At 38.5% G+C, this 72,089-nt stretch overlaps 3 protein-coding genes and 1 pseudogene across 10 annotated transcripts; 3 read left to right on the forward strand and 1 right to left on the reverse strand.

Annotated features, from left to right (window-relative positions):
- Positions 1 to 7,523: 7,523 nt before the first annotated feature.
- On the forward strand, positions 7,524 to 44,608 carry LOC104117379 (uncharacterized). Of its 8 annotated transcripts, XM_070196965.1 has the most exons (13): positions 7,533 to 8,062; positions 8,306 to 8,591; positions 9,399 to 9,615; positions 9,904 to 9,942; positions 11,307 to 11,433; positions 12,076 to 12,137; positions 14,390 to 14,457; positions 15,019 to 15,068; positions 17,806 to 17,875; positions 24,729 to 24,770; positions 38,082 to 38,205; positions 38,861 to 38,977; positions 44,396 to 44,608. In XM_070196965.1, the coding sequence occupies exons 3-13, from the start codon at positions 9,475 to 9,477 to the stop codon at positions 44,492 to 44,494; spliced, it is 939 nt and encodes a 312-aa protein (XP_070053066.1). In that variant the 5' UTR covers positions 7,533 to 8,062; positions 8,306 to 8,591; positions 9,399 to 9,474; the 3' UTR covers positions 44,495 to 44,608. The 8 variants fall into 8 exon arrangements, with proteins under 8 accessions (XP_070053069.1, XP_070053064.1, XP_070053066.1 ...); XM_070196968.1 differs by lacking the exon at positions 9,399 to 9,615 and having other exon boundaries at positions 7,524 to 8,062; XM_070196963.1 differs by lacking the exon at positions 8,306 to 8,591 and having other exon boundaries at positions 7,527 to 8,062.
- On the reverse strand, positions 21,792 to 23,027 carry LOC138906918 (uncharacterized mitochondrial protein AtMg00810-like; annotated as a pseudogene).
- Positions 44,609 to 54,109: 9,501 nt separating the features above from the next.
- Positions 54,110 to 54,496, forward strand: LOC138907821 (uncharacterized). Its single transcript, XM_070198437.1, has one exon. The coding sequence runs from the start codon at positions 54,110 to 54,112 to the stop codon at positions 54,494 to 54,496; it is 387 nt and encodes a 128-aa protein (XP_070054538.1).
- Positions 54,497 to 61,557: 7,061 nt separating this feature from the next.
- LOC104118510 (uncharacterized) lies at positions 61,558 to 63,486 on the forward strand. Its single transcript, XM_070198439.1, has one exon. The coding sequence runs from the start codon at positions 61,558 to 61,560 to the stop codon at positions 63,484 to 63,486; it is 1,929 nt and encodes a 642-aa protein (XP_070054540.1).
- Positions 63,487 to 72,089: the final 8,603 nt, after the last annotated feature.

Here is a 72,089-nt window from a genome sequence, read left to right on the forward strand (position 1 = left end):
CTTCTCCCCCCCCCCCCCCCATTTGAGCCCGTGACTTTTTAATCATATTCTATAGTCATTAGTCATGATTCTTAAGGGAAACGAGCTAATTTTGTCCACGAAATATTCCAACTCCATTCAATTTTTGACTCAAAAATATCTTGCTCTCCCGCTCGAATACAAAAAGGACAAATTTGCCCCAAACTATTTCAAATGGAACAATTTTGTTCTTGGTTCCAGACACTCGGACCCATATCTCTTCCACCATACCGCTTGGTTCCAGCTGAGTTGAAGGAGAAGTTGAAAGTTTTTCTTGGAAAATGGTTCATTAGATCGAGTATTTCTCCTTAGGATGCACCGGTGTTGTTTATGAAGAAGAAAGATGGTGTCGTGCCCCGTTTTCTCGCAAAAGTAGGCTCCGACATGTGACAACTGTAATAAATGGGTATTAAAAGAGAAGAGTCATCACCTAATGACTTTTTAAGGTGCGTTACGACACCTATTTGCAAATAATTCTATTTGACTAGTCAATGTCACCAAAGATCGGGTAAGGGCTTAGATTACCTCAAAGAGAAGGTGTTAGGCACTCTTCGAGGTTCACAACTATGGTTCCCGGCCGAATTTTATACTATGTGGATTATATAATTAAACCAGGCAATCATATAAATAAAGAAGGATATGAAAGTTGAAAGTTACAGTATAACATAAGCCAGCGTAAGGAAAAATAAACTATATGAATAATTGGTACATGTTTTAAAGATCACAAAGGATTACAACTGCGTCGGTCTATACTTAATGACTAAATCCTTTAGCAATCATATAAGGGAAAGGGGGGTCCTAAGTTTTTTAGCCTAAATGATCACCCTGTGCAACATAAATATTACTTCGCAACTTTCTTTAGGTAGGAGTTGCTCATATTATTCAGCGGGCACAGACTATCATCTCCTTCTACCCGATTACTATGTTGAAGTTGTTTACCTAAAAGCGTTCTAATTCAATTCTAAGTTGTGCCCTATGTGTGCACTACCCGCCCTATGCCTAGGGTCCAGGAGGCTTTGGACCTACTATTTGGTAGTTCCAGACACAATTCAGTTGCTCAAAATGATAAAACTAGGCGACAATCAAAAACAGATAGGACTGCATATAATTACAATAAAAGGGCTCAGGAAACCTCCACACATAAGCATGGAAAAACACGTAAATAGATTTCTGGTTAGGCAGTATATAACATTAAGACGTGTTGGAACTGTTAAGTCCTATAGGCATGATTTCTACGTGATTCTGGTTCCATTGTTATGTAGGCAGTAATATAGTTTCTGGACTAACATGTAGGCAAATTAGAATGTTGCAAGTCCTATAGACATGATATCTAATCGTTTGTGTAAGTAGGCAGTGAAGTCGTCGATAAACATCCTATGGGCAGGTTTTACAACGATTGACATTGGGCTTGATTTTATAATACTTTACTCCTATAGACATGTCATCTAGGTGAGGCAGTGTAATGAAAACAACAAAAATAATCGATTAAAATATTAGAATCCTATAGTCATGATTTCTAGATGGGCAGTACACTTAAAAGTAATATAAGTAATTGACCAATTGATTATTTGAAGTCCTATAGGTATGGTATCTAGGTCAACAAAGCATACGTTATACTTCCTATAGGCATGTTGTCTAAATGTACAATAGTAACATCGAAATGAGCATGGTAGATACTAATGTGTTTGAACAGTGTGGGGTGCATAATTCCATATAGGCACGATTGCTATTAGTGTGCCACATACCAAATAAAATAATAAACAAGGCATGTCGAATGAAACAGCCAAACATAAAACATAGACCCAATAGGCAGGTTTTCTACCCTTTCATGCAAATATTAGAATATACTCGTATCCCCAATTTCACTAGTACCCTAATTGTTTGTTTACAAATTATTACAGGCCCAAGAATGAAATAATACAGACTTGAAAATGACAAAACATGGGCTGAAACGAATACAAGCCCACTAAAGCAATTACAGGCCCAACACAAAAGTAAATCAGGGATATCCCAGGCCTTCAATAGTCTTACTCTTCGGACAAATAGCAGGCCAAAACCACAGGCTCACAACACAATCAGAGTGCACTTGAATCCAGTGCCCCAGGTCCAACAACACACATGGCCCATTTCCAGGCCCAATGAATAACTTATTTACCCAAACGAATGCTAAATTTAGCTATGCAAGTGACATAATACTCATAAAACAACTTAAGCACTTAGTTCTTATAGTTGTAACCATTAACAGTTCTAGCCAAGACATATAAATAGGATCATACTAAATAAAAAGGCACGAGAGACACATATGAGGCGAGCTTATATTTGTAATTCCAGAAACAGAGTTTGATAGTGACAAGGTTGAGCTTCATAGGACAACAAACTATTTCAAAGAGTTTCAAAGTAAAGCATGATCCAGAAACAATCTAAATACCTTTAGCTAATAGTCTAACAAGAAGCAGGTAGAGTACAGTCATTATATGAAAGTTTTAACATGAGAACCTAATGAAAATGTGGTTGCAAACATCATAACAACATGCTAGTGGGCACAATTTGGCAAACCTATCACTTAACTTATCATGATGGACATTAACTATAGCACAAAGATTCTAAATAACAAAGAAGCTTAAGGCATGCTTGTCTAGAAGTTCAAACAGTATTGGCATACATAATACACATACATGAACAAGTAAAGGAGTAATAATTAAGGCTATAAGGGTCACGAATGCTAACCAGATACGAATAAAAACGAGCAATAGAGTTAGTAACTCAAAATCTCAGTAGTGATGGCAAAAGAAAGACAATAGTGAGAACCCCCAAATCCTAGTGCGTCAGAGTTCACAGGAGCTTTAGTGATCCTCGAGCAGTGCTCGCACTAGGAAGATTAATAGAGAAGATTCTGGTGGCCTTGGATTTCATCTGACCACAATCAAGAGAGAGCAAAAATAATATAGAAGATGAAAGTAAGATATTAACAATAGTTCTTAGTCCTTCGAGTCTGTTCCAAGGGAATCAGGGGAGGGATTTATATAGTGGTAAAATCAGGCGGATAAACAAGGAAATAAATCAAGTAAACATGAACAAAAGGAGTAAAATTTCACATGCAAATCAGTAGAGTAACTAGAAAGGAAAGAAATCAAACTCCAAACCCTAGTTGGGGTTTAAAACTCAAAATAGGCCAACTGGTATGAAGAATCAAACTATTCTTCATATATATGGACGAGATTTGGTCCAAATCTCCAAGATTGAGTTGAACGGGCCCGGTTCTGAGAGATAGTACTTGCCAAGTTTAGGCAAGTACTAAGTAACACCATTATCGCATAGATACTAATGCGGTAACACAAATAAGGAAGGTGAATCAAGAAGAGATTCCATTGTTAGGTTGGAATTAGAGAGAAATCAGGAGGCGACTACTAGGGTTTCTCAGAGACAGGCGGAATAGAGAGGATTTAGAGGTGGATGAAGTGAGGAAATGGGATTATGGTTTGGGTGAGGGGATATAAGGAAAGGTGGGGATTTATTGTGGGTCGTTGATCATTTGAGATCAACGGCCGAGATTAGAGGGTGCTAGGGTCGGGAGAAAGCGGGTCGATGATGGGCAGACCTATTGGGTCATTTGGTTTTGGGCTTCAGGGTGGTCAATTGGGATGTGCCTGTCCATTTGGACCTCAATTGGTTTGAGAAATAAGGCATAATTGGACCAGATTTTAAAGTAGGGAATTAAGGGGAAATAATTTAATAAAATAGTTAAATAAAATATAAAAATGCTTTTTAATCAATTAAATACTTTAAAATAATAGTTTAAGATTATTAAAAAATGTAAAAAAAAAAATTGACCTTAAATAAAATGACAGATGCAATTTATTATAAAATAAAGGCTATTATTACAAAATTATGTAAATGGCTCAAAAATACAAATATAATTATATGAAATGAAGTAAAATGTTTTAAAACGTGTATGTAGATGTAAATAATAAATTTGGATGATTAAGTCATCACAAAATAATTTGAAAGGGTAATTAGTAAATAATCGAGTAGTTTAAATGCAAAGAAATCAATTTTAAAGCTCTAAAAATTATGAAAAATTATAGAAAATACTTGCATAAATCTTGTAAATTAAGTAATGATGCAAAATGACATTTTGAAAGTATATATACTTATTTAAAATATGAGAGCAAAATTGGGTATCAACAGATGGTACTATGAGGATTTGTCAACGGGTCAAATTTGATTAAGGTGTATACTTATTTTATTAGGAAATAGAAAAATAAAATGTTTGTTTTTCTTAAATAATGATTTTGGAAAATTGATAGTAGTGTTTTTGCAACCTAAAATTAATAAAAAAGAATGACATTTCTCCATAAAGTAAACTTAATTTGGGTGCTACGAAATGCTCTCCTCATTTTAAGAAAGAATATCAAATTATCTACTTAATTTTCTTTTAATATTTGTTTTAAGTGTTGTAACGACGTGGTCGGTCGTTTTGCGTATTTTAGCCTCATTTTCCCTATTTGATGCTTTACATATGTGTAATTATGGTTACACGACTTACCAACTGACCTCTCCAATGAACATTCACCGATGATATATTCTTCGACCTCAACTTTCAAACCTGCCTATCCAAAATGACCATCGACTCCACATCATAAGTCAAATCCACATTCAATTGTACCGTGCTGAAGTCCAAAACAAGTGAAGGATCACCATAATACTTTCGGAGCATGAAAACATGAAACACTGGGTGAACTCCCAATAGACTTGGAGGTACGACAAGTACCAATATAAATAGGGCTCAACTTTCCCTTCTTCCCAAACCTTATCACACCCTTCATGGGCGAAACTCAGAGTAGAACCTTCTCACCCACTATATATGCAACATCACGAGCCTTCCTGTCAGCATAACTCTTCTTCCTAGATTGTGCTCTACGAAGCAGCTCTTGAATCAATTTCACCTTCTCCAAAGCATCATGGACCAAATCAATGCCCAACAACCCAGCATCCCCAGGATCAAACCAACTAACCGGAGAACGACACTGCCTCCCATATAAGGCCTCATAAGGAGCCATTTGGATACTCGACTGATAGTTGTTGTTGTAGGCAAACTCTGTAAGCAGTAGAAACTAATCCCATGATCCTCAAATATCAATGACACATGCTCGTAACATGTCCTCCAGTATCTGAATAGTGCGCTCAGACTGCCCGTTTGTCTAGGGATGAAATGCCGTGCTCAGCTCGACCTGTATGTCCAACTCACGTTACACTGCTCTCCAAAAATACGATGTCAATTGCGTTCCTCGATCCGAGATAATAGACACGGGCACACTATGAAGGCGAACAATCTCTCGAATATAATTCCGAGCCAGTTGCTCTGAAGAGTAGGTAGTCATGACTAGAATTAAGTATGTAGACATGGTCAGTCCGTCCACAATGACCCATACCACATCGAATCTCCTCAAGGTACGTGGTAGCCCAACTACAAAATCTATAGTGATACGCTCTCATTTTCACTCCGGACTATCAAGCATTTGAAGGAAACTAACCGGCCTCTGATGCTCGTACTTCACCAGCTGACAGTTCAAACACCGAACAACATACTCAACAATATCTTTATTCATCCTCCACCACTAATAGTTCTGCCTCAAATCATGGTACATCTTCATGGCCCCGGATGAATGGAATAGCTCGAACTATGGTGCTCCTCAAGAATCAACTCCCGCAATCCATCCACATTTGGAACACAAATCCGACCATGTAGCCTCAATAACCCATCATCACCAATAATAACCTCCTTGGCATCACCATGTTGCACCGTGTCCCTTAGGACAAGCAAGTGGGATCATCATACTAGCGTGCCTTGATGCGCTCAAACTAGGACGACCGTGATATGTCACAAGCAAAAACTCTGCTAGGCTCCAAAATATCCAACCTCATGAACCGATTGGTGAAAACCTGAACATCCAAAGCTAACAGTCTCTCCCCAACTGGAATACAAGAAAGACTCCCCATGCTCTCAGCCTTCCTACAGAAAGCATTGGTCACCACATTGGCCTTCCCCAGATGATAAAAAATGGTGATATCATAGTCATTTAGTAGTTTTAACCACCTCCGTTGCCTCAAGTTCATATCTTTTTGCTTGAATAAGTATTGGAGACTCATGTGATCTAAAAACACCTCACAAGACAAGCCGTAAAGATAATGCCTCCAAATCATGAGCGCGTGAACAATGGCTTCCAACTCCAAATCGTACATTGGGCAGTTCTTCTCATGGGGCTTCAACTTACGCGAAGCATAAACAATTACTCTACCCCTCCTACATCAACATACACCCAATGCCAATCTGTGAAGCATCACAATAGACCGTATAAGAACCTGATCCCGAAGGTAAAACTAGAACTGGTTGTATTCAAAGCAGTCTTGAGCTTATGAAAGCTCTCCTCACACTCATCAGACCTCCTGAATGGGGCACCATTTTGCATCAATCTAGTCAATGGGGTTGCTATAGATGAAAACCCCTCCATAAAACGGGGATAATACCCAGCCAACCCAAGAAAAATCAGGATCTCAGTAGCAGAAGATGGTCTGGTTCAACTCTGAACTGTCTCAATCTTCTTCAGATCCACCTTAATCCTCTCATTGGACACCACGTGGACCAAGAATGCCACCGAGTCTAACCAAAATCCGCACTCGAAGAATTTAGCATATATCTTCTTCTCCCTCAAAGTCTGGAGCACGATTCTCAAATGCTGCTCATGATCCTCCCAGCTGCGAGAATACACCAATATATCATCAATAAAAACTGTGACGAAGAAATCAAGATAGGGCTGAAATACGTTGTTCATCAAGTGCATAAAATCTGCTAGGCGTTGGTTAGCCCAAAAGACATCACCAGAAACTCATAGTAGCCATAGCGAGTCTTGAAAGCCGTCTTCAAAATATCTAAATCCCGAATCTTCAACTGATGGTACCCTGATCTCAACTCATTCTTCGAGAATACCCTGGCACCCTGAAACTGATCAAACAAATCATCAATACGCAGTAGTGAGTACTTTTTTCTTGATAGTAACCTTGTTCAGTTGCATATAGTCAATGCACATCCTCATAAGATCTTCTTTCTTATTCACAAGTAGTACCGATGTACCCCAAGGTGACACACTAGGCCTGATGAAACCCTTATAAAGCAACTCTTGTAATTGTTCCTTCAACTCTACTAAGTGCCATGCGATATAGTGGAATAGAGTTGGGCTGAGTACCTGGCACCAAATCAATATCCCTACCGGGTAACATGCCCGACAGGTATGCAAGGAACACATCTAGGCTCAGATTCAAATGCTAAGTGTGATATCTTGTTGAATAACATGTGTGAATCCTTTAATAGCATGATACCTGAGGCCCGATACAAGCCCATTATAACATTGTTAGAGAAATTAAGATACTTATTGATGGCTCGGATACAAGCTAACAAGGATAAAGGAGAAAAATAGAATTCGGGTGATGTTTTCCCTAGGATCAAGAATATTTTACACAAAAATGAGTCTGCAGCAGTTGCGTTTATTCCTCAAAAGTCAAATAAGTGGAATTATGAAATCCTTGGAGAGAGCATGGATGATGGTTGGGTAATGGACCTACATAACAGAACATGTAGTTGTAGGAAGTGGACTATAACCGGATATCCTTGCAAGCATGCCATTTCGGCAACTACATCGATGACTGCTACATGGTGGAAACATATAGGAGAATTTATGAATATGCTATTCTTCCAATTAATGGATCACAATTGTGGCCTAAATCTAGTAAGATTCCTCTTTTGCCTCCAAAGAATGTGAAACAAAAAAGAGGAAGAAAGCAAAAATTGAGGAGAAAGGAATTTGGGGAAGCTGGAGCGAGCAGAACAAGGATGAAAAGGAAGCAAACAACTATTTAATCTAGCATTTATCATAAGCCCGGTCACAACAAGAGAACTTGCAAGTTTAGCTATGTGGAGAGAGAAACTGACCTAAATGAACCAGTCTTTTGGCAATCAACTACATCATCACATCCTGAAAAATTGCCGGTATAATATTTTAAATCGCCTTTCTATTTACAAGTTAAAAGTTAAATCATGTTTTCTCTATTTTGTAGGTTAGAAGAGGAGAAGTAAATGAGGTAAAAGTTGGATGCTCTTCGAATTATTTTGCTGCTATTTTTGGATGATGTTTAACTAATAGTTGCTGCTATTTTTCTTTTTTGGAAGCCGAATTACTCAAATAAGTTCCATTTACATACTACACATTAAACATATTTCTGTATTTTGTAGGTTAGAACAAGAGAAGTAGAACAGGGTAGTTCTCACTACTATTGAAGACATTCTACTGTTGGAATTCTTAGCTGCTGTGTCGTGGACATTGTTCTAGTCATATTTGCTGCTGTTTAGGAATCGTTGAAGACTTTGGAACATGGATGTTGTTTAGTCATACTTTTTGTTGTTTCTAGTCACAATAGAAGTGATTTTTTTTTTATAACCGTGGTGTCCGGGCTAACTTGCGTGCATCTCGACTAATTCCACGGGATACATGTCACCTCCCACCAATAACATGTACCAGGTAACTCTATCCATCAAGACTTGAATAGATGACAAGAAATTACCTAATATTTGTCTCCGCTGGAAGTTGAACCCGAGACCCCATGCTCTAACCCACTTCATTGACGCCACACCCTTGGGTTGGGTGCAAGAAAGTGATTCTTGTTAAATGTTTTTACAACATCATATACAATATGTTGTTCATATTTTGAGCAAATTGCTATAACTATGTTTTAATACTTTAATGCATCATATAATTTTAGAACTGATTACAAATTGCAGAATTTTTTAGATTTGCAGAAATTTAGTTGTGCAGAAATTTTTATACAGCAGAAATTTTTGTATTGCAGAATTTTTCAAGTTGCAGTCCATAGTTAGGTTCGCAATGGAGCAGAATTCCTCCAGTATGATAGGAAATTTAGGGGAAAAGGGGTCGACGGTTGAAGAGAAAGAGGGAGAGTTCGTTATTTTTAACTGGGTTTTGATGGGGTAAAGCTCCGTTATTTTTAACCCAAACAGAGGGACATATCCGTTAGTTTTTGTCTACTTATACCAAGACAATGGATATTTTATATTCAATGGTACAGATAAGGGATAAAATCCTATAGGCATAGTTATGGGATTTTCTAAGTCTTTTCCTCTACGCTACTAGATAGATTATCAAAGATCGAGCAAAACCAAGTAAAAGTTGTAGCTACGGTCCTAACCCTCCAGAATAGTTGTCAATGTCATCCTTTACATTCTCTCCCACTCACTCACTATGCGCTCCTCCAACTCTGCCATTCAAATCCTACAATTCCACTAATTCCTCAATATTTGCAATTTTCAGCTTCAAATGCCAAAAACATGTAATCTCAAGAAATGGGAAGTCGGGTTCCGTCCGCAAAGGAAATGGATTCCCAGCAATGAAATTGAAATCTTCTGACCAAGAAATGGAAACCCAAGATTCCTCAGAAACTTCTGAGATTAATGTTGGCCTTAGCAGCAGCAGCAGCCCTTCTACCAGCTTATTGTCTTTTCTTTGCCCCTTGCTTAAACTCTTTTCAGTGAGTTTGTTCTTTTCCTATATTGCTTTGGTGTTGTTTTCTTCTTTCACTCTCTTTTTCTCCTCATTTCAATATTCGAAAATTTGGGATTTCTCATTGATAATCAATTTAACATTTATAAACCAACTGCTTACCAGGGGATGCGTCTAGTCTAAGGTCATGCCTAGTAGTTTGTTAATTGTGCTGCTGATTCTATTTTTTGAATGTTATTTTTTTTCTTTTCTGCTTTCTTCATGCAAAAATTATTTGACATTCTTATGTTTACTAATATTATTGTTCATCGTGCAGGGAGGAGACCCGTCAAGCAAAAGAAACTATTTATTGGAGGTACCATCACGTTATAAGTTCTTCGAGTTGTTTTTTCATTTCAAGTGGTAGAGTTCTGCACCTGTTATTTGTGCACACTTTTGTCTTCTATTGCTCTTATTGTCAATTGGTCATGCATTATCAGTATTGGTATAGAAGTTGTTCGAACAGGCACACATAATTACTTTGAGGTTGATAGACAAATGGAATGGAAAAAGAAAAACAATGGAGCTAATCTTGGATTAACGATCTAGTCGTGTGTTTATCTGCCAAAAGAAAAATGAATCTTAACATTATTATTCACAAACGGTTAGGAATCTTTTTATAGGATATATAGCTTGATTTGTAACGAAGCTGCAAGTTTGGATCCGTAAAGTTATCTTGTCCTTAGCTGGTTACTTCCCAGGGTTACCTGTTAAAATCCAGTGCTTCTCTTGTAAATAAATATCCTGTTCAAGATTTGCTTGTACTTTTCTTCTTATTTCCTTCCTGCTGTTACATAAATTTGAGCTACATTAAGAGTATGGTGATTTTATATTTTTCCGATAACATTTGTGCTAGATCTTTAGATAATTATGTATGAGAGAGGTTGAATTTATCAAAAGTTAGGCATTAATGCCACTTAATACATAATACGATTTAAAGAAACATAAACATGAGATTGCTGTATGAATCTTGTGAAGGGAAACGAGAAAGAAGGATGAGAAATAAGTACAAAAACATCATGAGATACAGTAGTGAAAAATCAGAGACTCAAGAAGGAGGACTCAAACTTTTCACCAGTTATTGACTTCCCATGCCAAATGATCCTAGATTTTGCAGAAATTAGCGACTTTTAAGTTTGTAAATCAATTCATTCATTTTGTGGTTAACTTGATCATGCTAACTTTGAAATTTACATGGATTTCGACTATTTCGATATATGATGTATTAGAGATTAATTAGCAACAGAAGTGAAAATTAATACTTCACTAAACCCCCTTAGATCAGCAAACAATTAGGTTACTTGTAATAGACGTCAATCTCAAAGTTACTATTTTCTTAGAGCAGCATAGACTTTGCTGATGTATGTGCACAACCCTTGAAAACTTGGATTTCCTTATTCTGGAAAAGAAGAATAAGAAAAAGGAAGTAATGGTCTGATTTTTTAACTGTCTTTCTGAGATAACATGGTTTTGGGTAGATAGGATTTTTGAACTTTGTAGAATTATATGTGATAGCTACAATCTCATCTAACACATTTATTTTTCTGAACATAATTATGGGGATGTATGCAAAATAGCTGTTAGACGAGTTGATGGCTTAATTTGTTTTAGATTTTTACTTATTGCTGCCATTTTATCCTTTCATGTTTCACCTAATCTTTGAGAACCTGTTTCTTGTAGGAAGCAACATCTAGACTTTCTACCTTGGCAAGACTTCCATGGGGTTCAAGAGCACAATATGGTAAATTAGGTAGTAAAGATGGTAGTAAAGTTAATCCTCTAATGCACCTGCAGATCTTTGAATTTGGTGAGCATCTCTTTGCTGTGTGCTAAGTTTAAATCATCAGTCCTTTCGAATTATAATCCATGATGTTGACTAATATAAACATTAGCAATTTTTCTGTATCTATGAGATTTGACACACCGAAGAAATCAGACTGCTGAAAACTAAAAAATCTTTGAAGTATGTTTTTCTCATACACGCATGAGCAAAAACAAAGTGGAAAGTTCAGAATTTTAGCTTGGAATGCTCATGTGACAAAGTATCAACGCTTATATTTGGTAAATACCCAGCTTGTCATTTAACAGTTAGCATCTTTTACCCAAAATGAAGGGGTAAGCTATTTGTTTCCTAGTCAGTTGAACTAGACGAAAACTAGCTTATTCTATTGATATGTCTGCTTTTGCAGTATTCTCTCGCTTCTCAATCTATGCACACAGCACACTTTAAATCTGGAAAAGTCCCCTAAGTAATGTGAGTAAATGTGAAACCTAAACTGATTGTAGGAGCATTAAAGTATTAACTTTTCATACAACTCTAAATATGAACCCTATTAGAAACTTTTGTTAAGGGGTGTAGCACCCACATTTATCTCGTGTAATGATGCAACTGAATGTATGTGTTACTTCATAATGGAATAACTCAGGTTCTTATAGGAATTGTCAACAGAGGCGTGCCCATTTTGCAGAAGGGTTAGAGAGGCATTGACCGAACTTGATCTATCTGCAGAAGTGAGTATTGTCTTCTAGATTTAATTTGATAATCCTCATCTCTCCTCATATATGTTGTAATTAGGTGCAATATTCTTGGAGCGAGTCATGAGTCTAGACTAGGTTCATGTCCACACCGAATTTCTGATGTCCCATAATGCTCTTCTTAACAAATGCGGTTAGCCTCAGTTGTTCTTTATTTTTTTTCCTCTTAAATTTTTTTATGGTTTAGGAAAATCCCTTTTTCTTGTTTCGAAACGAAAGAGTAATGATTTTTGTTCCTGTTTCTTCAAAATTCCTAGTCTTGGTTTCGGTTTTTCCATATGTAATAGAAACCCTTTAGTTTACCCCATCCTTTACTTGCTGCAGTTTATTTTTTACATATTCAGAAGGAACATATGCTAAAATAAGTGATATCAGCTTTTCTGGTTTCAGTTGCATAAGTAGATTTCTTCCTTTGTTTCTTTGAGTATAATTCCTCATTCAAAACCCATGGGGTAAGATTTTTGTTGTAAGATCTTTTCACGTGGATAAGAGAGCTGCATTTTCTATACTGACGTATTCGTTACTAGCTTTAGAATGTAGATACATCCATCAAAGTTACACAGATAACTGTTCCAAATTAGAGTTACACACTCATTTACCCTCTCTGTTCCAAATTACTTAACAAAACTTACCATTTTAGGCAGTGCTAGACTACCCAAGTACTTGACCCCTTCCCCAATTGGATAAGTTTCCATCTCAAAAGTTCCATGTAATATACACTGATATAGGTATTATTTGTTTATTTTATTTTATTTTATTTTTAACTTTTGAAAACTCTCCGCACCTTCACACTTTTGGTTATAATTTTCCAAGTAATAATCCACACTGATTCCATAATAGATTTTTCTTTTATGAGAAAAAGAGTCCATGATAATAATCCATTCACACTTTCTCTTCTTGATCTCCATGGTAGTCAAACAGGATTCAAGTAAAATGGAAGGAAGTATTTAGCCAATTTTACATAATTGCATTCTTTGCAAGTTAAGGACAGGAGAGCAGTTGGTTTCTTTTTCTTTGTTATTTTCTTGAAACGAGGGTTGTGAGAATTTCAGTCATATAAGATATCTTGAGGAGATAGAGGGACACTGCAAGGACTGGCTCCTGTTTTTTCTTTATTTTTCGTTTTCTTTTTCCAACCAGTAGGAGTTGCTGTTGGTTTTGGTGCTGATACAGTGTCTTTGCAAGAAATGTCAAAATTCAGATTGATCCTTGTATCTAGCATTCACATAGAAGCAGCAAAAGTAAATGAGTGTCCTTCTTCCAACTTTGAGATATAGGGAATTCAGATCTCCACCTTTTTATGCTGAAAAAGTTTAATTTTTTCTCGCCCTTGATTGAGCACGGGAATTTATCTTATGTACGATCACGATATTAGCAAGATTTGAGAAAATCCAATTTTTCTGTTATCATTGATTGTACTTATTGTGGTTAATGTTGTGTTTATACTATTTTTCTATTTTCATAGTATTGTTCCATTATTACTGGTTATTGTTATCGCTTTTCCATCTATTTTCCGGTTTGGTATTATCTTTCTGGTTTCTGTTGCTGTTACTGATTTATTGTCTCTTTTCGTCTTCTTGATCCGAGGGTCTATCGGAAACAACATCTCTACTCCGTCGGGGTAGGGGTAAGGTCTGCGTACACGCTACCCTCCCTAGACACACTTGTGGGATTTTACTGGGTTGTTGTTGTTATTGATTGTATTTATTAGGTTTTGTTAGAAGATGTACAGGGGAAATACAATTTAGCAATGCGCCCATCATCGAGCTAGATGCTATCTCAATTTCTATTCCTCAAAGGGATACTCAGCATCTATTTGGAGATTACCTGAAGCTGAGGTTCATCCAAACTAGCTAAATTAAGTCTTCTTTCTGTTTCACCTCAAAACCATGGCATTACGTTACATAAGTATATAAATTAGATATATCATCGGACTATTTGCTTTCTGTTAAACACGAAAATCTGCAATTCTTCCAGCTATTCAAAGATCCAGATTGGTCCTCATCACTTGTTAATAGGAATAAAAAGAACATGGCTTAAATGCAAAGCTCTTTCTGTGGTTGGTTCTTTTGGTGTGACTTGATTATGAGTTTTAACATATTCTTTTGCCGCAACATATAATCACATTGATATGTTGAATACTAAAGTTATTTATCTTTTTAATTTCTGCTTTATCTCTTATGTAATTTGCTATGTGGTTACCTTACGGCCCGAATGTGATTTTGTAGATTTATCCATGTCCAAAGGGTTCTGTAAGACACCGAGAAATGGTTAGAAGATTGGGAGGCAAAGAACAGTATGTAGATAATCTTCAGATTGAATTTTAAATTAAGGTTTTGTTAATTTGGCAAGCACTAGAAGATTTTTTTCCTTTTCTGTAAGAAAACAAGTTCCGAAATGCTAGTTATAAGGTAGAATAAAGAATGTTGAACCATGAGAAGTTGAAGATGCAAAGTGATCATTCATGGATGACTCTATTATATCGTTTTCTTATTTTGGCTGTGTCTTTCTGAATCCTATCTTTTTATAACCCCTTAATTGGATATCCTTGCCTAGTATATTCATATGGATAAGAGACAAGAAGCTAAATTTTTTTATGAAGTGAAATTCATTAAAAGGCATCAAGCAGATGCATGAGTACAAAAGGGTGGGATAGATAGCTTCAGTGCAAATGAGTTTATGCTAAGATCAAGGAGCTAACAAAATCCAAAAAATAGTCAGCACTATTTACAGGGGTGAAATAGTTCAAACTGAAAAGGTTCACTAAGAGACAAGAAGCTATTACTAGGTATTTTTTTTAGGGCCATAGTTTTCAAAGTTTAGGTTCCTAACTTAGTAAATTGTTGATACTTTGCAGGTTCCCATTCCTTGTGGACCCAAATACTGGAACTTCGCTCTATGAAAGTGGTAAGAAGCTGGGAGTTCCTTTTCTTTATTAATTTTTTATGTTTAAGGCAGTTTCATCTAAGTACTAATTAACTGTTCGTTTTCCAACCAAATAACAACAACGACAGCATACCCTGGGTATTCCCACTAGTGGAGTCTGGGGAGAGTATTGTGTACGCAGACTTTACCCCTACCTTGTGCAGGTAGAGAGGGTGTTCCGATAGACCCTCGCTCAAGTCAAGCATAATCACAGCAGTAAGGGAATGAAATATAGTAGTGAAAGGAGTCATGGAAAAGAAGCAATAACAACAAGAAGATAGTAACAACTGAAGCAGAAGCAACATAGGTAGTAGAAGAAGTCTAAGAACAAGCAAAACTAGACTAATACCAAAACTACTAGAAAGGAAAGGAAGTACGCTCTATTACCTACTAACCTACTATCCTAATTCTCGACCTCCACAACCTCCTATCATGGGTCATGTCCTCGGTAAGCTGAAGATGGGTCATGTCCTGCCTAATCATCTTTCCCCAATACTTCTTCGGCCTTCCTCTACCTCTCCTTAGACCCACCATATTCATAGCCTGTTTGGCCAAGCTTCTCCCTACCCCAAAAGTGCTTTTTTTCTCAAAAAACATTTTTTTTCTCAACTTGAGGTGTTTGGCCAAGCTTTTTTGGGGAAAAAAGTGCTTTTGGGAAGAAGCAGAAGCAGATTTGGAGAAGCAGAAAAAAGTAGCTTCTCCCCAGAAGCAGAAGCGGTTTTGACTTTTCTTCTTCTCAAAAATACCCTTAGCAAAATATGGTATATATCAAAATAACCTTACTTATTTTAAACCTAATACTTAGAATTAGAGATTATATTATTGAACTCTCCTAATGTATAAATATTTTTATTTTTATTTTTAGGATAGCTTTCTAATATGGTGACTTTTGAGATGAATGCTTTTATTTGTTAAATAATATTTTGATATATTTAAATCATCTTGAAAGAATTAAAGTACTTTTGAATTTTATTTTCATGTTTTACTTAAATAAAATGAAAAAACTTAATTATTATCTTTAATAATAAATATTTGAGATTATTTATTTATTCATATAATATTAACTATTAAGTAAATCTCTTCATGTCCTTATTCGTAATTTGATACTTAAAAGCACTTTTTGAAAAGTTTGACCAAACACAAATTATTGTTCAAAAGTGCTTTTCAGATTGATTAGCCAAACACAAACTGCTCTCCAAAAGTACTTTTTCGAAAAGCACTTCTAGAAATAACACTTCTCAAAATAAGCAGATTTTTCCAGCTTGGCCAAACAGGCTATCAACCTCTCACACCTCCTCACTGGAGTGTCTGCTCATCTCCTCTTCATATGCCCGAACCATCTCAGCATCGCTTCCCGCATCTTATCCTCCATGGCGGCCACCCCACCTTATTTCGATCATCTTCGTTCCTGACCCTATGTCTCCTAGTATGCTCATACATCCATCTCAACATCCTTATTTCCGCTACCTATATCTTCTAGACATGAGAGTTCTTGACTGGCCAACACTCCGCCCCATACAACACAGTCGGTCTAACCACCACTATGTAGAACTTACCTTTAAGACCGGGTTGCACATTCTTATCACACAAGACGGCGGATGCAAGCCTCCATTCCAACCAAATGAGTTAGCAATATTACGTAGATGCTTCAGTTTTTGAATCTTAGTGGGTGGGTTAAGCCTTTAATTTGTGCTACCCTGGATTAAAATGAAGACTAAGCATAGTTGTGCCCTTGATTGTCTTAAATAGCTTAAGAACAGATGGCTATCCTCTCTTTTTTTCCTAGCGGTCGAGGGAGGAACTTTTATGTTTGGTGTACAGTTGTAGGGGTAGATGCATCAAACAAGGAGAGAACAACTTCGTTCTCAGATATGTCTGGTTTTAGCAACTTGACTACTATTCTACCGCCCCTTCTACAGTTTCAGACAAGAAAAGCCAAGCTTTAGTACCCACTATTGAAAGAGGACTTGCTTTTGGGACCTGGATTACCATGCATGCTCATCATTACAAGGGTAAGAACTGTATGTACTAGGCAATTCTGCAGAATCTGGCGGCACATAGGCCAGAACAACTGCCAGAAAAAAATAAACTTTACTGTCTCAGCCTCTCAGGCTGAGTTTAAAAGTAGCAGATATTTATATTCGACAATCTCGCGACACTTAGATCTGTCCAGTGTGCTAAGTCTGTTCTGATTGGTAAGGCAAAGAAAGCTACTCGGGGGATTTTTTAGGAGCCACATTAAAGGTGCCCATTCCCCTGTTTCTTAGCAGTTCATGAGCACTTCTAATGGAATATTTACATGTGTCTCCTTTCCATTTCGATTCTTCAGCTCCTGTAGAAGGAAGCATAGCCATAAGGATGGGGTTCACCAACTGTTGTAGTTCTCTAGATCATTTTCTTCCAGCCGAGCACACCATTGTCCATTTTAAATTACATCAGCTACTTTAGAATGAATGCTAGGACCCATATGTCGTAGCAAATGAACGACTTACCAAAAGCAAAGAAAAGCAAATAAAGAGAGAACAATAGCTGCAGTGGGTGTCATGCATCGTGTCAACTCCTTTTTATCAAGAGGCACCTCCTTTTTAATTGGGATATGATATAAAAATAATTGATGAGACAACCAGCATTCTAGCACCAACTCCTCACGCGGGGCTGCATGAGCTCTCTTACGACTTTGTTCCTCTAGTAAATTAATGAATTTTTTTTTCTTTCTCAGGTGATATTGTTAAATATTTATTTCAGCAATATGGTCAAGGAAGGAATCCATCTACTGGCCTCTTGGAGAGGTATTATAAATATTTTCAGTGCATACTCAGAATTTTTGTAAGTGGTGTCGGCATTTAAAGAAGTGAATAAATGAACAAATCAAAAACAGAATTTTGACATTATTAATAAAACACGATTCAAGTATATTACTATAAACACTTCTGAACGAGTTTTCATTTCTAATAATGTGTTCATGATAACATCAGTAGAAACAACAACAACAACATACCCAATATTATCCCACACCGTGGGGTCTGGGGAGGGTAGTGTGTACGCAGACCTTACCCCTACCTTGTAAGGATAGAGAGGTTGTTTCCAATAGATCCTCGGCTTAGGAAAGCATAAGCACCACATTAATGAAATTATAGACAAGAAGGGAAAATACCAAAAGCCATATAAAAGCAGAATAAAAACCACAAGACTGTAAGGTGATCAACAATGAAAGAAAACAACGGTTAGTCATAAAAACCTACTACCATCAGAAAGCGAGACTGCGTGCCAATGCCATTGTTATGAACACTCTAGACTACCTACTCTACTACCCTAATCCTCGACCTCCATACCTTCCTATCAAGGGTTGTCCTCAGTCAGCTGAAGTTGCGCCATGTCTTGCCTAATCACCTCTCCCTTCCTCTTCTTTGGCCTACCTCTACCTCTCCGTAGGCCCTCCAATATCAACCTCTCACACCTCCTCACCGGGGCGTCTGTGCTCCTCCTCCTCACATGACCAAACCACCTAACCCGTGCTTCCCGCATCTTGTCCTCAATAGGGGTCCCACCCACCTTGTCGCGAATAACCTCATTTCTGATCCTATCTAACCTGGTGTGCCCGCACATCCATCTCAACATCCTTATCTCTACTACCTTCATCTTCTGTACATGAGCGATCTTGACTGGCCAACACTCGGCCCCATACAACATCGTTGGTCTGACCACTACTCTGTAGAACTTACCCTTAAGTTTCGGTGGCATCTTCTTGTCACACAAAACACCGGAAGCGAGTCTCCATTTCATCCATCCCGCTCTAATACGATACGTGACATCTTCATCAATCTCCCCATCCCCTGAATAATAGACCCAAGGTACTTAAAACTCCCTTTCCTAGGGATGACCTGCGAGTCCAGCCTCATCTCCCCTTTCCCTCCTTAAGTCTCGCCACTGAACTTACACTCCAAGTATTCTGTCTTGGTCCTGCTCAACTTGAAACCTTTAGATTTCAGGGTCTGCCTCCATACCTCTAATTGCGTGTTCACACCGTCTCGCGTCTCGTCAATCAATACAATATCATTTGCAAATAGCATGCACCACGACACCTCCCATTGGATGTGGCGCGTCAGTACGTCCATCACCAGAGCAAACAAAAAAGGGCTGAGTGCGAACCCCTGATGCAACCCCATCATAACCGGAAAATGGTCCGAGTCCCCACCCACCGTCCTCACTCGGGTCTTTACTCCATCATACATGTCCTTAATCAACCTAACGTAGGCAACATGTACACCTGTAGAAACATAATTCTAAAAAGATCTTTTCCTCATTATAGTCCACATGCTATTTGACTTAAAATGACATTCATGTCATTTGCCTTACGGTTCCATGTCTGTTTAGAAATGGAATTTAGAGAAAGAGATCATAGTACATAAATACTATAGTAGTAAAACTACTGGTGAGTAGTGGTGGCAAAATGGTTAAAAGAAAATAGTTAACCACTCATATTATCCACAAAAAATGGGTTGGATAATGAACTTTTTAAAAATGGGTCAAATATGAATAAGAACCATATTATGTTGGGAAGCTTGTCAGGCTAATAGAAGGGAAAAAATATTTAAAAGAGAAAAGCAATAACTTGCACAAGACAAGACAGTGTTTTGAAAAGCGAGCGCTTCGTCGCTTTAAGCGAGAAGCGAGGCGAAGCGAGAAGCTGTCGCTTTTTCCTTACCAAGGCGACACGACCAGCAGAAGCGATCGCTTCAGCCAAGAAAGCGAGAAGCGATCCAGAAGCGAAAAGCGCAGAAGCGAGCGCTTCTGCCCAAAGGGGTCATTTTGAAAAAAAAAGTTTGGGTCTTTGTTTTTGTTATACAAAACAGACCCAAAGTGAAAAGACCTTTCTTTGTCTTGCCAAAAATTGAACGTTAGCAGCAGCAGCAGCCAACTAGGGTTCCAGCCTCCAGGTAATTTTTCTTCTTTCTTCTTTCTTCTTCTTCTTCTTCTTCTTCTTCTCTTTTTTAGTTTTTCTCGTCCAGTGTCTGTGCTAGGGCAGGCGTTGGTTCCCCCCCAATCCTCTTTATTCTTCTTATTTATTAATTTTAATATGTATTTTAGTTTGTAAAATTAATTATTATATATATGTTATATTTTCAGTTTATTTGATTTGTTTAATGTGTATTTCAGTTTATAAAATTAATTATTATATATATGTTATATTTTCAGTTTATTTGATTAATTTTATATGTATTTCAGTTTATAAAATTAATTTTATATATATATATATATATATAATGTTATATTTTCAGTTTATTTGATTTTTTTAATGTGTATTTCAGTTTATAAAATTAATTATTATATATATGTTATATTTTCAGTTTATTTGATTAATTTTATATGTATTTCAGTTTATAAAATTAATTATTATTATACATGTGTGTTATATTTTCAGTTTATTTGATTTTTCAATGTGTATTTCAGTTTATAAAATTAATTATTATATATATATATACACATATATGTTATATTTTCAGTTTATTTGATTAATATTATGTGTATTTTCAGTTTATAAAATTAATTATTATATATATGTTATTTTTCAGTTATTTTGATTAATTTTATATGCATTTTCAGTTTATAAAATTAATTATTATATATATATATATATATATATATATATATATATATATATGATATGTTTTATTTTCAGTTTATTTGAATTTTTTAATGTGTATTTTTGTTTATATAATTAATTATTATATATATGTTATATTTTCAGTTTATTTGATTAATTTTATATGTATTTTCAGTTTATTTGATTATGTATTTTCTTATATTAATAGGGATTTAAAAATGTCCCAAAGTTTTTAAATTGAATTTTTTTATTATTTATATTGTGTCTTTGCAAGGTTTCCATTATGTTTTTTAAAAATTGCGCTTCACTTCAATGAAGCGTGCGCTTCGCTTTGCGCTTCGCTTTTGAAGCGAGGCAAGGCAATGTCGCTTTTTTGCGCTTCTCGCTCTCAAAAACACTGAGACAAGACAAGATTTACGTGGTTCGACAATTTTTGCCTACTCGACGGCCACACAAATAATAATTCTTTATTAATTGAAGAGAAAGAAAAAGTTGAGGGATGATCTGCAAATGAAAATGCATACCCCCTTTTATAGGCATTTGAATGCCGTGCCGACGTAAGCGCTTACATCATAAGAATGCCGATGTAAGCGCTTACATCATAAAAATGCCGGCGTAAGCGCTTATATCATATTTTCATCTTTTTTTGACTTTTCTTTCTTTTGTTTTATATACTTTTATAACTTTTGTCTTTATTTTATTTCTTTTACAGCTGGGTTTGTTCCTTTCAATCTCCCCCTCAAACCCATATACATCAAGAAAGAAAATTAAAAAAAAGATTTGCTATTCTCTAGTGTGTGGATTACTCTCACAGCTCTAATACTTCTCTCTTATTTTTGGTGTATTTGAGATGAAACTGAATGGCTCTATTTATAAGGGAAGGACTCGTCCAATTCAGCCAATCAAATTTGACTTTTGCAATTGCAAAATGCAAATTGCTCACAGGCGCCCACAATTGCTTGACATTGCATTCCTTGTCCCCCTACAATGCTTGACCTTTAATTTCAACTTGCATTCCTTTTGCTTTTCCTTTTCTAAATCGTTTTCTCTTTCTTTTCTTTATTCTTTTTTTATTTAAATAGGTCCCACAAATTTCCCCCTTAATTTTGATTTTTCTTCTTCATTCCAAGATTTGATCTCAATCTCTGGAAATTTTCAAACTTGAGAGGTTTGGTAAAAATATCTGCAACTTGATCATGAGACTTCACATATTTGAGATCGACTTCCTTCTTGGCAATGCATTCTCTGATGAAGTGATACCTTGTATCTATATGCTTGCTTCGATCATGATACACCGGATTCTTGGCAAGTGCCTGTGCGGATTTGTTGTCAATACAAATCTCCGTAGCTTCAATTTGTGGCGAATTGTGCTCCTTTAATAATCTATTCAGCCAAATAGCATGACAGGTACTTGACGTTGCTGCTACATATTCGGCTTCACAGGTCGAGAGAGTAACAATGGATTGTTTTTTTGAACTCCAAGAAATAACAGAATCACCCAAGAAAAACACAAAACCAGTTGTGCTTTTTCTATCATCAATATCTCCCGCATAATCACTATCACAATATCCCATAAGGTTGAAATCATTAGAAGAAAAATAAAATAACCCAAAGTCGATCGCACCTTTTAGGTAACGAAGAATTCATCTAGTGACTTTCAAATGAGTGGAGGTAGGAGTTTCCATGAAGCGGCTTACTACTCCAACCGCAAAGAGTATATCTGGCCCGGTACAAGTCAAGTACCTCAAACTTCCCACAAGGCTTTTAAAAAATATGGGATCCACTTTTTCTCCTTAATCAAACTTGGACAATTTTGTCCCACTCTCCATCGGCGTGTTTACGGGGTTGCAATCGAGCATGTTTAACTTATTCAATATCTCTTTTGTATAGCTTTCTTGAGAGATAAAAATTCCATCCTCCATCTGCTTCACTTCTAGGCCCAGGTAGTATGACATGAGCCCTACGTCTGTCATCTCGAACTCACGGGACATATCTTTCTTAAAAACTTCAAATAAACTTGGGTTATTACCCGTGAAAATAAGATCATCAACATAAAGACAAACAAGTAATATATCTCCATTAATATGAACTTTAAGGTAAAGAGCATATTCATGGAGACAATGAGTAAACCCATTGTCTTGAAAATACTTGTCGATGCAACTATTCCATGCTCGTGGGGCTTGCTTTAATCCATATAAAGCTTTCTTCAACCGCAACACTTTATCTTCATGGTTTTTGACCACAAAGCCCAATGGTTGTTCAACATAGACTTCTTCTTCAAGATAGCCATTCAAAAAGGTTGACTTGACGTCTAGTTGATGGATCTTCCACTTCATTTTCGCCGCCAAAGAGATGAGCAAACGGATCGTCTCTATGCGGGCAACAAGTGCATAGACTTCTTCATAGTCAATGCTGTGCCTTTGTTTCTAGCCTTTAGCCACAAGTCGTGTCTTGTATCTCTCCACATCGCCATCAACATTCTTCTTTGTCTTGTATACCCATTTTACTCCAATTGCTCGATGACCCTTGGGAAGAGTTGTTAACTCCCAAGTGTTGTTCTTCTCTATTGACTCAATCTCCTCCTCTATGGCTTGTCTCCACCTTTTGTCTGTAACAGCTTCATCAAAGTTCATTGGTTCACTGTCAGCAAAGAGACAATATAAAAAATCAAAATTAGTAACTTCTTCTGTGTTCCCATAGAGCTATTGAATAATCCTTGTCCTTTGCGGTTGTTCATTTGAACTTTCTTGAGAAGAGGGAGATGCAACATTTGTTGGAGAAGGAGGTGGAGTTGTATCCTGCACAGGTTCCACGGTCTCTGCTTCTTCTTCATCACCAAAGTATGGAAGAAAATCATATAAAATTTCTTCCTGAGCTTCCCAATTCCATGCCAATTCTTCATCAAATTCAACATCGTGACTTACCGCCACCTTGCTGCTACTTGGGTTGTAGAGCTTGTAGCCTTTTGAACTCGTATCATAGCCAACAAACACATGCTTGACACTTCGATCGTCAAGCTTCGCTCTCCTTGATGTGGCACATGAGCATAGGCTATGCTCCCAAAGATTCTCAAGTGCTTGACACTTGGCTTTCTTCCACTCCATGCTTCTTGAGGGGTTTGATCTCTAACATTCCTTATTGGAGACCCGTTGTTCATATAAACTGCACAAGAAACAACTTCGGCCCAAAATTCCTTGGACATGCTTTTAGCTTTCAACATACATCTAGCCATATTAAGAATCGTTCAATTCTCTCTCTCTGCAACTCCATTTTGTTGGGGTGAATAAGGTACCGTTAGAGGGCGACGAATTCCGTGAGACTGACAGAAGTCATTAAATTCTTTTGAAGTGAATTCGCCTCCTCTATCGGACCTTAAAGCTTTTATTTCATAGCCACTTTCTTTCTCCACAAGTACTTTGAAATTTTTAAAAGCAACAAAAGCTTCAGATTTTTGGTTCAAGAAATAAACACAAGTCTTTCTACTAAAGTCATCAATGAAGAGAAGAAAGTATTTACTTTTACCAAAGAAAGGTGGATTGATTGGCCCACACACATTAGTGTGAACAAGTTGGAGTGGAATGGTTGCTCTTGACATGGACTCCTTCGGAAAACTCCTCCTTGCATGTTTTCCAAGAAGACAAGCTTCACACAATTGATTGGGATGGTTGATTGATGGTATACCATGCACCGTGTTCTTTTCTCCCATTGATTTGAGCGCTGCAAAATTCAAGTGCCCAAATCGCATGTGCCAACACCATGATTCATCTTGCACATTAGCCTTCAAATACTTTGCATCAATTGTTTTAAGATTCAGAGAAAATAATCTATTTTTTGACATATGCACTTTAGCAATTAGAATTCCACTTGAATCTCTAAGCCAAAGATGCATATTTTTCATGTGGATGTCATATTCCTTTTCAAGAAGTTGGCCCAAACTCAAAATATTACTTTTTAATTTTGGGACATTCAAAATATTACTTTTTAATTTTGGGACTTAATAAATATCTTGAATTAACTTGTGGTCACCATTTTTACAGGAGATCAGAATCGTACCTATCCCTTCGATTTGAATCTTTGAGGTATCTCTAAATGACACATTACCTCTCACCGTTTTATTGATCTCCACAAACTTCTCTTTGCATCCACACATATGATTGCTTGCCATTGTCCAATTACCACGAGCTACAATCATCCTTGTCTACTTTCTTGAGTGCCAGCAACAACGTTGACTCATCTTCTTCTTTCTTGTCGTTAACAAGGTTAGCTTTTTCTTCAACATTGCTACGACATTCCCAAGAGTAATGACCAAATTTATGACAATTATAACATTCGATTTTTGATTTGTCATACCTTTGTCCATTATTTTCTTGGTAGCAGCCACGTCCTCTTCCTCCTCTTTGTCCACGGCCACGACCTCTGAATGTTTGGTGGATTTTAACTTCATTGTTGAAGTTGTTACCATTACTTGTTCCTCTTTCATGACCGCTATGGCCTCGTCCTCGCCAATTCCCTCGTTAGCTCTTTTCACCTCCATAATCCTTAAAGTATGCCTGAGTTTTAAGAAGTTGCTCCAATGACACTTCTTGTCTCCTCTTGATATTTTCTTCGTGGGCTTGTAAAGAACCCTCCAATTGCTCTACTATCATAGAGTCTAAATCTTTCGACTCTTCAATAGCACACACCACAAAATCGAATTTAGGTGTTAAAGTGCGAAAGATCTTTTCTTCCACACAGACATCTTCTATGTCCTTCCTGTATCTTCTCAATTGATTTACAATGGCCTTCACTTTTGAACAATAATCCGAAATACATTCAGATTCTTTCATTTTTAAAACTTCAAAATCAGTCCTTAGAGTTTGAGATTTTACATTCCTCACCTTGTCAACTCCTTGAAGAAAATTTTATAAAATCTCCCAAGCTTCCTTTGAGGTGGTAGCATCTGCCACCTTCTCAAACATGACATCATCCAAACATTGGTGGATGAGTGTGAGGGCTTGTTGATCCTTCTTCCTTGTCTTTGTCAAGATCTCTTTCTCATTTTGAGACAGAGTTTCCTCATTATCGGATTTTGCATACCCACTATCTACGATTTCCCACACATCATGGGAGCCAAGAATGGCTTTCATACGTATACACCATTTCTCATAATTATCTTTTGTGAGACGGGGGTACTGAAAAGACAACGGACCATTATTCGCCATGACTCTGATACCACGTTATTGAGAAAATAATATCCCGCCCATGAATAATATCCACGATAAATAATAATGACACAAGAGAGTAACAATGGCACCAAATCTTTTAACGGGGTAAAATACAATACCCGAAAGGAGCAATATAATACCATTATAATATTACAACTTTGTAGTGTCAAAAGGCTACTACGACTCAAAGGAAATAACACTATTTAAAAAGGTGGAGACAAGCCAATGAACTTTGATAAAGCTATTACAGACAAAAGTTGGAGACAAGCCATGAAGGAGGAGACCTTTCTTAAAAGCTTCAAACAAACTTGGGTTATTACAGTGAAAATAAGATCATCAATATAAAGACAAACAAACAAGATATCTTCATTAGTATGAACTTTAAGGTAAAGAGCATATTCTTGGAGACAATGAGTAACCCATTTCTTGAAAATACTTGTCGATGCAACTATTCCATGCAATAGAAGGGAAAAAATATTTAAAAGAGAAAAGCAATAAATTGCACAAGACAAGAGAAGATTTACGTGATTCGACAATTTTTGCCTACTCCACGGCCACACAAAGAATAGCTCTTTATTAATTGAAAAGAAAAAGAACAAGTTAAGGGATGATCTGCAAATGAAAATGCATACCCTTTTTATAGGCATTTGAATGCCTGCCGACGTAAGCGCTTACATCATATTTTCATCTCTTTTTGACTTTTCTTTCTTTTGTTTTGTCTACTTTTCTTTCTTTCACATACAACAAGTTTGCTCCTATCAATCTCCCCCTCAAACCTATGTTACATCAAGAAAGAAATAAAAAAAAAAGATTTGCTATTCTCTTGTGGCGCCTTCACGCTATCAGTCTTGAAGGCTAACTGAGGTAGTGCACAGCCTCAGTTTGTCAACACCGACAACTTTGGTCAACATGTCTGACGGGTTCTATAATCTTGGTATCTTCTGCCTCAACTGGATCAGTGTTATCAAAGGCGAAAAGAGCAAAAAGATTTCTAAGGTCCGTTGGGGCTTTAAGCGCAAAGCGCAAAGCGCAAATAAAGTGTGGGCTTTAATGAAAAAAGGCGCAATTGGAGAAAAAATAAAAATATGTATATGTAGTCCAATACTAATAATTATAAGCATGAATAACAAATATATGGACAAAGAAATTGGAAAAAATTTATGAGAAAGTGAAATATCAATTTTTTAATGTCGCCTTTTCAGGATTACACGCATTGGCGATGAAAAGTATGCCTTAGAGCCTTGATGCGACACTAAAGCGCACAAGGCTAAGGTCCGTTGGGGCTTTAAGCGCAAAGCGCAAATAAAGTGTGGGCTTTAATGAAAAAAGGCGCAACTGGAGAAAAAATATAAATATGTATATGTAGTCCAATACTAACAATTTTAAGCATGAATAACAAATATATGGACAAAAAAATTGGAAAACATTTACGAGAAAGTGAAATATTAATTTTTTAATGTCTTCTTTTCAGGATTACACTCATTGGCAATGAAAAGTATGCCTTAGAGCCTTGATGCGACACTAAAGCGCACACAAAGCGAGGCAAAGCGCTCAACATGTTTTGAGCCTCGCTTCAGGGGCTTAAGCGCGCCTTTGACAACACTGAACTGGATATGCTTCGATCTTGCATGAAACATTGGATTCTTGGCAAGATGAATTGCACTCTTGCTATCGCTGAAAAGCTCACAATTGTCCTGCTCTTTACCTAGCTCTTTAAGCAATTTTTTGACCCAAATCATCTCTTTTCCAGCTTATGAGATTGCCATGTACTCTGCTTCAGTGGTAGATAGAGCAACACTTTTCTGAAGTCTGGACCTCCAGCTAACAGCAGTACCACCCAAGGTGAACACGTAGCCTGTGGTACTTTTTGACTATCTAGATCGCCGCCTAAATTTGCATCAACAAAACCTTGTAAGATAATATTGTTCTTTTTAAAACAAAGTGTCATACCTGAAGTGCCTTTGAGATATCGCAATATCCATTTTACACCTTCCCAATGCTCCTTTCCTGGATCTGACATGTATCTACTAACAACTCCAACTGCACGGGCTATGTCAGGTCTAGTGCGAACCATAGCATACATCAAACTTCCTACTGCTGAAGCATATGGAACTTTGGACATGTACTTCCTTTCTTCATCTGTCTAAGGTGATTGGTTCTTCGACAGATTAAGATAGCTTCCGAGTAGAGTGCTTCTGGTCTTTACATCATGAAGACTGAATCTACTTAATACCTTCTGTATGTACTTTTCTTGAGACAATTTTAAGATTCCTTCAGGCATGTTTCTGTTAATCCTCATCCCAAGCATTTGCTTAGCTGGTCCTAAGTCTTTCATTTCAAACTCCTCCGCTAGTTGTTGCTTAACCAAGCTAATCTCATTTATGCTAGATCCTACAATTAGCATATCATCAATGTACAACAGTAAAATGATATAGGATTCATCAAGATTTTTGATATAACAACAATGGTCCATCTTACATCGTGTGAAACCATTGTTATGCATGAATCCATCAAATTTCTTGTACCACTGTCCGGGAGCTTGTTTTAAACCATACAAACTCTTCTTCAACTTACACACAAGGTTTTCTTTACCAGAAACTTGAAAACCTTCAGGTTGCTTCATGTAGATGTCTTCTTCAAGGTCACCATGCAAGAAAGCAGTTTTAACATCTAGCTGCTCCAAATGCAAATTTTCTGCAGCTATGATACTTAGCACCAATTTGATAGTAGTTAATTTGACTACAGGAGAGAAGATCTCGGTGTAGTCAATTCCTTCCTTCAGTCTTCATGATGCAAAGACCAGAAGCACTCCACTCAGAAGCCATCTTAATCTGTCGAAGAACCAATCACCTAAGACAGATGAAGAAAGAAAGTACATGTCCAAAGTTTCATATGCTTCAGCAGTAGGAAGTTTGATGTATGCTATGGTTCGCATAGACCTGACATAGCCCATGCAGTTGGAGTTGTCAGTAGATACATGTCACATCCAGTAAAGGAGCATTTGGAAGGTGAAATGGATATTGCGATATCTCAAAGGCACCTCAGGTATGACACTTTGTTTTAAAAGGAGCAATATTATCTTACAAGGTTTTGCTGATGCAAATTTAGGTGGCGATTTTGATAGTCGAAAAAGTACCACAGGCTACGTGTTCACCTTGGGTGGTACTGCTGTTAGCTGGATATCCAGACTTCAGAAAAGTGTTACTCTATCTACCACTGAAGCAGAGTACACGGCAATCTTAGAAGTTGGAAAAGAGATGATTTGGCTCAAGAGTTTTCTTAAAGAGCAGGACAATTGTGAGCTTTTCAGCGATAGCCAGAGTGCAATTCATCTTGCCAAAAATCCAGTATTTCATGCAAGATCAAAGCACATCCAGTTGAGGTATCATCATATCCGAGAGTTGATAAGTGAAGGAACTCTTTCCCTGCAGAAGATACCAGGATCGAAGAACCCGTCAGACATGTTAACCAAAGTTGTCGATGTTGACAAACTGAGGCTGTGCACCGCCTCAGCTAGCCTTCAAGATTGATAATGTGAAGGCGCCACCAGAGAATAACATATCTTTTTTTTAATTATCTTTCTTGATGTATATGGGTTTGAGTGGGAGATTGAAAGGAACAAACCCAACTGTAAAAGAAATAAGACAAAAGCCGTAAAAGAAGATAAAGAGAAGAAAGAAAACGTGGAAAAACAAAAGCTATAAAAGAAGACAGAAAAAGGGAAGAAAGAAAACGTGGAAAAATGCGCAATTTGCGGTGCCGTCCTCTTCGTATTCACATTCGCTGAAAATTTTCTTTCAACAGACGTTCTGCCTATTAATAGACATCCCCTCCTTCAGTTGTAAATCATCCCTTACCTTTTTTTTTTTTTCAATTAATAAAGAGCTATTCTTTGTGTGGTCGTGGAGTAGGCAAAAATTGTCGAACCACGTAAATCTTATCTTGTGCAGTTTATTGCTTTTCTCTTTTATATATTTTTCCTTTCTATTAGCCTGACACACTTCCCAACAACAGGCTAATAGAAGGGAAAAAATATTTAAAAGAAAAAAGTAATAAAATTGCACAAGACAAGACAAGAGAAGATTTACATGGTTCAGCAATTTCACGGCCACACAAAGAATAGCTCTTTATTAATTGAAGAAAGAAAGAAGAAGTTGAGGGATGATCTGCAAATGAAAATGCATACCCCTTTTATAGGCATTTGAATGCCCTGCCGACGTAAGCGCTTACATCAGTTAGCCTTCAAAATGTGTGAAAAATCGTAGATAGAGGGTATGTAAAACACGATAATGAGGAAACTCTGCCTTAAATTGAGAAAGATGTCATGGCAAAGACAAGGAAGAAGGATTAACAAGCCCTCACACTCATCCACCAATGTTTGGATGATGCCATGTTTGAGAAGGTGGCAGATGCTACCACCTCAAAGGAAGCTTGGAAGATTTTACAAAATTCTCTTCAAGGAGTTGACAAAGTGAGGAAGGCGGTATTTGGACAATGGAGCAAACAATCATATGTGTGGATGCAAAGAGAAGTTTGTGGAGATCAATAAAACAATGAGAGGTAATGTGTCATTTGGAGATACCTCAAAGATTCAAATCGAAGGAATATGTACGATTCTGATCTCCTGTAAAAATGGTGACTACAAGTTAATTCAAGATGTTTATTATGTCCCAAAATTAAAAAGTAATATTTTAAATGTCCCAAAATTAAAAAGTAATATTTTGAGTTTGGGCCAACTTCTTGAAAAGGAATATGACATCCACATGAAAAATATGTATCTTTGGCTTAGAGATTCAAGTGGAATTCTAATTGCTAAAGTGCATATGTCAAAAAATAGATTATTTTCTTTGAATCTTAAAACAATTGATGCAAAGTGTTTGAAGGCTAATGTGCAAGATGAATCATGGTGTTGACACATGCGATTTCGGCACTTGAATTTTGCAGCGCTCAAATCAATGGGAGAAAAGAATACGGTGCATGGTACACCATCAATCAACCATCCCAATCAATTGTGTGAAGCTTGTTTTCTTAGAAAAATTTGCAACGAGGAGTTTTCCGAAGGAGTCCATGTCAAGAGCAACCATTCCACTCCAACTTGTTCACACTAATGTGTGTGGGCCAATCAATCCACCTTTCTTTGGTAAAAGAAAATACTTTCTTCTCTTCATTGATGACTTTAGTAGAAAGACTTAGGTTTATTTCTTTAACAAAAAAATTGAAGCTTTTGCCGCTTTTAAAAATTTCAAAGTACTTGTGGAGAAAGAAAGTGGCTATGAAATAAAAGCTTTAAGGTCCGATAGAGGAGGCGAATTCACTTCAAAAGAATTTAATGACTTCTGTCAGTCTCATGGAATTCGTCGCCCTCTAACGGTACCTTATTCACCCCAACAAAATGGAGTTGCAGAGAGAAAGAATCGAACGATTCTTAATATGGCTAGATGTATGTTGAAAGCTAAAAGCATGCCCAAGGAATTTTGGGTCGAAGCTGTTTCTTGTGCAGTTTATGTGAACAACGGGTCTCCAATAAGGAATGTTAGAGATCAAACCCCTCAAGAAGCATGGAGTGGAAGAAAGCCAAGTGCCAAGCACTTGAGAATCTTTGGGAGCATAGCCTATGCTCATGTTCCACATCAAGGGAGAGCGAAGCTTGACGATCGAAGTGTCAAGCATGTGTTTGTTGGCTATGATACGAGTTCAAAAGGCTACAAGCAAAGGCAAGGCATTGACTATGAAGCAAGCATATAGATACAAGGTATCACTTCATCAGAGAATGCATTGCCAAGAAGGAAATCAAGCTCAAATATGTGAAGTCTCATAATCAAGTTGCAGATATTTTTACCAAACCTCTCAAGTTTGAAGATTTTCAGAGATTGAGATCAAATCTTTGAATGAAGAAGAAAAATCAAAATTAAGGGGGAAATTTGTGGGACCTATTTAAATAAAAAAAGAATAGAGAAAAGAAAGAGAAAATGATTTAGAAAAGGAAAAGCAAAAGGAATGCAAGTTGAAATTAAAGGTCAAGCATTGTAGGCGGACAAGGAATGCAATGTCAAGCAATTGTGGGCGCCTGTGAGCAATTTGCATTTTGCAAAAGTCAAATTTGATTGGCTGAATTGGACGAGTCCTTCCCTTATAAATAGAGCCATTCAGTTTCATCTCAAACACACCAAAAATAAGAGAGAAGTATTAGAGCTGTGAGAGTAAGTCACAAACTATTATAGTCTGTGAGAAAATAGTGTGGGAATAATACTGTGGTGGGATATTTAAAATAAAGAGTGTTATTTCTTTTGAGTTGTAGTAGCCTTTTGACACTACAAAATTGTAATATTATAGTGGTATATTATATGCTCATTTCGGGTATTGTATTTTACCCCGTTAAAAGATTTGGTGTCATTGTTACTTTCTTGTGTCATTATTATTTATCGTGGATATTATTCCTGGGCGGGATATTATTTTTTCCAACAACGGATTTTATTTGCAGATCATCCCTCAACTTCTTTCTTTTCAATTAATAAAAAGTTACTCTTTGTGTGACCGTGAAGTAGGCAAAAATTGCCGAACCACGTAAAACTTGTCTTGTCTTGTGCAATTTATTTCTTTTCTCTTTCATATGTTTTTCCCTTATGTTAGCTTGACACGCTTTCCAACAACTGGTATCAGAGCACAGATAGTGTAATTCTTATTGAAAGGAACAAACCCAGCTGTAAAAGAAATAAAAGAAAGAAGACAAAAGCTGTAAAAGTAGACAAAACAAAAAAAAGAATAGTCAAAAAGAGATGAAAATATGATGTAAGCCCTTACATCGGCATTCTTATAGTGTAAACGCTTACATCGTCATTCTTATGATGTAAGCGCTTACGTCGGCATTCTTATGATTTAAGCGCTTATGTCGGCAGGGCATTTAAATGTCTATAAAAGGGGTATGCATTTTCATTTGCAGATCTTCTTCTTTCTCTTCAATTAATAAAGAGCTATTCTTTGTGTGACGGTGGAGTAGACAAAAATTGCCTAACCACGTAAATCTTGTCTTGTGCAATTTATTGCTTCTCTTTTAAATATATTTTCCCTTCTATTAGCATGACACACTTGCCAACAACTGGTATCAAAGCACAGATAGTGTAATTCTGGTAGAAAAGTACGGTATTGGTGCATGTACTATTCACAAGAATAGTGTGACACTATTGATCATCGTTACTATTCACAGGCACTATTCACATAATTGTTTTTTGAAAAAGGGCATCGGAAGAAGGGAAAGATAAGATTGACAAGTTAAATGGCAAATATTTTGGATTCTGGAAAATGCAAATAGAGGATTATTTGTACCAGAAAAAATTACACTTACCTCTGACCGAGGTAAAACCCGTGAATATGGCCAAAGCGGATTGAGATCTATTAGATCGCCAAGCTCTTGGTGTGATTCGTTTGACGCTAACACGAAATGTGGCGTTTAACATCATTAATGAGAAGACCACTGCAGGCCTGATGAAGGCGTTATCAAATATGTACGAGAAACCATATGCTTCAAATAAAGTCTATTTGATGCGTCGATTGTTCAACTTAAAGATGACAGAAGGTATCTATTACGGAACATATCAATGAGTTTAATGTAATATTAACTCAGTTGAGTTCTGTCAATATAATATTCGATGACGAAGTCAGGGCATTGATTCTACTATCATCTCTACCGGAGAGTTGGTCTTCAACAATAACTGCAATTAGCAGTTCATCGGGAAGTACCAAACTCAAATTGGATGATATTAGAGACTTGGTTCTAAGTGAAGTTATTCGCCGCAGAGAATCAAGTGATTCCCTAGGATAGAGCAGGGGGAGAAGCAGCCAAAGAGGACTAAGTCATGGTCGTGGCAGATCAAAGTCAAGGAGAATAGGACAATCCAAAAATCGCAAAGACATTACGTGTTGGAATTGCGATAAAAAGGGTCACTACAGTAGTCAATGTAGAGAACCAAAGAAGAAGAAGCATGATCAATACAAGGATGATAATTTAGCAAATGCAATTGCTGCTGAACAAGTCGGTTGTGCACTAATTTGTTGTGCAGACAGTCCAGTCGAATCTTGAATTCTGGACTCAGGTGCATCCCTTCACTCTACATCATGCAAAGAATTATTGCATAATTATATTGTTGGAAAATTTGGGAAGGTTTATCTAGCACACGGCGAACCTTTGGACATTGTCGGGAAAGGTGAAGTTCATATAAACACTTCACAAGGCACGCTATGGAAATTGCAAAATGTCCGACATGTTCCTGGCCTCAAGAAAAATCTGATATCTATGGGTCAGATTGACAGTGAAGGATATACAACAACATTCGGTAATGAATCGTAGAAGATAACCAAAGGAATTTTGGTTGTGGCACGAGGCTTCAAGAAGGGAACACTGTATGTAACTGCAATACAGAGAGATACTATAGCAACAATTGATCATGGTCGTGATACAACATTGTGGCACCGGAAGCTCGGGCATATGAGTGAGAGGGAATGAAGTTGTTGGTATTCAAAGAAAAGTTGTCAAACCTGAAGCATGTTGAATTAGGTTTGTGCGAAGATTGCATTTACGGGAAACAAAAGAGAGTTTCTCAATGGCGGGAAATACGCCAAAGAAAGAGAAGCTGGAACTAGTGCATACAGATGTGTGGGGACCAGCTCCTGTAACTTCTCTTGGAGGCTCACGCTATTATGTCACCTTTATTGATGATTCCACAAGAAAGGTATGAGTTTATTTTCTGAAAAATAAATCTGATGTGTTTGTTACCTTTAAAAGATGGAAAGCTGGAGTTGAAAATCAGACAAACCTAAAGTTAAAATGTCTGAAGTCTGACAACGGAGGAGAATATGATAGTCAAGAGTTCAAAGCATTCTGCTTGGAGAATGGGATCAGAATGATCAAGACATTTCCTGGAACACCGGAGCAAAATGGCGTTGCTGAGAGGATAAACAGAACCCTGAATGAACGAGCCGGAAGTATGAGAATACATTCTGGATTGCCAAAGTATTTTTGGGTCGAGGCTATTAACACGACAGCTTACCTCATAAACAGGGGACCCTCTATACCGCTGAATTTTGAAATTCCTGAGGAGGTATGGACAGGAAAGGAGGTAACTCTCACATTTGATAATTTTTGGTTGTGTTACTTATGTGCATGTAAACTCTAATGATAGAGATAAGCTTGATCCTAAGGCCAAGAAATGTTTCTTTATTGGCTATGGTGGTGATAATTTTGGTTATCGATTTTGGGATGATCAGAATAGAAAGATCCTAAAGCACATGAATGTCACATTTAATGAAAATGTGATGTACAAGGACAAGCTTGAAGTAGAACCAACCAACACCAGCAAACAGACATGTGAAACAGTTCAGTTAGAAGAAGTCTCAAAAAATGAAGTGTCTAGAGGGATTACAACTGATTCTGAAATTGAAGATGAAGAACCAAAAGTTGAATCTGGATCAGAACCAGAACCAGAACCAGAGATAAAATCAGATGGAGAACCAGATCTGGAGTCAGGTCTTGAATCAAATTCGGGATCAGTTAATCCTGAACCTACATTAAGGAGATCTAAAAGAGTCACGAATGCTCCAGATAGGTTAACCCTCTCTCTTCACTATTTACTTCTGACTGATGCTGGAGAACCAGAGCATTTTGTTGAAGCAATGCAAGTGATAGACTCTCATAAGTGGAAGATAGCCATAAAAGAAGAGATGAATTCTCTTCAAAAGCATAAAACATGGATACTTACAGAGTTACCAAAAGAAAAGAAGGCATTGCAAAACAAGTGGGTGTACATGGTCAAGGAAGAACACGATGGTAAGGAGAGATAGAAAGCACGATTAGTAGTAAAAGGCTTTCAGCAGAAGGAAGGAATTGACTACACCGAGATCTTCTCTCCTGTAGTCAAATTAACTACTATTAGATTGGTGCTAAGTATCATAGCTGAAAAAAGTTTGCATTTGGAGCAGCTAGATGTTAAAAATGTTTTCTTGCATGGTGACCTTGAAGAAGACATCTCCATGAAGCAATCTGAAGGTTTTCAAGTTTCTAGTAAAGAAAAACTTGTGTGTAAGTTGAAGAAGAGTTTGTATGGTTTGAAACAAGCTCCCCGATAATGGTACAAGAAATTTGATGGATTCATGCATAACAATGGTTTCACACGATGTGAGATGGACCATTGTTGTTATATCAAAAATCTTGATGAATCCTATATCATTTTACTGTTGTATGTTGATGATATGCTAATTGCAGGATCTAGCATAAATGAGATCAACTTGGTTAAGCAACAACTGGCGGAGGAGTTTGAAATGAAAGACTTAGGGTAACGAAAAAAGAAGACAGAAATTAAAGATAGATTGAATTCAAGAAAGAGTTTCTTGAATTCAAGAAGTCTATTCTTGAAGTTGAATCCTAGCAACAACAATTAGCTAACGTAGAACTAATCGCCTTTGGTAGAAAATTAAAAACAAGAGATAGATTGTGAAACCCGACCTTTTGGAATAACAAGAACAAAAATAAGCCTAAACTTATCACCTTTCTTGAATACCTAGAAGTGATCTAAGATTTCGAAAAAGGTTTAATCTTACCACCTTAAGTTGATTTTTGAAGGTTGAAGAATAAATCCAAGAGTAGCCATACACAAGAGTGCAAGAAAAATCTCACAATTTTTGTTGATATTGTAGCCTTAAAAACAAAGACGACACCCCTTTATATAGAGAGGGAGTCACAAAATTCTACTACAAAAACAAAGAAAGAAAGTCCTAACTACTTTGGACAAAAAGTCCAACTACCTTAGGATAGGATCTTGAAAGTCCAAAATCAATCTTGGAAATCTTAGAAATCTTGAAAAAGAAAGAAAGTCCTAACTACTTTGGACAAAAAGTCCAAGTACCTTAGGATAGGATCTTGAAAGTCCAAAACCAATCTTGGATAAAATCTTGGAAATCTTGAAGGAAATTTGCAAGCAACTTGGCACCAACTTGCACTCAACTTCTAGCATGACTATTGTACCTTTTTTTTGACATCAAGTAAGTCCTTTTTATATTATAAAAACGTGACTTCATGTAGGACTAATTGGGCTGCAAGTTTGGACACATACCAGATGTTGGGAAGCGTGTCAGGCTAATAGAAGGGAAAAAATATTTAAAGGAGAAAATCAATAAATTGCACAAGACAAGACAACACAAGATTTACGTGGTTCGGTAATTTTTGCCTACTCCACGGCCACACAAAAAATAGCTCTTTATTAATTGAAGAGAAAGAAGAAGTTGAGGGATGATCTGGAAATGAAAATGCATACCCCTTTTATAGGCATTTGAATGCCCTGCTGGCGTAAGCGCTTACATCATAAGAATGCCGATGTAAGCGCTTACATCATAAGAATGCCGACGTACGTGCTTACATCATATTTTCATCTCTTTTTGACTTTTCTTTCTTTTGTTTTGTCTACTTTTATAGCTTTTGTCTTCTTTCTTTTATTTCTTTTACGGCTGGGTTTGTTCTTTTCATATTATCCATTTAGAAAATTTCTAAATGGATAACTAATGGGTTTAACTTTTACATTTGTAAAATCTCTAATTGCGGTTTCCTCAAGTTTGGGAGACTAGGAATTCTCCCAAAAGTGATCATATTCAAGAAGTCATTTTTTATCCGCATTAAATATGGGTTGGGTCGGATAATTTATCAATTGTTTCATTACCCGTTTTCGACCTGTCCTATATCAGACCCGACCTGCTCGTTTGCTACCCCTACTGGTGAGGAATGGATGCATCTTTAAGTGAATATCTATATGTTAGCAAGTTCTTTTTAACTTCTTTCACTTAGTAACACAAACAATTATGCATACTGCCAAAAACATTTAGGTTTCTACCATCTGGACTGCTATAATTTCTCAGACTAAAACCTGAGGATAGTTTCTGCATACATATAAGAGTGTTTTACCATCACACAGAACAGGAGAAATTTCACGGTCTCTATAAACATCATTGAGCAGTGAAACAATGCAATGTAAACCAGCTGATTAAGATAGTAGTCACTCATACTTTAGGATGATGGTATTATTTCCTTTCAAAGTATGTGATGCTAAATATTGCAGGAGTCTGAATTCCAGTTTATGGCTTGAAGACAAATGTAGATTGATTGTTTATGATTTTAACATAAACTTATATATTGGCAAAATACAGTACCATCGTAACAGGATGGATGCCAACTCTTCTTCGAGCAGGAAGAGGAATGGCATTATGGGATAGATCCAGGAAAGAGCCACCACCTAAAAAGCTGGAACTCTTCTCATATGAGAATAATCCTGTAAGACTACTACTTAATCAATGCTTATTTCAGAGAATATATTGACTGTTCATTTTGTAACTTGGCAGATTTTCTTTGCACTATGAACGTAGGTGATAATTTAATTTGAGACTTCAGATAATCAGATACAAACTGGCTAAAGTTGAAAATATTGTGGCGGCCATCACTTATGATTATCAGAAACTATTCTTCTTATAATCCCTACCAGGAAAGGTCCAATCACATCATTCCATTCACTAGTCATTTGGATGATCTGCTGTAGCTTTTACTGGACAAGCTACGAGATTTATTTGCACATAAAATTATACAGGCCCTTTAGTCATGAACCTGCTATTTCCTGAAAAATTGACTTCGTATCGAATGTTAATGACCAATGAAACATATAGCTAAGCTTGTGTAAAATGTGCTTATTTAATTGATTGAGAGCTTCTCATAATTGCTCAGGTTCTATAAATATTTGAATCGTATTTGCCTCACATAAGCCTTTGATCATGAAAAGCAATATGTAGATTAGCACATATGCAATTCATGGTTTGACTAAATGCACTATTATCTATGCTATCTTTAAATACTTAGGAAATCCCAGGAAAACCTATAACATTTTTGAAATTGACAAAATTGTTTCCTTCCTTTTTTCAATTTTTTCCTGTCACAGTATGCTCGGATAGTGCGAGAAGCACTTTGTGAACTGGAGCTTCCTTATATACTGAATAACATAGGTGAAGGATCAGCACGTGAAGAGTTACTCATCCAAATATCTGGTGGAAAGGAGGTTAGGTTTCCTTTTCGATGTTCTTGTTAACCTACAGTCTATCACCTTTCTATAGCTCTGCTAATGGAGCTTCGCTTAGTCACTTTATAAGAGGGTTGCGGTAGGTTGACAGACTGCCTAAATAGTCAAACTTGATGAATTCGATGAACATTGAATTTTCGGAACATGTCCTATGCACGCGCCGCCACGTTAGTCTCGAAGAGAGTGGAATGGATGCAAAGGATTCATATGGTTGATTCCAACTAGTTGGGAGTAATATATAATTGACTGATTTATAGTCTATCCCTCTTCTATGTCAGTATTGGTCATATCTGCTACCATCTAGTACAAAATACCTAAATAAGTCAATAAAAGAAAAAGCCAAACCTTAGAGTTCGCTGCCGGTACAGTGCCTATTCCTTATGACTTCTAGGCCTCTTCTAGGCTTTCCGCCTCTAAGTAAACTGAACCCACGATCATGGCAGCATCAGCGAAACACCATCTGTAATTGACGTTTTCTCTTGCAAAAGATCCGAAGAATCATGACTTTGGCTAGATTGCTTTAGGAATATGATGTGATCGTTTTGTTGCAACTCGTTCTACTTTATTTCTTTATGTTTCATAACAAGCTAAATCAAGAGAGTGCATCATTGCTCATAATATTTCTAGCTTCAAAAGAGTAGTTTTGACATAAACTGTTTTCCCCATTTTTATTTTTTATTTGGTAAAAATGTAAATAATACCATAACTCGCAAAAAAACAAATACACCTAAAGAGCACATTTCTTCCAAAGTTAGGAAGAACATGCCTCCGACATATCAGCTAGTTAAAAAGTAGTCTATGTATCAAACTATGGCAACCTCTAGCTTTCCTAGAATTCTGGAGTAGCTCTATTCTATGTGCAATCTCTCTTTTGATCTGTGACAGCACTACATCGCTATTTACATTAATTTCTCTAACAGTTTCTAGCTCTCCATACATGATAGATCACTGTTCCCCAGATGGCTGCAATTAAATCCTTTTGAAATTGTTGCCATTTCCTTCTCTTTACTCTTTCTAGCATCCTGTGAACTCCTTTTCGTATAGGAATTCCTGTCCATTGTTGAATGCCTTCTCTCACCTCTCCTATCCAGTCACATTCTGCAAACAGATGCAATGAAGTCTCCACAGCTTGGCTGGAACAAAGACAACAGATATCATCTTCTACTGGGAAATGAAGATGTCTCAATCTTGCCTTAGTCAGTAGCCTACCCTGCACAGCTAACCAAATGACAGATCTGTGTTTTGGTTGGGCAAGTGCAGTCCATATTAATTCAGCTATCTTTAGTAGACCTTGTTGTCCCACCAGTACATTGTAGCTATTAGTTATTGAGTATTGCCCATTCTCTTTCAAATTATATTTTCCCTGAGTATACCATCCGTGCATGATATCTTTCAGTGCATTTACCTTCTTCCAATACCAACTGCAATCTTGAGGTGGTTTATGTGTCCAAATATTAGTATCTGCTCTCATGTAAATGCCATGAAATTACTTCACCCACAGGGAATCCTTCTTGATAGTTGCCATAGCAATTTACCAACTGATGTCATGCTCCAATCCCTGCAATTTTTGACATTCAATCCCCCATATTTCTTTGGTCTACAAACTTTTTCCCATGCCACTAATAAAATCTTCTTTTTCTCTACTGTACCACCGCACAAGTAGTCCCTGCATTTTCTGTCAACTTCTTTGAGGATGCTTTGGGGGAGAATGAAAGTAGATCCCCAGAAACTGTGAATGGAAAATAATACTGCCAGTACTAGAACCACTAGAGCTCCTCATGGGGTTGGGCCCTAGAAACACATTAACAGCCTAAAGGAAGTCTTCCAACAAGAAGTGTCCTTCAAAGTTGGTAATGGAGCACATGTGAAATTTTTGAAGGACAAGTGGCTAGGGAATTTCACACTACAAGAAACTTATCCATATTTATTCCAACTAGCTAGTGATCCTAACTCAACAGTAGCACAGAATAGATCCAACAACACTTGGGAGGTCCTTTTCAGGAGAAATATGCAAGACTGGGAGATAGAAGGGGTGGTGGATCTACTTGGAAGGTTAGCAAACTTTACAATGAGAATCCAGCACGCAGATAAGCTAAGATGGGGCACTTCTAAGGAAGGTGCATACACAGTGAAGGAAGGCTACAACAAACTTGGTGCATCGAATGAAGCTATTGACATGTGGCCTTGGAAGCTAATCTGGAAAACCAAACTGCCTACAAAGGTCAGCTGTTTTGCATGGACGACTCTTAAAGGTGCTATTTTGACCCAAGACAATCTTTGTAGGAGGAGCTTCCAGATTGTGAATAGATGCCACATGTGCCAGTTAAATTCAGAATCAATCAACCATCTATTTTTGCATTGCACAGTGGCTACTGATCTCTGGCGCATGTTCTTCTCAATTTTTGGTATCAACTGGACTCTACCTCAGAGCATTAAGGAAGCAATTGAAAGTTGGAGCTTTTGGAAAGTCAGCAAGGCCATCAAAAGCATCTGGAAAATGGTCCCAGGGTGCATATTTTGGTGTCTTTGGACAGAAATGAATCGAAGATGTTTTGATGGCATTTCAAGTCCTAATCACTTCTTGAAAGCTAGATGTCTGGTGTATCTTTTTAATTGGAGTAATATCTCCCCTGTAAACAATGTTATTCCTTTTCTAGACTTTATTGGCTCAATGAGCCAGTCCTGATGGCCTATTTTTCTGGTTAGCTCCCTATTAGAATAGAACATGATGTACTGGAGCTAACATATCTTCTTTTGTACTATCTGCATCTTCTTGATGCCAGCAATACAACACCTTCATCAAAAAAAAAGTCTACCTGCATAGGACAATTGCTTAGAGTACACAGTGTTGATTCTTTCAGTGATTTTGTCCACTAGTTGCTGACATTCCAATTTGTTCCACTTCTTAGATGAGAGAGGCAGTCCAAGATACCTTATGGGAAAGGTACCTTGTGTAAATCCTGTAATGTCAAGTAATTGACCCCTTATTTGATCATCTATCCCAGCCATGAAAATGCTGGATTTTTCCATGTTTGCAACCAATCCAGAGACATCACTGAAATGTGCTAAGGCCTCCATAACTCTTTTGACAGATTTAGTGTTTGCTTTACAGAAGATCATTAGGTCATCAACAAAAATCAAGTGTGAGAGCTGTACTTGCTTACACATTTGGTGGAAAGCATAATCTGGAAGAGCACACATGCACTTTAGAGTTCTAGACAAGTACTCTATGACAAGGACAAACAAGAGGGGAGACATAGGATCCCCCTGTCTATATCCTCTTTTTCCTTCAAAATAGCCATAGCCTTCTCCATTCACTTTTATGGTAAAGGTTGGAGAAGTCACACATGTCATCACTAGTGTGTGAATCTTTCAGGAAATCCATAACCTCTTAGAACTTTCTCTACGAACTCCCAGCTTACCATATCATAAACTTCATATCATAGGTCAATCTTCATCATGCATCTTGGTGTAGTTTTCCTTCCATAGTGCCTCAGGAGGTCATGGCAAATCAAAACATTATGTATCATGGATCTACCTTGCACAAAGGCAGACTGGTTATCAGCAACAATAGCATTTATTGCATCTTTCAGTCTTGTGCAAATCAATTTTGATATGCCCTTGTGTAGGGCATTACAACATGATATAGGCATGTACTGACTAGCATTTTCGGGTGCTGCAGTCTTTGGTATTAAAGCAATGTTGGTAGAATTTACCTGCTTCAGGTGTTTGCCATTATGAAAGAATTTCAGAACAACAGCAGTAATGTCTCTGCCTACTTTGTCCCAGGCTGCCTTGAAGAAACCACTACTATATCCATCTAGACCTGGACTCTTATTTTGATCATTCTGGAAAAAAGCCTTTTTAACATCCTTCTCAGTATATGGCTCAAGTAGTTTGAGCTGTTGTATAGTGTCCAACATTGGCCCAAGCTTCAGTATACTTCCAAATGCCTTAATTCTATAATTGCTTCTCCTCCCTAGCAGTTCCGTATAGTAGTCAACTAAAATACTTGCAATTATGTCAGGATCAGTCTGCCAGTTACCTGCTGCATCCTTTAATTGAGTGGTATCCTGCTTCAACTTCCTATGTTTGATTACTGAGTAGAAATACTTTGTATTGGCGTCACCTAGTTTCACCCAGCTAGCCTTACTTGCCTGTTGCAGGTGCATTTCAGCTATGTAAGAGGATTGTCTAAATTTGGTGTATCTCTCTTTCTCCAATTCTTGGAAGGCCACATTCAGAGGATCAGATTGGAGTAACTCTTGGGCTTGCCTGAGCTTCTCTCTATCCTGCTCTGATTCTGCAATGATGCTCCTACAAGACTTTGAATTTAGTTCTTTCAGCCCTCTTTTCATACATTTAAGTCTTCTGACCACCTGCAATATTTTACAGCCTTGTATCTGCATGTTCCACCCTGCTATCTTCTCTTTGAACTGAGGATGCGTGGCCCAAACATTATAGAATTGGAATGACTTCCTGTACCTTTGCTTTTCCTCCGGGAATGTGATCTTTACTGGGCTATGATCACTTATACCTTCTGGGAGATAATTCGACTTACTTAATGGCATTGTGTCTAGCCATTCATTGTAGATGAAAACCCAATCAATCTTTGAGAAAATCCTCTGTCCACTACTGCTTCTATCATTCCTTGTGTATCTTTGTCCTATATGGGGAAGCTCAATTAATCCGCAAGTTTCCACACATTGATGGAAGTCTACAACCTCTGACCATGTTATGGGGTTGCCTCCCACACAATCATCTGCAGTCAGAACTGAATTAAAGTCTCCTGATATTATTCATGGTTGCTTACACACCATGCTATATTTCTCCAATGTGCTCCATAGTTCCTTCCTTCCCTCTCTAGTGTTAAAAGCATAAACAAACGACATAATAAACTCCAATCTTGATGGTATATGTTGGACAGCACAAGTGACAACCTGAGCTGTAATGTCTATTGGTCTCACAGTGTAGTAGTCTGGCTTCCATGTGATCCATATTCTTCCATTATAGTGACTATCTAGATTTATAGTATAAGGCCATCCTCCAAATAGATTCCCTGCCATAACTTCAATCTTGTTACTTTTTATTTTTGTTTCTAACAATCCAATTAATCCTACCCATTCTTTATTGCAAAGGAATTTAACTTCCTTTTGCTTACTTGGGCTGTTTAGCCCTCTTACATTCCAGCAAAGTCAGTTAACCATTCCCTTGTTTGGGAACTTTTTGACCTCCCCCATTTATACCACTTCCTCTTGTTAAGTACTTATCATCATTCTGCTTAGTTGCTATGTTATTACCTGCATTTCTAGGGCCCTCCTTGTTAAGCACTTGGAATATGTTATCAGACAGCTTTTTGCTAGTGGAAATTAAATTGAAGTCAAATTCATTTTGCAGGTGCCTTACCTTGTTGATCCAAATACAGGCACACAAATTGGTGACTACAAGAAGATAACATCATACTTGTTTCAGACCTATTCTTTGGATGCTCTATAGTTTCATGGTTGTTGTAACTGATAAATGGCTCTGACTTTTCTTATGTATTACTTGTACTGTATAAATGATTGATGATTAATTATTCCAATGATTACAATTTTTTTGAACATGTAATATTTTAGTTATCACACCTTTGCCTAACCATATATTTATTGGAGCTAGGTTTCATAGCCAGAACATAAAAATTCATTAATCCTAAATCTAACTTTAATATCATTTGGATGGGACGCATTAATGTATATTATTAGATGTAGCTTGAAATAATTGAAACAACTTGCCTGATACCTTAGACAAGAGTGGGTTGCTCTAGTGGTGAGCACCCTCCACTTCCAACCAAAAGATTGTGAGTTCGAGTCACCCCAAGAGCAAGGTGGGGAGTTCTTGGAGGGAGGAGAGCCGAGTTTCTATCGGAAACAGCCTCTCTACCCCAGAATAGGGGTAAGGTCTGCGTACAAACTACCCTTCTCAGACTCTACTAGTGGGATTATACTGGGTGATTGTTGTTGTTGTTGCCGCCGCCTGATACCTTACCATTTTAGTCCCAGATCCTTCTTCTCAATGATCTGTTAAGCCTTTTTTTTATTATTATTTTTTAATTATTGAGAAAAATGCTTCAAAGTATAGCAACTCGTTAATTAAGGTCATGAAATTTTCCAGAAAAGGTAGAGAAAAGATGCACTCTATCCAAAGGTGAAAATAGCACGGGCTAGCCAGTTTTCGGACTGATAATTGAAAAATAGCCAGCGTTTGCAAAGTCATTGAAAAATAGTCACTATTTTATTGCAACATGGAAAGTTCCAGCATAATATACTGGAGATTGGTGCACCTGTGTATGAACTTCCAGCATATTATGTTGGAATTCCAACACACGAAAAGTTACAGCATAATATACTGGAGATTAGAGCACATGTGTATGAACTTCCAACATATTATGCTGGACCAGTATATTATGCTGGAACTCCAGTATATTATGCTGGAATATTTTCTGAATTTTGAATAGTGTTTTCGTTCAGATTTATCTATACATGAAAAGTGGCTAAATTTCGATTACTTTTGAAACTATGACTATTTTTCAATTTCTAGCGATTAAAATGTCTATTACTGTTTGAAGCTTCAGTCAAAATATACTCTCTTTTTCTTTTCTTTTTCTCTTTCTGTAGATAATATTTGTTGAAATTATTGTTTGATATTTCATATTAATTGTGCTATAATTTCTTCATTCCTATACAATCTTTGAAACTTATTTATCAAAATTATCTTAATTTTGTATATTACCCGCTCTAAATAAGGTTTGCTTACCATTTATATACAATCAATTATTAATACCTTAAATTAGTGGATTCAGTTACACCCATTTCCTTTTTTCTCTCCTCTCCTTTTTCGCATGCTCTACAACCTCTTTCCACTATACAACTATTTTTCAACTTTCATAAAATATTCAAATAAAAATATATATAACTACAACAGAATACAACTTAAATACAATTTACATACAACTTTAATACAATTTAAATATAATTCAGTATGTATATTGTATGTCATGTATTCTTCTTCTTTCGGGTTTCAATCTAACATCCAACAAAAATTAACTCTAATCTTCAACAAACACCCTCAAAATTGAGATATAATGTCACGACCCAAAATTCACTAGTCGTGATGGTACCTAACTCGACCTGCTAGGTAAGCCAACTAACAGTCAACACAATCCAAATGAGATTTATAAGAAAATAGTAAAGAATTATTTGAACATTTATACAATAACCCAATGACTGGTAGTACAAATCATGAGCTTCTAAAACTTAGAATTTACAAAAATTGGTACGAAATAAATACATTATATGTTCGGAGTTTACATAAATAAATTAGCAAAATCTAAAGCTATCGAGGACAAGTGACAGCTATAACCAGAACGCAGGTACATCTTCGATGCCAGCTCCCGCCATAAACAGTAACTCTCGCTCCAAAATCTGCACGCAAGGTGCAGAAGTGTAGCATGAGTACAACCGACCCCATGTACTCAATAAATATTGACTAACCTCGGTGAATTAGTGACGAGGCTTTTTAGTTAAAAGATACTCACTGATATAACCTGTGCAGTAGACTAGCAATATATATATATATATATATATATATATATAAAGGAATAACAAGTAAAGAGCCAAATTAAACAACGGGATAGTGGCAAGTATAGGGGACAATAGACGGAAATAGTAAATAAAGAATCATAAGTAAACCCCTTTCCAAAAAGGGCAACGAAACCACTAAGTCAAAATTCACATTACTAAATATCAAGTAAAACAATGAATTTAACAAACTCGCACGATATTACCCTTAATGCTTTTACTCCCATCCTTTCCATATTAGATAAATGTAAGTGCATGGCATCACCATTCGTGATTTTACTCTCATCCTCACATGATCATAATAAAAATAAATATGCGAAGTAGTAAAAGAATCACCAGAAAAAATCACGGTAGTAAATTCATAACTTTCATAGTGTGAGAAATGTACTCAAGATATCAAATCGAATGGCACGACAACACCCTTCGTGCATTTATCTCATCCTCACCAAATATATGAATGTAGGTCAAATCAATTGGCACGACAACACCCTTCGTGCATTTATCTCTTATCCTTACATGATAATATAAATGAAAGCATGATAATGTAAATGAAATGGCACGGTATCACTTTTCGTGCTTTTACTCTCATCCTCTCGTGATAATGTAAATGAAATGGCATGACATCACCCTTCGTGCTTTACACTCTTCCTCACATGATAATGTAGATGCAATGGCACGATATCACCCTTAGTGCAAATGATAATGTATATGCAATGGCACGACATCACCCTTAGTGCTTTACACTCTTCCTCACCAAGCACATGTATATCAATAACAAGCATGCTAGGAAGCATGAATAACATCAAGGAGAATGATTAAACGAATATTCCAAATGAATATCAATCACAACTTTCAAGCCAATAAAAATTTAATAAACCTCAAGAAACTTATTGTTCAAGTATTTCAAAAAGTCTCAAAAATGATCTTCAACTCAAGTATAGAATTCAATATCTCAAGAATAACGGTCGTATCGATGTATTAGTGATTAAGCATAGTGATGACCGAATTTAGCACATCAATAGTTTCACAAAAAATCGTCAAATTTTAATCAAGTTATATTAAGCTAAATCTTGGTTTCTTGTCACGCCCCTACCTCAAGGCGCGTGACAGGCACTCAACCGATATACCCCGACCGAGCAAGCATGTACAATACCTTCTACCCAACTCGCCCATGAATAAAGAGAAGATACGTTTATATCATTAATTAAACATTAAGAGTTCATGTGAATAACATTAATTAACTTCCATTAGTTACGTCATTAATAAGTCCCCAAAACAGTACACTATACATTCATAGTTAAAGTGGGACAGATGATACAATTACAACGAGTTTAGTTCAATCTTCCCAAAATAGAATACAATCCACACTATGTCTACGGAGCCTCTAACATAAATAAAAGAGTGCTACGACAGTGCCATCAACAAGGCCCTGGCTATACCTCAAAACACTATGTACATGGAACAAGAGATACAGGACCCTGGAATGAAATGGGGCTCACCAAGTTAGTTGAGGAGAGGGTGTACTGCTATCACTGGTCAATGCCACCTGGTATGGAACCGCCTGCATCCATTAAAGATGCAACGCCCTCGACATAAAAGGGTGTTAATACATGTCAAATAGTAGTAGGAAAACCAAACACCTATACAAAAACTTGGAAATACAACATGAATATGATGAATCATGGTAACAATAAAAGACTTAGTTAGCTGTTAATTCCATAGAAAATCTATTAAGAGCTTTCAATAACATTTATAAATTCATAAGTCGGGGATCTTCTACGACTACCTCTACACAAAGCAGCCCTGCCGCCCACCCCAATGTATATGGGTGGAGGTGCAATCACAATACCAGAAACACTACACAAAGCGGCCCCACCGCCTCACCCCAATATATGCGGGTGGAGGTGTATTCAATATTCCACAACTCTATACAAAGCGGTCATGCCGCCTCACCCCAATGTATGCGGGTGAAGGTGTATTCACAATACCACAACTCTACACAAAGCGGCTCCTCCGCCTCACTCCAATGTATGCGGGCGGAGGTGTATTCACAATGCCAGATTTCGGATTCCCAAGACAATAATAGTTTGTACAAAAGAGTTCCCTTTTAAATCAACCATTTGGCACCTTTGGCCTTAGCAAGTGTAAGTTCATAAGGTTTCATCATGTGAGAAACAAGTGTTTAATCACATTGATTTCATACAAGATCTTCTTCCCAAAAGGGGTATAACATAATTAAGTCAAAAATAAAGAGTCATTAACACACGAGGGTTCTAACACGTTATGCTAATCAAGAATCAATTTTACTAGTTTGAATACCCCACATCAATATCATTTCAAGTTCGACTACACATGATAGAATTTCACAAGGATTCGGGAATTCCTATACTAGAAGAAGAGTTTAGCCTTCATACCTCACTTTGAGCTTTCCTTAATTCACTACACAGTTCCGAAAATCCTAGCAACTTCGATCTATTTAGAGACATAGCAAAATTGAACACAATTTAGGAAGATATTCATGGTTTCAGCTCATTTGAGCATTTTATCAAACACTAGGTGTGCATTAAGGTTTCAAGGTCCTCCTATAGTGGATTCTTTCATCCCATTACCCAAAGATTACCCAAATAAGCTCAACAATCTTCCCACTACCCTTGATAGTACATGCATGCATATTGAATAACTCCCATCCCCAAGAATTTCCTTACTCATTACCTACTTCCAACTAAATCCCGGAATTGAGGGCTAGGGAGTAAAATCTTACCTCTAGGATGAAGACCTAGTGAGTTCTTCTTGTAAATTCCTCAACTTTGAGCAAGAATTGATGAATGATAAGCTTAGGAAATTCCCCTCTCACTCTATGATGCTCCCTCTCTCTAGAAATATAAGTTTTAACCTTCTGAAATGATCCCTAATGTTGTTTTATAAGAATGGGGTCGGGTTCAAAATTTAGAAAAAATGAAGCCCCAATGCACATCTACAGTCGCACGCTTTTGTGGTCCGCAAAATGGGTCGCATAATGGCCCTTCGGAACTGGGCATTTCTGCCTCACTCTACGACCAGTCTGCGGTCTATAGACCTATTCTGCAGTCACATAATGCGCCGTAGAACCTCCCTCCAGAATGGACCAGTCTGCGGTCCGCATATCAGTTCTGCGGCCGCAGATTGGACCGCAGAAACGCCCTACACTTCCAAAAATTTTTTTGACTCCCCAACGTATTGTTCAACTCAAAAAGTCTGAATCGCGGCAAGCAAGCTCGCTGCGAAGAATCTCTAAAATCATCAACGCATAAGTCTACTTCGACACCACGAAATCTCGGGTTTTAGGTAAAATTTTACGGGGCCTTACATCCTTTAAATTTAATTTCATATTCTTAGTAATCTAGAAGTCAAGTAAGACCTGAAACAAGAAGGTCACATAATTTTACAATGCACAATTAATCGTATAATTTACCCCCGAGCATGATTAATCCTGACACATGCATATACGTTTGTCCCCTCATATATGCATCTCCCCCGCATGTAGCAAACAATATCAATTAGTAGGAAAAATTTTTCCAACAAAGTTAGGCAAGATACTTACCTCAAACAAGACAAATCGATACATTTGAATCTCCATCTCGCTCAAATCATCCTTCGAACGGCTCGAAACTAGCCAAAAGCAACTCCAAATCATCAAATAATACCATATGAAGCAAACCCAATCAATAAAGGTCGAATCATTACATATTTGCTCAAAGTCAACCAAAAGGTCAAACCCGACCCCGCACCTCGAAACTCGACAAAACTCATAAAATCCGATAACTCATTCAATTACGAGTTCAACCATAATAATTTCACTCTATTCCGACTCCGAGTCGATGTTCAAAACTCAAAAATTCACTTTAGAAAACTTTAGACAACCCCCAAAATATCTCTTTAAAAATCATAATCCAAATACTAAAATCGAAGATAGATTCATGAAATATAATAAAAACCAAGTATAGAATACTTACCCCAATCCTTGTGGTCAAAATCGCCTCCAAAATCGCCAAAATCCGAGCTCCCTAACTCAAAATGTGATAAAATAACTCAAAGGTCAGAAATAGAGTAATTAAGTGCATTGACCAGTGGCACTCTATGCGATCGCGGTTGCACCCACGCGATCGCGATGCACAAAAATGAACTTAGCCAAAAATGTGCTTCGCGTTTGCGGCACTACCCTTGCGAATGCAATGAACACATGCACCAATACTACGCGGACACATCCACAACCACACGAACGCAAAGAAGAAGTCCCTAGCTCCCAGCTGCTCCGCGATCGCGAGCCTTCACCTGCGAATGCGATGTACCAACCCTTCAACCTTTTGCGAATGCGCTTTACCTCTCGCGAACGCGATGAAGAAACAATTAACAGCTCCCCAATACTCTATGCGATCGCGTCTTTCCGACACGATCGCGAAGAAAACCTGAAACACCAGACCAACAGAGAATTAGCTATGCCAAACATGAGGAAAAGGGTCCGAAATCAATCTGAAACTCACCCGAGCCCCTCGGGACCCCTTCCAAACATACCAACAAGTCTCAGAACATAACACGGACCTACTCGAGGCCACAATCACAAATAAGAACATCAAAACCACAAATCGCTCCTCAAATCAAACTTAATGATCTTTTGAACTTTCAACTTACATAACTCGTGCCGAACCATATCAAATCTACCCGGAATGACCTCAAAATTTGCACAAAAGTCCCAAATGGCATAATGAAGCAATTCCAATTCCAGGAACCTCAATCCGAACCCAATATAATCAAAGTCAACTCCCGGTTAAACCTATGAACTTTTCAATCCTTCAAATTACCAACTTTCGCTAATTAACGCCAAACCTTCAAGAAACATCCAAATACAACTCCGGGCATGTGCCTAAGTACAAAATCACCATCCATACCTAACGGAACCATCAAAACTCCGATTCGAGATCAAATATGCAAAAGTCAAACTTGACCAACTCTTCCAACTTAAGGCTTCTAACATGAGATTCATTCTTCTAAGTCGATCTTGAATCACCTGAAAACCAAAACCGATGATTCGCACAAGTCATAATACATCAGATGAAACTACGCGAGACTTCAAACAGCTGAACAAAATGCAAATTCTCAAAACGACCGGTTGGGTCGTTACATCCTCCTCTACTTAAACATATGTTCTCCCTCGAACGTGCCAAGTGTCGTTCCAAAGCCATCAAATCACTGTATAAACTCACCACAGACAAACCCGGGGGCGATCCCACGTTACCCCAATTCCCGCAAGCCTGTCAACATAATATCAGAATTCATTACAAGACCCGAATCTCGCATCTATACACTATAAGTTTGAACAAGCTGTGTCAAGCCATAACCATAACCCAAGTTGTAATTACATAATACCACATAACTCAGATACTCACATCAATAATTGCTGACCACCATAGTTGCCCAAGAAGAAAATCTGGTACCGGTAGTAAACCTCGTACCAAATAAAACCTCGATCAAAAGTATAGCATGAGTACATAAATAACATGTACCCAATAAGTATCCAATCTAACCTCGAAGAAGTAGTGACGAAGGGTCGACATCGACATGTACTATGGGCTAACAATAAAATACAGGAATTCTAAATAGGCATAGAATATGTGAATAATAATAATAACACAACAACAAGTGATTAAATGATTCTTTAACTAATAGTAAATTCCAAAAGTCTTCCACTTACACTTACTAATTCCAAATTAATTCCGAACAACAAATAAATTTATAACTTCCCAATTCATGAAAATAATATCAAGTGTATTCGGGCTCCAAACATTTAACACGCACGATTTATGCCGAGGTCGTACGACCCAATCCAGAATAATGTGTACACTACCGAGGGTCGAGTGGCATGAACCATAGATGCAGCTATTATACTGCCGAGGCGTTCGACTCGCTCCACAAGAAGAGAGATTACTTTATGAACATTCGATTTAAAAGCTATTATAAGGCTAATACACAAAGAAGCACAATCTTTATTGACGGTCAAGTGACCCGCCAAAACTCAAGTAAGTGAAATTCGATCTTTACAAATCCTTTAACAAGTTTCAATATAATTTAGGCACTTTAATTAACAAGTAGGGTGCAAACACCACAAGTATTTCATGATTTGGGTCCTAAACTACCCCGACTTAAGCATAACTAGTAGCTACGCACGGATTCTCGTCACCTCGTGCGTACGTAGCCCCCACAATTAGAATCAAATAGTAATTTAAATCACCTATGGGGTAAATTCCCTCTTACAAGGTTAGGCAAGCGACTTACCTCGTCCTCAAGCTCATTTTCGGTCCGCAAATACGCTCTAAATCCTCAACTTGGTGCCAAACAACCCGAAACTAGCCAAATATTATATAAATAAATTAATATATACTCAAAAGTTCATAATTTAACTTGCCCAAAGTTCATAAGTTCATAGTTGTATTTTTATTCAGACTTTGGTTGTAGCACTTCTAGTATGCTCATGTACTTGTGACACCAGATTCCGGGATTTGATTAGTTGGCGTTTGGAGTAATTATATCTGTTTTAAAACTCTACAGGTTTATTTATTATTAAATTGCTTTCAAATTGGTTTTAAATAGAATAGTTGTGTACTAATGTTGGCTTGCCTAGCAAGGAACGTTAGTTGTCATCACTGCCCCGCGATTGGAATTTCGGGTCATGACAAGTTGGTATCAGTGCACTAGGTTGCCTAGGTCTCACGAGTCATGGGAAAGCTTAGTAGAGTGTGAAGGATAGGTATGGAGACGGTTGTACTTATCTTCTAGAGACAATAGGGCTTTAAGAAATTTCACTTTTCTTTCTTTCTCAAACGTACGATTTTATTTTATCATTGAGTTTGAATTATTCTATTCTTGTTCTCTCACAGATGGCGAGGACACGCACATCATCCATCACAAATCAGGAGCCGGAGCCCCAAGTTGCAGCCACTACCAAGGGTAGGGGCCGGGACCGAGGCCGAGGTAGGGGCAGATGCAGAGCTCAGCCTAGGGCACGTGCAGCAGTACCTATTAAAAAGCCTCAGATCGAGCAGAAGGAGGAGATCCTTGTTCATACTGCGCCAGTTGGACCATCTCGGGTCCCGGAGGAGTTCATAGCCGCTCCCGTACTTCAGAATGTTCTAGTTTGTCTTGTGTGCCTTATGGAGAGTGTGGCCCATGCCGTAGTATTTCCTATGGCACCAACCATCTCTCAAGGTGGGAGAGGTGCCTAGACTCCCGTTACTCACACTCCAGAGCAGATGACTCCTATATATTAGACTCTGGCAGTCCCAACAGTTGGAGTAGTTCAGCCTGTCATTGTTACTCAGCCCATGGAGAGGCATGCTATGTCATCTGAGGGGTTGAAGAGGTTGGACAAGTTCACTAAGTTATTTTTCTTCACTTTGGTGGCACACCTTCTGAGGACCCACAGGATTTCATAGACCATTTCCATGAGGTGTTGCATAACATGGGTATTATGGAGTCCAATGGAGTCGACATCACGGTGTTTCAGATGCACGGTTCCGCTAAAAGGTGGTGGCAAGAGTATGTTCGAGGCAGATCAGCAAGTTTACCTCCACTCACTTGGGATCATTTCTCACAGCTATTTTTGGACAAGTTCATTCCTTTTACTCTAATAGAGGAGTACTGCAGCCAGTTTGAGTGCCTCTATCAGGGTAGTATGACCATTACCCAGTACGAGAACAGATTCATATATTTATCTCGCCATGCAGTTGTCTTGATCCCTCCTGAGAGGGAGAGGGTGAGGAGATTTATTGATGGCCTTACTTTTGGTATCAAGCTACATATGGCCAAAGAGACTGAGGATGATATTTCTTTCAACCGAGTTGTATAATTGCTAGACGTATTGAGATGGTTCATGGTCAGGGTAGAGAGGCGGTATCTGAGAAGAGGCCTCGTCATTTCAGTGGTTTCAGTGGTGCCTCATTTGGAGTGGGGTTCTTTTGGTAGAGGCCATCCTATCAAGCCGGTTCACTCAGCACTTCAGGCATCATATGGTGCTTTAGACAGTCATGGTTCTTATGGGTCTCGTCCTGAGCAGCTAGCCTATAGTGCACCTCGAGGTCCTATCAGTGCACCACCGATTCAGAGCTATCACAGTGGTTATCCGGGCTGTCAGGGTCAGTCATAGCTTCAGCAGCCACAACAGCTGAGACAGTGCTTTGAGTATGGAGGTATGGGTCATATAAGAAGGTACTGTCCGAGACTTCAGAGCAGTGTGCCTCAGCTGGGTTCTAGTTCCATGGTTCCAGCACCAGTTGCTCCACCACCTGCTCAGCCAGCTAGAGGCGGGGTTAGGCAACCTGGGGTGGTGGTCAGGTCATTAGAAGTGGAGGCCAGCCAAGGAGAGGTGTCAAAGAGGTGGAGATTAGACTGGTGGGGCTCAACCCCGTTTCTATGCATTTCTAGCTAGACTTGAGGCAAAGTCATCTGATGCGGTCATCACAGGTATTGTTCCAGTTTTCCATAGAGATGCCTCAGTTTTATTTGATCCTAGTTCCACTTATCTGTATGTATCATCCTATTTTGCCCCATATTTGGATATGTCTCATGATTCTTTGTGTGCTCCTGTTTATGTGTCTACCGCCTATGGGAGATTCTATTATGGTAGATCATATTTATTGCTCGTGTGTGGTTTCTATCGAAAGTTACGAGACTAGGGTAGATCTTCGTTTACTCAACATAGTGGACTATGATTTTATTTTGGGCATGGACTGATTGTCACCATATCATACTATTTTGGATTATCACGCTAAGATCATGACGTTGGCAATGGCAGGATGCAACCGTTAGAGTCGAGAGGTTCATTGGGTTATGTTCCCAGTAGGGTGGTGTCTTATTTGAAAGCACAACGGATGGTCGAGAAAGGGTGATTGGCATATTTAGCCTTCGTGAGGGATGTTAGTACTGATACTCATGTCAATGAATCAGTTCCGGTAGTGAGAGACTTTCTAGATATGTTCCCCGCAAATCTTTCGGGCATGCCGCCCTATCGGTATATCAATTTTGGTATTGAGTTGGTGCCGGGCAGTTAGCCCATCTCTATTGTACTGTATCTCATGGCACTAGTGGAGTTGAAGGAATTAAATAAACAACTTCAGGAGTTGCTTGATAAGGCTTTCATCCGGCCGAGTGTCTCACCTTGGAGTGCTCCAGTTCTACTTGTGAAGAAGAAGGACGACACTATGTGGATGTGTATTGGTTACAGCAGCTGAACAAAGCTACAGTCAAGAACAAGTACCCACAACCGCGTATTGATGATATATTTGACCAGCTTCAGGGTGCTAAGGTGTTCTCGAAGATTGAGCTGAGATCGGGATATCCTCAGTTGAAGATTTGAGATACATACATTCCGAAGACGGCTTTTAGGACCCGCTATGGTCACTATGCATTTTTGGTGATGTCTTTCGGGCTGACCAATGCCCCAGCAGCCTTTATGCACTTGATTAATAGTGTATTCCAGCCATATCTTGACTCCCTCATCATCGTTTTCATTTATGACATATTGGTGTATTCTCGCAATCGGGAGGATCATCAGCATCACTTGAGGATCATGTTCCAGACTTTGAGGGAGAAGAAGCTATATGCTAAATTCTCCAAGTGCGAGTTTTTGGCTTGATTCAGTGGAATTATTGGGCCACGTGGTGTCTGGTGAGGGGATCAAGGTGGATTCGAAAAAGATTGAGGCAGTTCAAAGTTGGAGTAGACCCTCTTCAGCTATAGAGATTCGGAGCTTCTTGTGTTTGGTGGGTTATTATCTCCGTGTTGTGGAGGGTTTTTCATCCATCGCAGCTCCTTTGACTAGATTGACCCAGAAGGGTGCTCTTTTTAGATGGTCTGGTCAGTGTGAGGCGAGCTTTCAGAAGCTCAAGGCTGCATTGACTATAACCCCAGTGTTGGTGTTGCCTAAAGGTTCGAGATCTTATATCATGAATTGTGATGCATCGCGTATTGGGCTTGGCACAATATTGGTATAGGATAGTAGGGTGATTGCCTACACATCTCGATAGTTGAAGGTTCTTGAGTAGAATTACCATGTACATGATTTAGAGTTTGCAATCATTGTGCACACGCTAAAGATTTGGAGGCACTATGTATATGGCATTCCATGTTAGAGTTGCTGAAAGGCTATGATATCACCATATTATATCATCCGAGGAAGGCCAATGTAGTGGCCGATGCATTGAGTAGGAAGGCTGAGAGCATGGGCAGTTTGACATATTTACCAGTAGCAGAGAGGCCACTAGCCATGGATGTTCAGGCTTTGGCCAATCAATTTGTGATATTGGATGTTTCGGAGCCTAGCCGGGTTTTTTCTTGTGTTGTGGAACAGTTATTGTTGTTGGAGCATATCAAGGATTGCAGTTTGATGATCCTCATTTGTTGGTGTTGAAGGACACAGTGCAGCGCGGTGGTGCTAAGGAGGTTTTGATTGGTGATGATAGTGTTATGCAGCTTCAAAGTCGGATTTGTGTTTCAAATATTGATGGGTTGAGAGATTTGATCCTTGGGGAGGCTCACCGTTCGCGCTATTCTATTCACTCATGTGTCACGAAGATGTACCATGAATTGAAACAACACTAATTGTAGCGGAGAATGAAGAAATATATTGTTGCTTATGTCTCTCGGTGTTTGAATTATCAACAGGTGAAGTATGAGCATTAGAAATCGGGAGGGTTGACTCAGAGATTGGTGATACTGGAGTGAAAGTAGAAGCGCATCACTATGGATTTTGTGGTAGGCTTACCATGGACCTTTAAGAAATATGACATAGTTTAGGTTATTATGGACCGGTTGATTAAGTCCGCACACTTCATTCCGGTGATAACTTCCTATTCTTCCGAGGGGTTAGCTCATATTTACATCCGGGAGATTATCTGCCTGCACGACGTGACCATTTCCATCATTTCTGACCAAGGCACGCAATTCACATCGAATTTTTGGAGAGTCGTGCAGCATGAGTTGGGAATACTGTTCGATCTGAGTACCATGTTTCACCCTCAGATGGACGGACAATCCAAGTGTACTATTCAGATCTTGGAGGACATGTTACGCACCTGTGTTATAGATTTCAAAGGTTCATGGGATTAGTTTCTACCGTTCGCATAGTTCACCTACAATAACAGCTACCATTCGAGCATCCAGATGGCTCCGTGTGAGGCCTTATATGGGAGACGATGTCGTTAGTCGATTGGTTGGTTTAAGCCCGGAGAGGCTAGATTGTTGGGAACTGATTTGGTCAGTGATGCTATGAAGAAGGTTAAGTTGATTCATGAGCGGCTTCGTACAACTCAGTCCAGATAGAAGAGTTATGCGGACCGGAAGGTTCGAGATGTAGCCTATATAGTGGGTGAAAATGTTCTTCTCCGAGTGTCATCTATGAAAGGCGTGATGCGGTTTGGGAAGAATGACAAGTTAAGCCCGAGGTTTATTGGCCCGTTCGAGATCTTGGAGAGAGTTGGGGAGGTTGCTTACAAGATTGCATTGCCTCCTAGCCTAGCAGGAGTACATCTGGTATTTCACATTTTCATGCTTCGGAAGTACCATGAGGACAAGTCATATGTTTTGGACTTCAGCATGATGAGAACTTGGCCTATGAGGAGGAGCCGGTGGCTATTCTAGACCGGCAGGTTCGAAAGTTGAGATCAAAGAGTTTTTCTTCCGTGAAAGTGTAATGGAGAGGTCATCCATTTTAGGAGGCTACGCGGGAGTTCGAGTCCTACATGCAGAGTAGATACCCACACCTTTTTTTACCATTCCAGGTACTTTTCTATGTCCGTTCGAGGATGAACGATTCTTTTAGAGGTGGAGTGTCACGGCCCGAAATTCTCACCTTCGGGATCGTGATGGCGCCTAACATTTCACTTATTAGGCAAGCCAACGTTAGAATAATATTAACCATTTTAAAATAATTATAAATTAATTAACAACAAAGAAACAAATACGGAAGTAAAGTCTGAAATATAGTGAATAATCCATAATAATAGCGATGTCTAAATACCATCCCAGAACTTGAGTCACAAGTACATGAGCTTCTAGAATAATACAAACAATGGTCTCAATAAAAATAAAGTTGTCTGAAAGAAAGCACACAGCTAAAATAAAGTTGAAGGGAACTTTAGAACTGCGAACACCATGCAGTTATACCTGAAGTCTCCTGCGAATAGCTGAATCCGAGCAAATCTACTATACGCCGCTGATGTGCCGTAGAATTTCGGCACATTTGATACCAATTACATAGACTTTAGCTCATCTTTCAATGCATTTTTAGTTAATTCTTATGAAGTTTTGGTGTTTTGTAGTGCATGAGGACCCAAAAACATAGAAAAGAAGTCAAAAAGCCACAAAAGGGCAGAAATGATGCAAGTATGCAGTCGCATAAAGTATATGCGGACCGCATACCCATTGCAGACTGAAGCAGATTCTTGGTTAACTGAAGAGAAAAAGATGCGACCCATTATGCGGTCGCATAACGATTATGCGGACCGCATAATGATCGCATAACTGAAATCAAGAAAGCTGAGAAGCACTTATGCGGAGGAATATGCGGTCGCATAATGTATATGCAGACCGCATAATTGGAATGCGGTCAAGAGCTGGGTTGGATACATGAGACTATGCGATGATTTCGAATAATATGCGGACCGCATACGTGATCTACGACCACTATGCGGTCGCATAAACTATCTGCATGGTTATTTTTGTCCAATTTTGGCTCCGACTTTTAGCCCACTATAAATAGATTTATTAGGATTTTTGTGGGGTAGCTAAGTTAGAAAAAGAGATTACTTTTAGAGCATTGAATGCACCATTGTTTTGGAGACTTTTGAAGGACGAATCTTGTATCTTTGTAAGCTTTATGACTCTATTTATCGCTTTGTTCTTAGATTTCAGTATGAGTAGCTAGTTTTAATTACTAAGGTTGTGGACCCTAGATGGGTGTAATATTAATGGGTGTTTACCATTGAATATATACATAATGGTTGGTTGATATTTATTCAGTTCTTATGCTTCATGTGATGTTAGTGGTTGCAAACTTTAACTAATTCCATTTCACTCTATCTTCACTTGGAAAAGTGGGCTAAGGTTTGGTAGAATTGAATAGAAAAAACTCAAGGCTTTAACCCTTGTTTAATGAAATCGCCTAGGAATAAGTGGGTTCTATTTGGCATAAATTGGTTATTTTCAATCGCAACTCTTTTACATTTGGGAAAATCTTGAAGAGTAGATATTACTCAACTATTGGGAAATAGTGGGTAGTCACTTAGAAACCATTTGCATATCAAAGGACTTTCCATTAGAAATATATCATATTAATACTGATAGCATTACATTACATCAATGGGGACACAACCTTGGTTTCCTTAATCAAATTAATTACAACCTCACAATATTCTACTTGTCTTCATTTCACTCAATTGCAAAATTCTTTTTAACTAACGGAATAGAATTACAAATTAAGTCAAGTTTCACACTACTCAAGTAACCTTTTCACACCTATTCCCTGTGGGATTCGACCCCAACCTAGTTGGGTTATTATATTTGACATCGACCGCTTTACACTAATTATTAAGGTGTAATTTGAGCGTATCAAATTTTGGCGCCATTGGCGGGGAATACGGTTTTGAAATTACGATTTGGTGTGTGCTTTACTTCACATTTTTATTCCATCACACTTTGCTTGCTTTGCTTGGTGTGCTAGATAAACATGGCAGAGTATGACGAAGAAGAAAATCCTTTTGCGGATATAGATGAGTACATCGAGGACACAAATGCCATTGTCCCTCCGCGAGTTGACGCCGCTACCTTCAAAGTGGAACATGGTTTGATCCTAATGCTTAAAGCAGAGGGATTTTTTAGGAATTCTACCGATGATGATCCAACACAATATCTTAGAAACTTCTTGGGTGTGTGTGCGATGCACAAACAGAACAACGTATCAGATGATGCCCTAAGACTGAGGGTATTCAAGTACTCGGAGAGGCAAGGAAATGGATCCAAAATCTACCACCTCACTCCATTCATTCTTGGCCTGAACTAGTTCGTGCTTTCCTAGCCAAATGGTTCCCACAAAGAAAAAAATCCGAGCTTAGGGATAAAATTTTCTTTTTCAAGTAACTACCGGGAGAACACCTACATGAGGCATGGGATCGGTTCAAGCTATACCTAGTGAGGTTGCCTAATCATGGTTTTCCGGACAAAATCTTGTTAGAAAAGTTTTACATGGGTTTGGATCTGTTGAACCAATCCATAGCAAAGAATGCTGCGGATGGATCTTTTATGGATAAAGCATTCACAAGGATCAGACAAATTCTCGACAAGATGGCAGAACACAATCAAGCTTGGCACTCGGAAGATACCACGGGTGGAATTGCATACGGTACTCCCTTTTTGACCAACATAATTAAGGAGAATCAAGAGAGAGATCAAGTAATTGCCGGTCTTGCCACAAACATTAATGTGTTAACCAAGATGTTCACTGAAAACCAAACTAAAAAGGTAAATGCTATGGAAGATGTGCAACCCTGGTCAACCGAAGATTGCGAGGAGGCGAATTATGTCCATAATTCTAAAGGTGGTTATCGCCAATAAAATCAATGGAGGCCTAACCCGCAAGGGCAAGGCCATCAACAGTGGCGCAATGATCAAGGTGGATCAAGTCAAGGTAATTGGAGTAATAACAACAACAACTATGCAAATCGGAGTTCAAACCCCTATGTTCCACCAAAGGGGCAATACTCTAACTCCTCGCATTATAAGGAAGGTTCTTCAACTGAGTCCAAGTTGGAGAGAATGCTTGAAAGAATATTGAAAAATCAAGAAAGAGGCGACACTACAATGAAAAACATGTCCGAACTTGTGGGGTCACACATCGCATCCATACAAAAGCTAGAAATGCAAATGAGAGATTTGTCAAGAGAGCATAATCCAAAGCCGAAGGGCACACTCCCAAGTGACACAATTGCAAACCCTAAAGGAAATGGGAGTGGTCCAACTTCTCATTGCATGGCAATCACCACGCGAAGCGGGAAGGTACTTCAAGGAGAAAACGAACAAATTGTTGGAGTAGATGATCTTGAGCAAGAGGTTGAAGCACAAGTTGAAGTGCCGATTGTTATTGAAGTTGAAAAGCTCCCAAAAGGAGTAAAAGTCCAAGAAGAAAATCATGAAAAGGTAAAGATGAAAGAGGCACCAAAAGCTCTAGCAAAAATTCTTAGACCTTCCCCTCCGTTCCCTCAAAGACTTGCTAGGAGGGTTGATGATAGGAAATTCGAGAAATTTTATGACATTCTCAAGCAATTGTCGGTGAACATACCATTTGTGGAAGCTTTTCAAGAGATGCCGGGTTTTTCTAAATACTTAAAGGACTTGATAACCAAGAAAAGAACCACCAAGAATGAAGTAGTGAATGTTACTCACCGGGTTAGCTCCATTATTGCAACAACCACCGTTGAAAAGAAAGAAGACCCGAGAGCATTCACCATTCCATGCACTATTGGCTTGCAAGATCTTTCAAGGGCTCTTTGTGACAATGGGGCTATCATTAACTTGATGCCTCTTGCCATTTACAAGCAAGCGGGGTTAAGCATGCCGAGACCTACAAGCATGAGATTACAAATGGCCGATCGTTCAATCAAAAGACCAGTGGGAATTATTGATGATGTCCTAGTGAAAGTGGGAAAGTTCCTCCTTCCGGCCGATTTTGTGATCCTTGACTGTGCCATTGACAAAGAAATCCCTATCATCTTGGGGAGGCCATTCCTTGCTACCGGAAGAGCATTTATGGATTCGAAACGAAATGAAATCAAGTTTCGAGTTAATGATGAAGAGGTCACCTTCCAAGCAAGTAAGGGTATGAAGTTGCCACATACATATGAAGGCATATCAGTCATTGATGTTGTTGATGAGGTAGAGGACGCAAGTGAAATGAGGATGGAAGAAGAATGCCTAGGTGAGACTTTGGCGACAATATTGGTAAATTTCGATGGTGAAAACATGGAGGGGTACATGGAATCGATGAATGCATTAGAAAGACGTGGGTCTTACACTTACGCACCAAAGAAGATTTCTCTTGACTTAGAGAATAGAGCCACTCCCCCATCAAAGCCTTCAATTATTGAGCCACCACAACTTGAACTCAAGCCACTTCTACCACACTTAAGGTATAAATTTCTTGGCTCTAATGATACTTTACCGGTAATCGTTTCTTCCTTATTGAATGAGGTGCAGGTAGATCATTTATTAAATGTTCTACGGGAACATCAACAAGCCATTGGGTGGACAATAGCGGACATCCGAGGGATTCCCGTCGGAATCTGTGAGCACAAAATACAATTAGAGCAAGGAAGCAAACCTAGTGTGGAGCACCAAAGAAGATTAAACCCTTCCATGCAGGAGGTGGTGAAGAAGGAAATCATCAAGTGGTTAGATGCCGGGGTAGTCTATCCCATTGCCGATAGTTCTTGGGTGAGCCCGGTGCAATGTGTGCCAAAGAAAGGAGGCATGACCGTTATCCAAAATGAGAAAAACGAGCTCATCCCAACAAGGACTGTGACCGGATGGAGAGTTTGCATGGACTTCCGGAAGCTCAACAGTGACACTTGCAAAGACCATTTCCCTATGCCTTTTATTGATCAAATGCTTGATCGGCTAGCGGGAAGGTCATTTTATTGCTTTTTGGATGGATACTCCGGCTATAACCAAATCAACATTGCATTGGAAGATCAGGAGAAGACAACATTCACATGCCCATATGGGACTTTTGCTTTTAGCCGGATGCCATTTGGCTATGCAACGCTCCGGCTACCTTCCAACGGTGCATGATGTCAATTTTCTCGGACATGGTGGAAGATTTCCTAGAAGTGTTTATGGATGACTTCTCTGTAATGGGTGACTCCTTTGAGCATTGTCTTGACAACCTTAGACAAGTGCTCAAAAGATGTGAAGAAATAAACCTTGTACTAAATTGAGAAAAGTGCCACTTCATGGTGGATGAGGGCATTGTTTTGGGCCACAAAATTTACAAACAAGGCATAGAGGTTGACCGCGCAAAGATTGAAATCATTTCTAAGCTTCCTCCACCCATTTCAGTAAAGTGTGTCCGAAGGATTTTGGGGCACGCCGGCTTCTATAGGCGTTTTATCAAGGAATTCTCAAAAATTGCAAACCCCATGTGCAAGCTCCTTGAAAAAGATGCTACATTCGTATTTGATGAAAGTGTCTCAAAGCATTTGAGGAGTTGAAAGAAAAGCTCACCACGGCACCTATTATTGTCACACCGAATTGGTCTCTTCCATTTGAACTCATGTGTGATGCCAGTGGTGTAGCCATTGGGGTGGTTCTTGGTCACGGCATAACAAAATCCTTCATCCTGTCTACTATGCAAGCAAGACTCTCAATGGTGCTCAGATGAATTATACTGTGAAACATTTCGGGCCTATTTGTTTGGATCCAAGGTGATAGTCTACACTGATCATGCTGCTCTTTGCTATCTTATGGCGAAGAAGGATGCCAAGCCAAGATTGATTCGATGGGTCCTTTTGTTGCAAGAGTTTGACTTTGAAGTCAAGGATCGAAGAGGGACAGAAAACCAAGTTGCAGATCACTTATCTAGGCTTGAAGAAGCAGGGAGGCCAAAAGAGGACTTTGACATCAATGATTCTTTTCCATATGAGAAGATATTGGCATTGTCTGACACATTTGCTCCTTGGTATGCCGATATTGCTAACTATCTGGTTAGCAACCTTGTCCCCGATGGATTGGAAACATATCAAAAGAAAACATTCTTGCGGGAGTGTAGGCAATACTATTGGGAGGAGCCCTTCTTGTTTCGTATTTGTGCCGACAACATCATTCGGCGATGTGTTCCGGAAGATGAAGTAATGCCAATTCTCAAAGCATGCCATGACTCCCCGGTTGGGGGTCATCATGGAGGAAATCAGACGGCCGCGAAAGTGCTTGAATGTGGCTATTATTGGCCATCTATCTACCATGACGTGAATCAAATAGTTAAGGCTTGTGAGCAATGTCAAAAGCAAGGATCAATCTCTAAAAGGCATGAGATGCCTATGAAGTTTGTAATGGAAGTCGAGATCTTTGATGTGTGGGGGATTGATTTCATGGGTCCCTTTGTGAGTTCTTATGGCATGAAATATATCTTGGTGGGAGTGGACTATGTATCCAAGTGGGTTGAGGCAATCGTCTTTCCCAACAATGAGGCAAGGAGTGTGACCGCATTCTTAAGGAAGAACATTTTCACGCGGTTTGGTACTCCCCGAGCCATCCTTAGTGATGGTGGTTCTCATTTCTGCAACAAGGCTTTCACCGGGCTGCTTGAAAAGTATGGCGTAAAGCATAAGGTGGCCACGCCTTATCATCCTCAGTTGAGTGGTCAAGTTGAAGTTTCCAACAGGGAGATTAAAAACATCCTAGCAAAAACTGTCAATGAAAACAGGACCGACTGGTCAAGGAAGCTAGATGATGCATTGTGGTCATATTGAACCGCATTTAAGACTCTCATTGGCACCTCACCGTATCGGTTAATCTTTGGTAAGGTGTGTCATTTACCCGTGGAGCTTGAACACAAAGCCATGTGGGCTCTGAAAAGGTTAAATCTTGGTTGGGCTGAAGCTGTTAATTTGAGAATGACACAACTCAACGAAATGGAAGAATTTCGTCTCCATGCCTATGAGAGTGCAACCATGTATAAGGAACAAATGAAGTTTGTTCATGACAAGAAGATCTTGAAACAGGAATTCAAATCTGGTGACTTGGTCTTGCTCTTCAACTCGAGACTCAAGTTATTTCCGGGAAAACTCAAATCCAAATGGTCTGGCCCATTCAAAATTGTGAATGTGTCCACTTAAGGTGCTATTTAATTAGAGTCGGAAGACGGACTTCGCACTTTCAAAGTAAATGGACAACAGGTTAAGCATTACCTGGGCACAACAGGAGACAAGCACTTGATAGAGCAAATTGCTCTCAAGGATAGTCCGACCCCCACCACTGAGTAGCCCAAAAGGGAACCAACATCGTCGTGCCGCGACGTTAAATCAAGCACTTCTTGGGAGGCAACCCATGTGTGGTAGAATTACTTTATTTTTATTTTTTTTAGTTGTCAGTGATTGAATAGGTTGACGTGTGTATAAGAGTGCATGTAGCACAATTTACCATGAAACAGAGTGCAAAGACTAAAGCAAAAAAATGGTGGATCAAGGGCTTTCGGCAACTATGCGGTCGCATAATGACTTTGCGAACCGCATAGTTGTCGCAAACACGGTCAAGGAATTTGGGGAACTTGGGTCTGAAAACTGCGGTAAGAGTTCAAGTTAAGCGGTCCACATAGACGTTATGCGATCGCAGAATGCACCGTAGAATGGAGGTAAAATAACTCAGCTCTAAACTCATCACATAATACATATGCGACCGCATAATGTGTTATGCGACCACTTGCCCACCGCAAAACGTCCAGGTATAAATTCCTAATCCTTCGCATACTGTCAACCCCACTCGCACATGAACACTTAACAACTCTCACAAAATAAAAAAAAACACATAAACAAAAGAAATGAAAGAAAAGCCAAAAACATTTTAATCACGCACACAGATCACATATCAAGGATCGGAATTAAGGAATTTACCTTGCTCATAACTCAGATTTCACCTTCGTCTTGCTCCGATATCTGGTATGTGACTCTTTCACTTTTGTTTTCATTTTTATTTTTATTTATCTTTTTTTTTTCTTGTGGATTCATTGCATAATGTCCATCATTTGAACTCCATATTTCGTTTTTGTTCTCAAACATGTGCGGTGGGTACCTGTGTGGGCGATTGGTGGTTAAATATTTGCCTGTGAGTGTAGGAAATTGTGTAGGTGGGAGGCTTGACCATTGTTGACCGAAAAAGATTATCTTTGCGGCACGCATAATTGGGTTGTGATCCGCAAAGTCGTCGCAAACAAGACTCTAGAAGGCCTAGTGATTTGAACTTATGCGACTGCTTATGCGGTCGCAAAGGTGTTTTGCGGACCGCATAGCTACCACAAATACAATCAGTTAAACTACCTTTCGTGTGTGCAAATCTGCGATCCCTTTGCGATCGCAAAACTAGTTTTGCGGTGGTTTTTGCGATCGCATAATCCCTTAACTCTGGGGTGTGAAATTCTGCGATAAGTTTGCGGTCCGCATAGTGGATATGCGACCGCATAACCCATCGCATAACTTGTTTATCTATGTTATTTTTCCTCCACATTCATTTTTATGCTATGACCACCACTCACACACTGTTTTATTGCAGGAATGGCACCAAGGAGATCTATTACAACACGATCACTACCTGCTCGTGGGAAGAAAAGAGCTGCTCCGAACCAACAAGCACAACAGTATAAGCGTCAACAACCGGAAACCACCCGCAATACTGCTGAGCACTCCTCCCAGTCTGAAGAAGAGGAGGCACAGAAGAACATCCTGCCATCAGTTGACTAACAAGCTAAAGCAAGGCGGAAGAGCGGGAAAGATTCGAGGTTTGGGGTCCTAGGATCATGAAACCTATACAAAGAGGGGATAAAAAAGAGAAACATTCTCGAGGAGAAGCAGTTAAGCCTGAATGGTCTGAAAGAGAACTACCCTCGCATAATTGAAAACATTCAGAAGAGGAAATGGGGATTCTTCACGGATGCCCTAGATTACTACAATAAAACAATTATGAGGGAATTCGATGCTTCCTATGCTGCCTCAAGAAATGCTGAGCAAAGGCAGAATAGGATATTTTTGGACTCCGTTCTAGTTCGAGGGGTTCAGGTTCTCTGTGTCGCATGCAAAATCAATGATCTATTCTTTGAGGACTGGTCATCAGGCACAGTTGAATATGATGCAAAAGTAACCAACAAAGATAACGAGCGTGCTTGGATAGCATCTGTCATAGCAAAGGGAACCCCCTCCTGGATTGACCCGCGCCACAAGATTTACAAACGGGATTTCACACAGGAAACCCGATATTGGCTCAGCTTTGTTTGCTCCCGTCTGATGCTGACTAGGAATGAGACAGACATCAACATTGAAAAGGCCCTCATAATTGCATGAATCATGTCGGACATCAAGATTGATGTGGGACACATTATCTTCAAGGAGCTGGGAATCAGGGCAAACCAAAAGCAAACCTCTCTTCCTTTCCCATGTTTGATCACGGCTCTTTGCAAAGCTGTAAACATTCCACCTGTCCCGAAACATGATCGAATGGAGAAGGCTCTCTAGTGCATTGACATCACTCGGCTAAGTGATGCAGTAGGCAAGGAAACGGACATCCAGCTCGAGACCTCATTCCCTCATGCATCCGACTCACTAGCACCTACTCTCTCATCAATGCCTGACACTCCTGTTGCCCCTGCTTCTCCCGCTGATTCCTCAGCCACTCCTCAGCCTCAGCCAAGCAGTGCACAACCACCTTTTTCCCTGCCAGCTATCGCAAAGCTGGGTCTACTAGCTCAGTATGCCAGCGCCAAGGTAGACTGGCTGACAAAGGAACTACCAAAACTCATCAAGAAAGCATTGGGTCCCACTCAAGCATCAATGAGTGCGCTTCAAAAACAACATAAATCATATGAAGATCGCCTTACGCACTTTGAAGTGCGACTCGAAAAGGTCGAGCGAGGTGAGGTTGGAGATATGCCACAGCTTAGGACAGATATTGCTAAGCTGAAAATAGAGTTGCACAAGCTGCAGAAGTTAGAGTTCGATTTGACTTCTCTCCTTCCGGAGGGCGGTGAGCAGGGCACAAGCACCTCCATTTCGGGCCTAAATTTGGACTTCTCTAACCTCATGACAGACCCGGAGGCACATGGTGCGTAAAATTCAAAGACTCCAGCTGCCATTGTCCATATTGACACTCCTTCAGAGGAGGATTCCGGAGAGTCGGAAGGAGAATCAGATGACGGAGCAACTAAAGATGAGGAAACCGATGAGGAAGCATTGGCATAGGAAACTGAGGGTCAGCGGGACTATAAGGGTAAGCAGGTGGAGGCTTCTATAGAGGATGCTTCTACACAGGCTCAGGTTGCAGAGGAAGCAGACGTGCAGAAAGCAATTGCACATTCACTTGGTGACATGGTCGCCAGGGCACATCTAGCTACCCCACAGGCATCACTGGGAGAGTCCAGCAGCTCCCAAACTCCTGTTTTAGCCACACAGCAGGTGGAGCTTCCTGCTCCAGCCTCAGCAACCACTACCACAGTTTCCCAGTATACTCCAGATCCTTCGAGCGCCCAGGGCATCCCAGGAAGCCCCTAAGCTTTGCTTTTCAATTTTTATGCATTGGGGACAATGCATGATCTTTGAGCTGGGAGTGGGGTAGATATTTTGTGTGATATTTTGTGTAATAGATGTATGAAATTCCTTTTCTTTAATAGCATTGACTGGTAGCTAGTAATAAACACCCCTTGCCTTTTCTTCGCCGGGTTCTTTTCCAGGGGTGTAATAGTAGAACCATGGAACATTTTGACTTGTTTGGTGTAATTGTATAGTTTCAAGCATGTAAGGAAATTTTTGGTGAATAAATGGTACCCTTCCTTCTTTGACTTTGTATGGTTAGTCATTCTGGTGAACTTGAGGCTCGCTCTTTGACTTTATGTTTACTCAGAATCTTACATATCATGTGATAAAAGCTGTGAGTTGCCTTGCATTCACTTGAGGGCTGAAACTATGTTGAGTCGAATAGTTCATGTGTCGTGAGTGAGTGAGGATTTGTGTAAATAATGTACATGCTTAACTTGTGATGTCTAGAACTTGCCCGGTTGGTTTCTTTGTGCAAATCTCAGGCTATTGGTTGGGTGTTGAGATGATCTTAGGCTATCTTTGTGACTTCTAGCTAATTTTGACCAAAACTTGACCTCCCAGGTACATAAATTACCCTAGTTACTCCCGTTGAGCCTTTAACCTTTTCTTTGGCCACCACATTACAAACCTTTACCCCATGGTGAAATAATTCCTTCTTTTTGAACCTAACCCTCCTTGAACGAGTAAGAACGAGGCTAAAAGCCTAAGTTGGGGGTGCCGGTACAAAGTGGAGATTGGAAAGGTTGACACTGTATGTAGAAGAAACAAATATGGTTCCTCAAAGTTGTATATATATGAAGAAACTCAAGCTCCTAAAAGAAATGCTTTTATATATATATATATATATATATATATATATATATATATATATATATATATATATATATATATATATATATATATATATATATATATATATATATATATAAATAAAATAAAGAGAAAAGAAAGAAAGGAAAAGATAAAAGTGGAGTCTTGTAGAAATTGAATAAACACTTTAAGGTGATTCGTTGTCGATAACTCGAGGTCGATCAATGCTATGTAGTAAAGAAGCAAAGTATACGTAGAGTTCAAGGAGGGTATAGCCACGACGCTCTCAGATATTCATCCAACCCGTCCTGAAACCTACATTACAACCTGTGAAAAGTCCCAGGTGATCTTCAGCCAATCATTCCTGAGATAGGAACAAGTTAAAATAAGGGCAAACATATGGACTGATACTTGTAACATGTAGCTTTCGTTCCGAGTGAAAGAGTGTTTGATTGCATCCCTTGTAAATATGTGAGTTGGGAATTTTCTTTGTTATGAGCGTGCATGAACTACAAGATTTAACAGAAGTTAGGTCCTTGAAGTAGAATACGAGTGCACTTAGATGTGAGTAACATTTTGTCAGTTTGGTTGAGGCTCAAAGTTTACAAGTTGATTGGTTGCATTGTTAAGTGATATTTGTCTTCCATGAAGGGTCAATAAATGAAGTTACATGCTTGATTAACTGACAGTTAATACCATCTACGGTTACTACTATTAGTGAATTGTCGGTAAGAGTTTAGAATAGGATAATTTTTGTTCGAGTTGCTTGAGGAAAAGCAAGAGTTTAAGTTTGGGGGTGTTGATGTGCCGTAGAATTTCGGCACATTTGATACCAATTATATAGACAAAGCTCATCTTTCAATGCATTTTTAGTTAATTCTTATGAAGTTTTGGTATTTTTCAGTATCTGCACAAGAAGTGCAGAGTATAGTATGAGTACAACCGACCCCATGTGACCAGTAAGTGTCGAGCCTAACCTCGACGAAGTAGTGACGAGGCTAAGGCAGGTCACTTACATTAACCTGTACGCGATAATAATAATAACAACAATACTAGAAATAAAACATGTAACTCATTTCAACAGCTGAAGTCAACTCGACAGTCATAACCAATTATTATTTAAATCACTTTCCGTTGTGGCGTGCAACCCGCTCCAATAATATAATTCTTCAATAAATTTCCGTTGCGGCGTGCAACCTACTCCAATAATATAAACTTAAAATATAATCCGTTGCAGCGCGCAACCCATTCCCCCAATATATTCATTTTCATTTCCGTTGCGGCGTGCAACCCGCTCCAACAATATAATTCTTCAATAAATTTCTGTTGCGGCGTGAAACCCGCTCCAACAATATAAACTTAAAATATAATCCGTTGCAGCGTGCAACCCGTTCCCCCAATATATTCATTTTCATTTCCGTTGCGGCGTGCAATCCGCTTCAACAATATAAAATTAACAACTCTTGATTGTAATAAAACATACTCCAATAAATATCACATTCAATAAGAAATTATTAGGGCACAAAGTATACAATGATTCTGATTTATTCAGGAAACAAGAAATGACAAGTAGCAATTAATTGTGAAAATCAGGGAGAAAATAGGCAATTTCATATTTAATATGCTAAATGTCAAGCAGCAATTAAGACACATAAATCAAATAAGCATGTAACAATTATTGCATGAATTCAAGAATTAATAATTGACAAGAAATATGAGAGAAATAATTATTATAATAATTAATTTGTGTCTTAAAATAATTTATGATTTTTAAATAATTATACAAATAATTAATTTGATAAAGTATAGACACTCGTCACCTTGCCTATACATCATTACACATGAAATCTATGTAGCAAATAATTCAAGGTTTCTATTCCCTTAAGTCAAGGTTAACCACGACACTTACCTCGCTTTGCAACCAAATTCAAGATTCCAATAAACCCTTGCCTCGCGAATTCGTGTCCGAAATCCTCAAATCTAGTCATAAACAATTCAATATACTCAATTCAAATCATAGGAATTAATTCCATATGAATTTTTCTAATTTTCCGAATTAAAATCCAAAATTCATTTTAAAATCGACAGTGGGATCCACGTCTTGAATCCCAGAAAAACTCATGAAATCTGAACACCCGTTCCGATACGAGTTCAACCATACAAAAATTATCGAATTCCGATATCGGATTGACCTTCAAATCTTCATTTTACATTTTTGGAAGATTTTATAAAAATCTGATTTTTCTTCCATAAATTCACGGATTCATGATGTAAATGAGTATGGAATCA

Source organism: Nicotiana tomentosiformis, chromosome 3, assembly GCF_000390325.3.
Source record: "Nicotiana tomentosiformis chromosome 3, ASM39032v3, whole genome shotgun sequence".
Classification (NCBI taxonomy): domain Eukaryota; kingdom Viridiplantae; phylum Streptophyta; class Magnoliopsida; order Solanales; family Solanaceae; genus Nicotiana; species Nicotiana tomentosiformis.

What these genes read in the sequence shown, in the direction of transcription:
- LOC104117379 (XM_070196961.1), top strand. Translation starts at nt 8,955, where the DNA reads ATGGAGCAGAATTCCTCCAGTATGATAGGAAATTTAGGGGAAAAGGGG. An exon ending in TTTAACTGGGTTTTGATGGG is followed by an intron (nt 9,059 to 9,398) that starts GTAAAGCTCCGT and finishes TGCAATTTTCAG; the next exon opens with CTTCAAATGCCAAAAACATG. An exon ending in AACTTGATCTATCTGCAGAA is followed by an intron (nt 12,138 to 14,389) that starts GTGAGTATTGTC and finishes GTGATTTTGTAG; the next exon opens with ATTTATCCATGTCCAAAGGG.
- LOC138907821 (XM_070198437.1), top strand. Translation starts at nt 54,110, where the DNA reads ATGGGTATTATGGAGTCCAATGGAGTCGACATCACGGTGTTTCAGATG.
- LOC104118510 (XM_070198439.1), top strand. Translation starts at nt 61,558, where the DNA reads ATGCAAATGAGAGATTTGTCAAGAGAGCATAATCCAAAGCCGAAGGGC.